At 38.5% G+C, this 72,089-nt stretch overlaps 1 protein-coding gene across 3 annotated transcripts; it reads left to right on the top strand.

The window, feature by feature from the left end:
* Window positions 1-30,634: 30,634 nt before the first annotated feature.
* AREG (amphiregulin) lies at window positions 30,635-40,341 on the top strand. Of its 3 annotated transcripts, none has more exons than XM_025289899.3 (7): window positions 30,635-30,949; window positions 32,227-32,457; window positions 33,418-33,468; window positions 35,075-35,276; window positions 36,005-36,160; window positions 38,121-38,232; window positions 40,081-40,341. In XM_025289899.3, the coding sequence occupies exons 1-6, from the start codon at window positions 30,667-30,669 to the stop codon at window positions 38,212-38,214; spliced, it is 1,017 nt and encodes a 338-aa protein (XP_025145684.3). In that variant the 5' UTR covers window positions 30,635-30,666; the 3' UTR covers window positions 38,215-38,232; window positions 40,081-40,341. The 3 variants fall into 3 exon arrangements, with proteins under 3 accessions (XP_025145684.3, XP_025145683.3, XP_006059707.4); XM_025289898.3 differs by having other exon boundaries at window positions 30,637-30,949; window positions 38,121-38,220; XM_006059645.4 differs by lacking the exon at window positions 33,418-33,468 and having other exon boundaries at window positions 30,648-30,949; window positions 38,121-38,220.
* The last annotated feature ends 31,748 nt before the right edge of the window (window positions 40,342-72,089 follow it).

The following is a 72,089-nucleotide window of genomic DNA, read 5'->3' as shown; positions in this document are numbered from 1 at the left end:
AGGATGCTGTGAAAGTGCTGCACTCAATATGCCAGCAAATTTGGAAAACTCAGCAGTGGCCATAGGACTGGAAAAGGTCAGTTTTCATTCCAATCCCAAAGAAAGGCAATGCCAAAGAATGCTCAAACTACTGCACAATTGCACTCATCTCACATGCTAGTAAAGTAATGCTCAAAATTCTCCAAGCCAGGCTTCAGCAACACATAAACCATGAACTTCCAGATGTTCAAGCTGGTTTTAGAAAAGGCAGAGGAGCCAGAGATCAAATTGCCAACATCTGCTGGATCATTGCAAAAGCAAGAGAGTTCCAGAAAAACATCTATTTCTGCTTTATTGACTATGCCAAAGCCTTTGACTGTGTGGATCACAATAAACTGTGGAAAATTCTGAAAGAGATGGGAATACCAGACCACCTGACCTGCCTCTTGAGAAACCTGTATTCAGGTCAGGAAGCAACAGTTAGAACTGGACATGGAACAACAGACTGGTTCCAATTAGGAAAAGGAGTACATCAAGGCTATATATTGTCACCCTGCTTATTTAACTTATATGCAGAGTACATCATGAGAAACGCTGGGCTGGAGGAAGCACAAGCTGGAATCAAGATTGCCAGGAGAAATATCAATAACCTCAGATATGCAGATGACAGCACCCTTATGGCATAAAGTGAGGAAGAATTAAAGAGCCTCTTGATGAAAGTGAAAGAAGAGTGAAAAAGTTGGCTTAAAGCTCAACATTCAGAAAACTAAGATTATGGCATCAGGTCCCATCACTTCATGCCAAATAGATGGGGAAACAGTGGAAACAGTGGCTGACTTTATTTTTCTGGTCTCCAAAATCACTTTTGATGGTGACTGCAGCCATGAAATTAAAATACACTTACTCTTTGGAAGGAAAGTTATGACCAACCTAGACAGCATATTAAAAAGCAGAGACATTACTTTGCCAACAAAGGTCTGTCTAGTCAAGGCTATGGTTTTTCCAGTGGTCATGTATAGATGTGAGAGTTGGACTATAAAGAAAGCTGAGTGCCGAAGAATTGATGCTTTTGAACTATGGTGTTGGAGAAGACTCTTGAGAGTCCCTTGGACTGCAAGGAGATCTCCATGCAGTCCATCCTAAAGGAGATTAGTCCTGAGTGTTCATTGGAAGGACTCATGTTGAAGCTGAAAGTCCAATACTTTGGCCACCTGATTCGAAGAGCTGACTCATTTGAAAAGACCCTGATGCTGGGAAAGATTGAGGGCAGGAGGAGAAGGGGATGACAGAGGATGAGATGGTTGGATGGCATCACCGACCCAATGGCCGTGGGTTTGGATGGACTCCGCAAGTTGGTGAAGGACAGGGAGGCCTGGCGTGCTGTGGTTCATGGGGTTGCAAAGAGTCGGACGCGACTGAGTGACTGAACTGAACTGAAGTCTCATTCTTCAACTGACAATGAATTTGAACTCACTGCTTTCCCTTCACCATAAGTTTTTAGGTAGTAGATGGTTTCTCATTAAGGTTGTTTCTTCTTGGTTTGTCTGTCACTTTTCTGATGTGATTTTTGATTTCAGGCATAGATAAGAAGCAATGAGAGTGATTATGAGCTATAAGAGTTGTGAGAGCTCAATCATGAGCTCATTATGGACCTAAATGGCATTTTTCAAATCACAGGCTTTGGACCATTTGCTTCAAGAAGCTATCTGGGAGGTTTCTGGCACATGTAGTAAGGAACTCAATTTATTTTTATTCATACAAAGACTGAAAATACCTGCCTTAAAAAGACTTCTTCTTTTCCTCATTTTTAAAACCAAAGTGTTATAAAACCTAGAATTACTTAGACATTTAGAATTTTGTTGAGCTCTAAGCTCTGCCTAATGTAAGACTGCTTCTGATGGAGCTCAGCAACAGTAAGTCTTATAAAACCTCTAGGAAGTTACATGATGATGATGGTGATAATGGTGGAATCACATTGAAAAAGAAAAGACAGTGAAAGCCGCTCAATTGTGTCCAACTCTTTGTGACCCCATAGACTATACAGCCCACAGAATTCTCCAGGCCAGAATACTGGAGTGGGTAGCTATTCCCACTTCTCCAGGGGATCTTTTCAACCCAGGGATCACACCCAGGTCTCCTGCATTGCAGGCAGATTCTTTACTAGCTGAGCCACCAGGGAAGCCAGGAATCACATTAGTCTTGATCAAAAGTCCAGGTTTCTGTCTTGAAAATTTTAAGCACAACATTCATCTCAGAGCCTTTGCATCAAATTATGTTGTCTTTCATTTGCATCAAATCAATCATGGCTGAAACGATCATCCTCTAGGCTTTAAATGCCCTACTTTTCATTTGTGCTGAAAAATTGCCATATCTAAGTGATCTCCCTTGACCACCCTAAACTGTATCACCTTCCCACACTCTCATTTGGATTTACTTTTCTTCATAAAATAATTATCATGTTATCCATTATATATTTATTGTTTACTTGCTTAAGTTCTTCTGCCCTAGAATAGAACACTGATGAGAGCAATGTTTTCATATATTTTGTTCACTGCTTGATTCTCAGTGCCTAGGAGGGTCATCAACCCATGAGAAATTTTCATAAATATTTGTTGGAAGTGGATGAGCCAACATACACAGTTGTCAGTTAATCCCTCAGGAAACACATGTTTGAAAGTGGTCTAAAGGGAACTAGAATGTGAGCTCATAAAGCTTGCCCAATGCATTTCATGCTCCAGTGAAGTTGTCTGCACAGAGAGTGTGCTAAAGGTAGATCTGTGCTCCAATGTCTTAAGACACTCCCCTAATAAACTAGTTTCCATGCTTCCAATATTGTCGCTTTCTATTTTATCCCCCACATGGAAGCTAGGGTGATCAGACCACGTTGTTCACCTGCTTAATACCCTTAAGCCCACTGTGTCCAGGATAAAAGACCCACAGAGCTTTGCATGGTCCAGCTTCATTTGAGTTCCCACCGTTTTTCACCTAAGCAGCTCTTCCAATAGCGCAAACTCTGTCAAACTCAGCGCTATACTGATACTGCTCTCTTTGCCTGGACTGCCCTTGGCAAGCTCCTATTCCTTCTTCACATTTTAGGGGAATTGCCATTTTTTTCCTCAGAAAACTTCCCTGACATTGCCATTTAAATTAGCTCTTCTTGGTGTATTTTCTGAGCATCCTATAATTCTCTTCCATAATATTGATCACAATTAAAATAGCTTTTGAAGATATGACTATTATTAAAAAATGCTTATCTTCACTAAACTCCAAGTGTCATTTCACAAGCCCTTTGTCTTTTTGCATCCCAGCTACGAACACAATGTAGTGTGAACTTTCAATCAACATACTCTGAATGAAAAATGAATTGTCCCAAGCTAACCTCTGGGAAGAATGGAGTTAAAATATAACTAGTTTATGCCATTGTGAATGCTCTGAGGTTCCTGGAAAGCTCAATTTTTTTGTTAATTGTTCTGTTTAGTTGCTAAGTCATGTCCGACTATTCTGCCACCCCATGGAGTATATAGCCTGCCAGACTCCTCTGTCCATGGGATTTCCCAGGCAAAAATACTGGAGTGGATTGCCATTTCCGTCTCCAGGGGATCTTCCCAATCCAGGGATCAAACCCATATCTTCTGCATTGGCAGGCAGTTTCTTTACAACTGAGCCACCAGCAAAGCCTCAATTTTTGTTTATAGTTTTATTTTAATTCTAGTATCCTCTTTTATTGTTATTAGTAACTCTTATGTATTATCTGATGGTTTGATTTAATCCTTTAAAATCATTCAAAATAATTTTTATTGTTTACTCAGAGCTGAAGCTCAGTACAAATGATGCAAACCACTATTTCAGCCAAGTCCTGTTGATTCCAAAGCCTAAGCTGTAACCTCTCCACTGTGCTGCCTTGGCAATATTAGACCCTTCCAGAATATTAGAGCCTTCCACAGGTTTCTGGTTCCATCCTGAAGCCTTAGCCACATCTATACTTGGAGAGTGCCCAGAATTCACTGTATTGAAATTTAGTTTTTCTCTGTTTACTCGGGAATTTACAGAATCTAACAGTAGCAAGCTAAAGCATCCTACATCATCAATGGACACTACAATCAAACAGTCAGTTGAGGAATTCATGTACGACCTGATGTTTTTAGGTTCTGGGTTTGGGGCCCTGGAAGGCAAACTTGTACTTTACCTTATTTTTTCAATACTAGAGTCAAAAATTTTAATGAATACAGTGACTACTATATTTATTCAGATTTTGTGCAAAGATTTGTATTTGGCAGCTACCTGGCATGCTAAATGCTGAGCTCAACATGCCTTGGCATGTAAAAATGAGTTTGCTCTCTCTGCCCTGTTTGTGGCATTCTGGCTGATAAAGACGGCCCCAGAGTCGAGAATACCAGATCAACTATGGAACTTGTAATATTATTTGCTTTGAATCAGAGTTCATTTGACCACCTTTAGCATTCCAAATACTGGCTTGGGTCCTCCTCAAATTGTCTGTTTATTCTAGAGCAAACCTCAGCTGGTATTTCAAAATCTTGGTTAACAGGAAATCAATGAACTCTAGAGAAGTAAGTTAAAGGCAGAAATTCTTTTTATGCAAAAGTTCACTGGGCCTTTGAAGACATGCAAAAATGACACGTGAATCACTATTGTGAATGAGTTTATTATGCATCACGATGATTTTACCTTTAATCACTAATATTTTCTATGTGAGACAATTATGCTTATTTTAAAACCACTGCAGAATTTCAGTACTGTATATTTCTTTATGTTTATTTTAGACTAGATCCCAAATCTTAGTTGCTCAGATTAGGACAATGTACCAAGAAAGAAAGTCAGAAATCCGACTAACAGAGTTATCTATTTTGTTATATAATTTACAAGAAAGATCAAGGATAGCATTGAAGAAGTTCAGAATAATTGGCAAAATTTTCACCAACTTTTAAAATAGGAACTGGTCTATTTTGATAGCCCAGGAAGGTTCCTTAAAAATGAAATGAGTAGTCATTTAGTTTCTTGTTTTTCCAGGTTTATTACATAAATGTGCACTAAGTTAGTACATTTGGACATTGATGTACAATTGGGATCACCTGTATATCTTGTTAAATAGCAGATTTGGATTCAGAAGGTTTAGACTAAGATTCAGCCTTTCCCCCAAGTACTGGCTGATGCTGATGGCTCTTGAACCATTCTGTCCATGCCTTACACAGAGTTAAAGTTCAATAGAAACTGCTGTTAATTGAATTCTTGAAAAATAATTTCATGAGGGAATGCTATGACTTTGTATCCTTTTATTTATTGGACAAATGAATGTAGTGCCTACTATGTTCCAGACACTGATGGGAATAGGACATTGCCATGAAAAACCAGATCCATAGCAGTGCTTGTGAAGGAATCCTTAGAGAAACAGCTGAGAACTAGCCTTGTCCCTGCCTCAGAGACCTGTGGAGAAGACAAATACCAAAAAATAAATGCATATGCAAATATAATATTATAAATCTTGACACTGCAATGAGAAGAGTAATGAAAGCGTTTCAAAGATTTATACTGGGGTGTGTAGATGTGAATTTCAGCAGACTTGAAAGATGCCTAAATGTTAACCACTCAAAAAGGAGGAATGTGTTCCAGGCAGAACAGTGCCTTGGGCAAGGACCCTAAAACATGAAAGAGTTTTGCTTCCTCATGAAATCTTAGACATTTTTAGATGACTAGTGTAGCTCAAATGTAGAAAAAAGTAGAAGGGGCAAAGAAATGAAATTCAAGATGTGACCACCTACCTTAACTTACTAGAAAACAATATTTTTCAGAGTACAGAATGCATTATTAATAATGACTTCAAGACAATTAGGTATACACCAAGGTATATGATGGGGCTTCCCCAGTAGCTCAGCAGTAAGGAATGTGCCTGCAATGCAGAAGAGGCAGGTTTGATCCTTGGGTGGAAAAGATCCCCTGGAGTAGCAAACGGCAACCCACTCTAGTATTCTTGCCTGGAAAATCCCATGGACAGAGGAGTCTGATGTGCTGCAGTCCATGGGGTCGCAAATGAGTCAGGCATGACTTAGCGACTAAATAACAACAGAAAGGTGTGTGGTGACCACACCTAGTGTGGATAGGCAGGCAAGGATAAAATTGCAAAGTGCTTTTGGCTATGAAGTTGTTAGGATTTTTAGTTCGTTTCTTTCGTTGTTCTCTCTAGTGGGAAGAACTCCAAGTCATAGGAGTAAAATAATTTCATTTATGGTTTAATAGATCACTCTGGAAGTTGTAAGAGGATAATGGTGAAGCCAGTCGTTTTATTTCCAAGCATTTTTTGCTTTACTTAAAAAAAAAAAAGTGCCAAAAAGAACATTAACTAGAGCACAGTTAAGAGCCTCTTGATGAAAGTGAAAGAGGAGAGTGAAAAAGTTGGCTTAAAAGTCAACATTCAGAAAACGAAGATCATGGCATCTGGTCCCATGGCAAATAGATGGGGAAACAGTGGTAATAGTGGCTGACTTTATCTTTTGGGGCTCCAAAATCACTGCAGATGGTGACTGCAGCCATGAAATTAAAAGACGCTTACTGCTTGGAAGGAAGGTTATGACCAACCTGGACAGCATATTGAAAAGCTGAGACATTACTTTGCCAACAAAGGTCTGTCTAGTCAAGGCTGTGGTTTTTCCAGTGGTCATGTATGGATGTGAGAGTTGGACTATAAAGAAAGCTGAGTGCCAAATAATTGATGCTTTTGAACTGTGGTGTTGGAGAAGACTCTTGAGAGTCCCTTGGACTGCAAGGAGATCTCCATCCAGTCCATCCTAAAGGAGATCAGTCCTGGGTGTTCATTGGAAGGACTGATGTTGAAGCTGAAAGTCCAATACTTTGGCCACCTGATGTGAAGAGCTGACTCATTTGAAAAGACCCTGATGCTGGAAAAGATTGATGGCAGGAGGAGAAGGGGACGAAGGAGGATGAGATGGTTGGATGGCATCACCGACTGGATGGACATGGGTTTGGATGGACTCCGGGAGTTGCTGATGGACAGGGAGGCCTGGCGTGCTGCGGTTCATTCGGTCTCAAAGAGTCAAACACGACTGAGTGACTGAACTGAACTGATCTGAAGTGCTCGTGTTTTGTCAATTTTTTTTTTGTTTGTTTCACATAGCTATGTAACATTTAGCTACTATGTATGGCATATGAATTTACATGGTGCTTCCATTTGTTTAATTAAAAATATATTAGCATTAAGTAAGAAAGTTCTTAAAGAATTTTAATATCCTCGAAATATCAAGTGTTATATAAATTTAAAGGATTTTTGAATGCCAGGAATGTAAATATGATGAGCAAGATATGATCAACAACTTGGGCAAACATTAGGGGTTTAACGCTAGTGACCTGAGGTGCAGAAGTAGATACTCACGTAAATGATGACCCTTTTCTCCTCTGTGTCCACTGGGTAACTAAAATATCCCACACAGATGGTATAGAAAGACCTCTGTGGGTTCTTACAACAACTAAGTCAGTGCCACCTACTTCCTTTGCATTGCTTCTTTTCAAGAAGTGATTTCTCATTTCCTTCCCACCCTTTTCAAACAGAGGACCAAAATGCTGACACTTTACAAGGCTCATCTACTGCAGTGATTCTTCTACTTTCATCACCTCTCCAACCTTGGTGCGTCAGAGTCTTCCCCAGAGTCAGGCCAGTTTCTGGCAGTAATTTGGCTGCTTGGGGAACATAGTCACCGTGTCCTGACACTAAGGGCTGTTCATGCACCCCAGCAGCCCCACTGTGGGTACACAGGTGTGGGAGTGAGGGTGTTCAAAGGCCCCACTGCTTCCTTTCTTGCCTCTTCCCCATCCCTCACTCCACGCCCTCTGATGCCAGTTGACTCATTCATTCTCGATGACCCACCATCTCCTCTGGAACACGTCCATGTTCGCCCCGCCTTCCTGTTTCCTCTGCCTGGAGCTCTTAAGACAGAGAAGTGCTTTCCTAAAGAGATGAGTGATATCACACCCTTTCCCAAACTGTTTATCTTGTCCTTAGCCCTTGTCACAAGTTTAATTCTCTTTGTGCTAGAGGTGTTTTTAACATTTGTGACTGAATCAAATTTATTTTAAACACACTGTGACATCTTTGTTATTGAAAATAGTTCTCTTAAGAATGCTTTAAAAAAATGGAGAGAGTTATCCCTTGTATCTAAGTGAAGATTTTAGCATAGGTGGGTTGCAAAAATAGCCTACACCTGTGTAAAGCAAGGCTACCTGACCGACACAACTACAAATTACCCGCCCTTCCCCCGCCCCCCGACTTTCGCATGTTATAACCAGAGGGACTGATGCAGCCACCACAAAAAAATCAAGGTTGTTTTCAGATTTTATCTAGTTCTGTGAGACAACGTATGTTTTAAAAATAAGAAAACTATAACTTTTTATGTGTGTGTGTGCTTAATTGCCCAGTTGTGTCTAACTCTTTGTGGCCCCATGGACTGTAGCTTTCCAGGCTTCTCTGCCCATGGAATTTACCAGGGAAGAATAGTGGAGTGGGGTGCCATAAGCTACTCTAGGGGATCTTCCCAATTATACTTGTTGTAAAAAACAATTGAACACAGCAGAACACAGTGAAAAAAATACTCACCCTTAATACAACCATCCAAGGATGAGCAAGTTTCACTTTGGGGACCACTAGATCACATTTTCCATTACCTTATTCTCATACCAGGTAGACAGGGCTAGAGATGCATGTGGGGATGAAAGAATAACTGTCATGGCCAATGGCCCCCAAGTATTTCTAAGTAGGTGGTAGAAGATACACATCATTTCCTTATCCATACAGGATGTCACAAGTACCTCTGTAGAGAGAAAGAAAGGAAGTGGGAGTGAAAGCAGAGGAGGGTATGTGAACAGAACTCGTCCATCCCTACATTCTTCCAGATACTTCCTCACATGGTAGGAAAAGTCAAAGAATAAAATTTAATAGAACTCACTCTGTTAAGTGATCCAAGTCTCCTCTGGGGACACATGAACCTTCTTCTGCTTGTTGATGAGGATCATAGATGATAGATTATTCACTTGGAGGCTGAAAAAAATGAACTCATTTTATTCAGCTGGGAATGTGTGCCTGGACATGTTTGTATCTCTATCTTTTTCATAGATCACACAATTCAGCATGATACTTAGTGCCAACGTATGCTTGTTCTTGTAATTTACTGATTTGACTGTGCTGGGTCTTCGTTGTGGTACACAGGCTTTTCTTTAGTTGCAGTGTGTGTGGCCTTTTCTAGTTGTGGTGTATGGCCTCTAGAGCACTTGGGTTCAGTAGCTGTGGCACCTGGGCCTAGTTACTGTGTGGCATGTGGGATCTTAGTTTCCCGACCAGGGATAGAACCCACATCCCCTGCATTTGGAAGCTGGTTCTTAGCCACTGGACCACAAGGGAAGTCCCCGTATGTTTGTTCTTAAGGGCTTCTAGGGAGGCGTGTTATGATTTAAAACAAAACCAGCCTCAGGGATGCTGCACTTGCTTTTCCTTCTGCATTTGTCCTCCTAAACCTTTGTCCTTCTAAACACATTGTCCTCCTAACATTTTCCTCCTAAATCTTTGCATGGTTTTCTCCTTATCACTCATCCAAGCTCAAACACATACACAAAGAGAACTTCTTTAATCCAATGTACTAATGTACTTGTACAATGTACTTCTTTAATCCAGTCTAGCTCAATGTGCAATTGGCCACTATCACCTCAGCCTTCTCTAACTCACTTTATTTTCTTTAGCCTTACCAACATTTTAAATTGCTACCTTTATTTATCTACTCGTTTATTGTCTGTCACTATATTTTAATGAGAGCAGGGACCTCATATGTCTAGCTCACTACTTATCTCCAGTGTCTAGAAAAGGACCCAGCACAGGTGCTTTAAAATGTATTTGTAGTCAATAAATATTTATTAAATAAGAATAAGCTTAACAAATGTGATCTAAATCATACTGACAGAATAATTTCATTGGAAATAATGAATAAAGTTTAGATGGTGTGACTGTTTCACTAGTCACAAAAAACATGAAGCAAACAAAAGGAGAAAATTCTGGGTGAATATAATATACAGATTGGTCCTTCTATGGGCCCAAACTGAGAAGATGAGTAGGTCCTAAGGGGTCTCTTTCATCTGTTTTTTCTCTTTTCCTGAGATGCTCTTAATCTATGCATGGGAAAACACTTGTACACTGTGTAGTACTTTACAAACAGAAAATGTTTTTCTTTCTATTTGCCCTAATTTGTTGACAATGAAGAAAACAATGGTTATTTGAAAAGGAATTGTTGGACATAGATCATCCAAAGGAGCAGCACACAGAGTATCTACCATGGATCAGGTGCAAGTGAAGCTTTTGAAACCACCCTATAAAATATTGCTTGTCATCCCCATTTATCAGATGAGGAAACTGAGTTTAAGGTTTTGAATAGCCTGTTCAACTGAAGCTAGTCTTAATTCCAAAACTAATGCTTTCTGCTATGATGTGTGGAGAAGGAAACCCACACTATTATGACAATCCCCGCTCCTTACTCCACATCACACACAGTAGCTAAACAGGATGGCTTGTAGCAATGATAGAATTCCTTGAAATATAGAGGATAATGTTAATCATTTGTTTCTTTTGCCTATTTGCTTTTTTACCTAAGCTCTCATTTCCACTGTGACTTTGACTTAATTTAACATTACCACTATGAAGAAGAAAAAGAAGAAGGAAAAGAAGAGAAAAGGGAGGCAGGAAGCAAAGGATACAAGGAAGAAAACATATATTAAGGATCTGGGCACCAGAATTCTGTCATTTTTAAAAGATCTTTTTTGGTTTGCTTTCCACAACTGTATCTCTTATTACAGAAAATAAATCTAAAAAGAAGACCATTTTCCTCCATTTATATCTTGCACCCTGGCTCAAGATGAATTTAGATTCTGTGTTTCTTACTATAGATACCACGTTCCTTTCAGGCAATTTCTTGCTTTCAGTTTGCTTTATATATTCTTTGCTGAACAACTTTAAACAGTGAATTTTTATTTTCTATTTTTGTAAATTTTTTAGGAAACATTCATATCTTTAAGTAAGGTTAGCAAGAACTTGGGGTATGGAATGCGAAGAAAATGTGATAGAAGGAAACAATTAGGAGATGAAACTTAATTTTAAATGGAAAACTTTGGAAAGGAATAGATTAACTCTTTCCTCCCAATACAGCCCTTAGGAAAAGGAGAGATATAAGAGAAGTGACTGTTCCCTAAACTGGGCAGGGGCACATAGCATAAGTGTGGCCATTTTAGTGTGGAATCTAAGCTTAAAGTCGCAGTGTAACTGTGGCTCTTTGCTCTCATAGACACTGTTCATCATAACAGGCCCATCCTGTACTATATACTATGATTGGTTGTGTTTCTACCAATTGAGGTTGAGGGGATTTAAAGTGTCCCTGGCCACCTGTTTGGTGGCCAACATTAAGCCATATTTGCTGTTGGTCCTTCTCTGGTTGATGCTGTCTCCAGCTCTCCCTGATTATCATAACTATACACTTTTATAGTTTCAGTAATTAGACCTTTATCTTGTTCAAACTTTTGAGACCCTGAGTTTGTGTCTCTTTTGCATCTCTGGCCAGAGTTTAACTTTGGACCCTTGATCTCAGTTTCATAAGTTTTGACATGGACAATATATCCATGTAACCATCAAAGCCAGATAAAAAATACTTTTATTATTCCCCACAAATTCCTTTATCCCCTTTCCAATCAATTCATCCCTTCCCCTGCTCCTAGAGCATCTACTTTCTGAATCATGTTCCTATAGATTGATTTTGCCTATTCTTGGACCTCATAAGATTGAAACAATACAACATTTAAATCTTTTTGTCTCATTGCATTTACTTAAAATGCTTTTGAGGTTCCTCTGTTATTGTATGTGTCATTCTTTATTGCTAAGTGTCATTCTACTATACAAATATATCACCATTTTTTAAAATCCATCTTTCTGTTGATAGACATTAGGTTTTTTCCAGTCTGGGGCAATTTTGAAGATGGATGCTTAGCACAACTTTGTACGTTCTCTTCAGTAAATACACAGGAGTGAAATTGCTGGGTCATAAATTAGATGTGTATTCAGTTTTATTAAAAATTGCCAAACAGTTCTCCAAGTACTTGCACCAGATTTATACTCTCACCAGTAAATATAGAGGAGATAGCATTCATTTACATCATCAAAAGTATTTTGAATTGTCAATCTTTTCAATTTTAGCCATCCTAAAGGGTATAATGATATTGTGTTATCAATTCGAGTGGATTTTCATTTGGTCTAGATAACAAACTCTTGGTCAGATATACATACAATAGAAAAATATTTTTCTTGTCTGTGGCTTGTCTATTCATTTTCTTAATAGTGACTTTAAAGACTCAAAAATTTTGAGGTCCAAAATATCAAAACTTTTCTCCTCCTATGGTTTAATGTTTTTTGTGCCCTGTCCAGAAAATCTTTGCCTACACCAAGGTCTTAAAGATGTTTTCATACAATTGTTTTAAAATAGCACAATCTAATAATACAGTTTTCTTTGGAATTTTCTGCCTTAGCTGCACCATCCAATACTGTAACCTGTAGGCATATCTAGCTATTAAGCAATTTATATGTGACTACAATGACTTAGGAAGCTTTTTAGATTTAATTTAAATAGACAGATGTGGCTAGTAACTACTAAAGTACATAGAAATTCAAGAAGTTTTAAGGTTTGGGTTCCATATTTAGATCTACAATGAATCTGGAATTATTTTTATGTATGGAATAAGGAATCAGTTTATTGCCATGTGTGTATCTAGTTGCTGCAACAATATTCACTAAAACTACTTTCTTTTCTCCTTTAATTTATTTGGCACCTTGATGGAAAACCAATTGAATGTATAAGTATAGATGAAAAAGATTTTTAATGAACTATATAAATATTGAACAATTATTCATTTAGTACTTTTATGTGCTAGGCAATGTGCTAAACTCTGGGAGAAATAGAGAGTCCTCCATTTAAGTTTCAATTGAGATATATACTATTGCCCCTGCCCTCATTAAGATCTCAGTGCAGTTAGCAACATGTGGCAGTCACAGGGAATTGCAATGTGGTACAATATGGTGGGAGAAATAATCTGTGCCTTGGGCATATGTAGAAAGATATATGCAATCTGGATTTAGGGGCAATAGTCATAGAAGGCTTTGTTAGAGGAATTGATCTCTAAGTTGAATGCTGAATATAAGTTAGTTAAAGAGTGAAAAGGTGTATTTCAGGCAAAAGAAGAGGAAGAAAAGCATCTAAGAAAAAATAATGCTTGACTGCTTACAATTATCCCATGCTTTACATGGGCTATTTCAAATCAAACTTAACAATAATCTGAAGCACAATAATAGCACCATTTTGCAGACAAGTAAATCAAGGCAATAAAAGATTAACTACTCAAGTCATTAATGTAGTCAATAGAAATACCAAAATTTGAAATTAGTCTCTCACTCCAAAGATAGCACTAAGTCATATCCAACTTTTGTGATCCCATGAACTGTAGCCTGCCAGACTCCTCTGTCCATGGGATTCTCCAGGCAAGTATACTGGAGTGGGTTGTCATTTCCTTCTCCAGGGGAGCTTCCTGACCAAGGAATGGAACCCAGGTCTCCCGCATTGCAGGCAGATGCTTTACGGACAGAGCTACATGGGAAGCCCTCACTCCAAAAGTCATGCTCTTAAATCCACTACTCAATAATGCTCATAATATTTGATATTTATTTCATTATTCTGTATTTTTAATACCTCTTGGATTTTATTTTAATTTTTAATACCTGTCATATTGTACATTAAATTCTCAGAACTTATTCATTTTATAACTGGAAGTTTGTACACTTTAATCAACATCTTCCCATTTCTCCTACCCCCACTCTAACCCCTGGCAACCACCATTCTACTCTCTGCTTCTATGAGTTTGTCTTATTAAATTCCATATATAAGTGATATCACCCAGTATTTGTCTTTCTCTGTCTGATTTTTTCTACTTAGCATAATGTCCTCAACGTTCATTTATGTTGTTGCAAATGGCAGGATTTCCTTCTTTTTTGTTGCTGAGTAATATCCCATTGTGCTTGAGTATGTCTGTGTGCATGGAATTCCCTGGTGGCTCAGACTGTAAAGAATCCGCGCACAATACAGGAGACCTGGGTTTGACCCCTGGGTTAGGAAGATGCCCTGGAGGAGGGCATGGAAACCCACTCCAGTATTCTTGCCTGGAGAATTCTATGGACAGGGGAGCCTTGCAGGCTACAATCTGTGGGGTCACAAAAATCGGACACGACTGAGTTACTAAGCACAGTGTGTATGCGTATGTGATACACATATGTACACACACACACACACACATCACATTTTTATCTACTCAGCCATCAAAAAATGGGCACTTAAGTTGTTTCCACATCTTGGCTATTGTGAGTAATGCTGCATTGAACATGAAAAAGAGATTTTTTTTGGTAAAATGGTAATTCTATTTCCTTCATATATATACCCAGAAATGGGAGTGTCAAGTCATATGACAGTTTAACTTTTAATTTCTTGAGGAACCTCCATGCTATTTTCCATAGTGCCCTACCAATTTACATTCCCACCAGCAGTGCAAAACTTGCAGGGTTCCTTCACATCCTTGATGACACTTATTGCTTGTGGTTTTGATACTGGGCATTCTAACGTGTGAAGCAATAGCTTGTTGCAGTTTTAATTTGCATTTCACTGATTAGCTATATTATGTATTAGATGAATGTACGTTAATGAAACATAAAGAATATCAGGTAACAGCTCAGTTCAGTTCAGTCACTGAGTTGTGTCCGACTTCTTGAGACCCCATGAATTGCAGCATGCCAGGCCTCCCTATCCATCACCAACTCCCGGAGTTCACTTAAACTCATGTCCATCGAGTTGGTGATGCCATCCAGCCATCTCATCCTTTGTCGTCCCCTTCTCCTCCTGCCCCCAGTCCCTCCCAGCATCAGAGTCTTTTCCAAGGAGTCAACTCCTCATATGAGGTGGCCAAAGTATTGGAGTTTCAGCTTTAGCATCAGTCCTTCCAATGAACACCCAGGACTGATTTCCTTTAGGATGGACTGGTTGGATCTCCTTACAGTCCAAGGGACTCTCAAGAGTCTTCTCCAACACCACAGTTCAAAAGCATCAATTCTTCAGCGCTCAGCTTTCTTCACAGTCCAACTCTCACATCCATACATAAAGAGTATGCTGCTGCTACTGCTGCTGTTGCTAAGTCACTTCAGTCGTGTCCGACTCTTAGCAACCCCATGGACTGCAGCCTACCAGGCTCCTCTGTCCATGGGATTTTCCAGGCAAGAGTACTGGAGTGGGTTGCCATTGCCTTCTCCGATAAAGAGTATAATCCTGTCTAAATTGTTAGATTCTCCTTTAAGAATCAAGATACCCCTTTTTAAACTAATTATCATCTTCATCAACACTTTAGCCAAAAGCTAAAGCTACACTCTAATAACATCAAAGAATTTTAAGAGAAAGTACCAGAGGCCACAGAATTCTAGGCCCACTGAAGACTGATCAAGTTTTTAAACCTTTGTTAAGCATCACAATTGTCCACTGAATTTTGTCTTTCTTCATTTCCCTTATTTACACTTTGACACTGGGATAAAAGTCCTGGTTTTAAAAAGGTCTAATGCTCCAGCACAAGGCCATTTCCAGGCCACATAAGGAAAAGAAGCCAGTTCATAGAGTACTTAATGCATCCCCAAGTTATTAAGAGCTGATTGTAATAAACTAAGAATAGTGTGTAACTCACTTCCAAGCCGTTGTTGTAAGCTCTACTGTGCTGACAACAGGGAAAGTAAACAGTCAACAAAATGATTATGACTCAGACATAGTACAGAGTACGTTTATAGAAAGCCAAGTCTGGCTCTTTCTTTGTATCCCACATAGTTCCTCCTTATCTTGAGTTGCTTTTGAAGTTAGTTAAAGCCCTGAGATGGAAAGGTATTAAGAGACATGTACAAAGAAACAATAATATGATGGTCATTGGCTTACATAACAATCATTTGTGGAAAAAAATCATTGCATCTGATCAGGAATGTATCTCAAATCATCTCCTAACGTCTTGCAGGTGACACTCAACTATATCAAAACTAGAAAATGGATACAATACAAAAGTGTTAACAATTCCTCTTAAAAGAGAATGCTTATCTTCTTTTTGATTTATAAACAATATCTCAAATCTATAACCAAATGTTCGAAGAGAAAAGTCCTGAAAGCATTCACAGAGACAAAAGGTGTCCTAAAAGGCGTGAGAGTCAGACTGATGACGGTGACCCTCTCGGCAGCAGCACAGGGCATTGGAAGGCAATGGGCAGTGTCTGTAATGTTCAGAATAGAATTATTTTGAAATTAGAATTTGAAACACAGCTAACAGTCAAATGGAAAAGAAAATACATTTTAAGATGTATAAGAATGTGGACAACTAACAGCTCACACACCCTACGTCAGAAAGTTTGAGTAGAAAGAGACTCACAGACTTATAAAATGAACTTTAGGCTACCGAAGGGAAGGGATAGTTAGGGAGTTTGGGATGGTCATGTACACACTGCTGTATTAAAATGGATTACCAACAAGGACCTACTGTATAGCACATGGAATTCTGCTCAATGTTATGTGGCAGCCTGGCGGCAGGGGTGGATTTAGGGGAGAATGGAGGTACATGTAAGGTTGAGTCCCTTTAATGTTCGCCTGAAACTATTGCAGCATTGTTAATGGGCTATACCCCAGTATGAAATAAAATGTTCAAAAGAAAAAATGCAAAAGTGTAGTTGAAAAGATATTCCAGGGAAAGAAAAAGCTAAATAAGGAGAACGTGAAAGAGGATGGTATGCCATTCAAGAAAGAGTAACAGCTGATTGTAACCTATAAGAAGAGAAAAAAACTGAAGACACTTTGAGATAGACCGACAGATGCTTGGAAAGTCCTCTTTGGAGTGGTGAAATGCAAACAACATCTCTTCCTCTACAGATGCAGCATATTGCTCAGTTCAATAATGTCCCAAATACTATGTATTTATTTTCAGTTTTAAGTCATCTATATAAACACTCAAAATGACACTGACTATAGTAACAGAATAGGACCTCAAATTTATAAAATGGGATAAGCTTAAACAATGATCATTGGAAGGAGACTAAGAAGTGAAAAGTGAAAAAAGTAAAGTGAACACATTTCAATTTTTTACTTGAAAGGAGTCAGTATTCTCTATGTAAAGTCAACAAATCCAAAACAGTGTTTTAAGAATGTTGTAAAGTCATGAAGGCAACTGATAAAGTACAACTACAATGTAACTTAAAAAAATTGAGGGCCAAATGGGATTGGGACATAGTGTGAAATATTATATTTCTTTTCCTTCCTTGGAGAACTAAACAATACCTAAAACTAACAAGTCAAGAACAGAGCTAATACTGTAATATATAAAGCTATAAAAACCACCAGCAGAGCCAAAAACCAAATGACACTAGCGATAACATCAAAAAAATGGCACGAGGAATAGGTAGTGGAGACAGAAGTCCTTTCTGAATTATTTTATTCACATTTTTATTCTTGATTTGATATAGCCACCTCCCATAATTACTTTGAAAATTCAGCAATGAAATGAATGAGACAACTTGTTTTAAATTCTGTCATTGTCAGTTAATTTTAATTCATTGACATTCCAAAAAAAATTTAAGGTGGCTCACTCAGTTCTGTGTGGGTTTTTTTTTGTTTGTTTGCTTTATATTTATTAAAATGTGTTTTTTCTTTCATACATAAATTTTTTTTTTCCAAGATACAGTCTGGACATCTTGAGTATATAAGAGGTTTAAAGAAATATTCTTTAAACAAATCCATGAAGACATGTTACAGATTTAGGAGACATCACAGAATCTCATTCTCATTATCCACCACTCTGTTGCTTGTGTTGAGAAGAACACAGGTCAATATTAAATGGCACAGAAGTAAGCTTTCATAGGTAGGATATGTCGATATTCCCTATTAGCTATACTATTTTTCAATACTATTCTATGCTAAAATTCACCTTTATCATGTTGAAATCCTAAAGAATGCACTGTGAAAGCCAATCTTTGATCCCTCCTCCATTTTATAGAACCATATCTGAGGCTTCCAAGAGCAGGTTCCAAACCCCTGAATTCTGTGCTGTTTGCAAACAGTACACAAACTGAGATCTCTTCAATGAAGAGTGCTGCACACGTGAAGGTGTCCAGAATGACTCATGTTTAATAGAACTGCCACAGCAACGGTTCCACAGTCTTTCTCTAAACACGAGGAAACAAAGCTCGATGACGTCATAGAGGATCAAGTCCAGAGGAGTGCTGCTGACTGTTGGGCTTTGGCTTCCTGTCTGTTTATGTGGCTGGGGTAAAAGAAAAGAGGTCAGAGAAGAAGAGTATTTGTTGTTATAAGGATGAAACATCAAATATGTCTCAGGTGATCTATTTCATCTGATGTCGTAAGGCTGCTGACACGGGCCCAGACAGAGCTGTCAGTACCTAATGCCTGGGTCCCAACGAGACACGGGCTTTTGAGAGTGCTGTGACCTTTGCCTGGAACACTGGCATTCTCCTGACCCTCACCCCCATTCCCACAACAGACTTATCTACACAATCACCTACTCTTCAGCTAACGAGACCAATTCATTCTTCCCAGATATCATTTCTCCCAGGATGCCTTGCTACAGCTCTTAAGTCTGGGCTACCTTCCCACACTCTCTCAATCTCAGGGTACCACGTCTTTTCCTTAGTGTCATGCCACTTACCACAAGGCATTATAGTCATCTGCTTCTCATCTGTGTCCATCTGCTGTACTGTAAATTGTTTACAAGAATTGTTTTTCATTTTTACATTCCTATCACAGTTTTTGGGATATAGGAAATGCAGAATAATTCATAATAGGTAATATGTAATATGTAACAGGTAATACATAATAGGTTGAATGAATGAATGACTTACACATTCAGAACACCATCATGGCCATTTTTGAAGGATAAATCTGACTTTCAGAGGTAGTCTAACCAAACTTGCACAGAGTGAGGTAGAAATCCAGATGTCAATTTAGTAATTTCCAGTGAGATTTGTGATTACTAATATGCTTGGTTACAGGAATCTTCTGACCTGCACTGACCTTGGACAACCTACGAAGACAAATTCTAATCAGAGATCACTCAGGCATTAGACTGAGTGAAATAGATATATCTAGTTCTTCAGTAATGATGTGTCAGCTATCAGAATGAAAGAGATGAACTCCTTGGGCCAGAGAAAATCCTTCCTGGAAATGTGTTCCAATGGAGAGAGCCAACTTTGACATTCTTATATCACCCTTCTGATTGACACATTTGTCTTTCAGTTTTACTAAAACAGTAAATGTAGTCCTGTGAGCTTTTTTGGATTTCTTAGATTTTTGTGGTCCTTTGGATTTTTTAGTTATTTTCAGTTATTTTAGAGTTATTTTATATGTTTGCTCTCTGCTCTATCAATTAGAAAAATTTTAAAGTCAATTTATTTCTAGGTTCTTTTACACTATGATATCACTATTATTTGGTTTACCAAGCAAGTAACTTTAAAAACATTTGCTGAGGACTTCCCTCATGGTTCAGTGGTTAAGAATCCACCTGCCAGTGCAGGGGACATGGGTTTGATCCCTGGTCTGGAAAGATTCCATATGCTGTGGGGCAACTAAAGCTGTGTGCCGCAACTACTGAGCCCATGCACTGCAACCAGCAAAGCCCACGCTCTAGAACCTGTGAGAGTGTTCTGTAACAGGAGAGGCCACTGCAGTGAGAAGCCCATATACTGCAACTAGAGAGAAGCCCCTGCTCACCACAACGAAAGAAAGTCCATGCGTGGCAATGAAGACCAAGCACAGCCAAAAATAAAACTGATTAAAAAAAAAAGGAAACGATCATCTACTGTATGCCTAGTGCTATGCTGACCATGATATATAATAATGATTAAATGTATGAGCTTTAAGTCAAAGAGACCTTGGTTTGAATCCTACTTCTATCAAATAAAAGTGCAGCCTTCTAGCAAGTTATTTGAAACTTTGATTTTCTCATCTGTTCTGTGGGGATGATAACACATACTTTAAAGGATTTTATGAAGACCAGTGACATGAAGTCTAAAACGTACTTAAGAGTATAAGCTCTCAATACATGTTATCTAAATTATATGATAATATTTACAGCTTAAATGTACTCTATCCTGTCAGAGGCACCTGTAAAGGAAATGGAAACCTAAAGTAATAGTTTCAGTTTTTTAGCATAGGAAATGCCTAGTGGATTCTGTTCTCATCTCAGGACCTCTATATAATGTTAAATATTTGCTGAGAATATGCAATGCATATAAACTTGTGCTGGGATTTAAGAGTGGTGAACAGATGGAGAGAATACATCCCTGCCCCTGTCCTCACATATTACCCATGTTGGATATGGTAATTCTCATTCTTGGTATCTTTTCAAGTGTCTCATTCATTTAGCTTTAGTAACCATGTTAATCTAGTCCTTATGCAGCTTTCTTATGTGAAAAAATTTATTTTAAAAAATGATATAAGTGTATCCAAATGTTACCTAAGTCACTGTAAAATAAAAATAGTAACTGGAGGTTCTTACTTTGTTTACTAAACACTTGTTAATCCACTCAGTTCATTCAACCAACAGTTGAGCCCTTAACCCACACCAACTATTATTACAGGTGACAAAGAAAAAGGCAGCCCCTGACATCCAGGAGCTGGCCTGGTACTCTCACCTTGGCCTTGATGTTCTGCTGAACATTAAAAATTTCACACAACAGCAACATCAAATAAGGTCACTGTATGACTATCATGGATTATGGCAAAATCAAGACCATCTCATAATCCACCTGAACACAGACAAGACATGAATGTGGTTCAGGCCACAGCAATGACCACACATCCTCTTATCCTGATTACTATGGGTGACTGTGGATGCCTTCACAATTAACAGATTTAGTCTTGCTGCTTCTATGGAAGACCAAGATATCCAACCACAGAATTATGCCCACTTCCTGACAGCTTCCAATTCAGAAAAAAATGTCCTCCCTTAAATTACTTAACGCAAGCCCAGATCCTCTCTGTCCTTTCTAAAACTTACTCGACACCATCTTTTACTGATACACCCATGTACCCGGGTGTACATGCCCCCTCCCTTCAGCTGTGCTCCTGTGGTCTTTAGCTTGAGGACATTGCGATGGAAGGGAATACTGCTATAAATACGAGAGTGTCTGATTACCAAATCATTTTATATTGGGCTCAGAAAACCACACACCAGAAAACCTTAAATAACAGCAACTTAATCAAGATAGGTTTTCTCTTCTAAGGTAAAGAGTACAGAGGTGGTGCAGCAGCTCCAAATCAGGGATTCAGGCTCTTTCTGTCTTTCCCACCATTCTAGCACATGCTTTCTGATTCAGGATCACTTCATGGTTCCGTACAATTCTGGGGGATGCTGCCAAACGTCCATATTCCAGGCAAAGGAAAGGAATAAAGAAAGAACAATAAGAGTGTGACTCCTAACTTCACCAAATTCCTTCAAGAAGCCTTCCTGGAAATTCTACCCATACTTCTGCTTACAGTTCACCAGACATGACTCACAGAACCTAGTCACATCATCACCACTATTTTCAAGGAAACCTGGGAAATGTTCTATTTAAGTTGTACATATTGCCGTCTGAATAACATCAGGGTTCTATTACTAAGGAAAGAGATAGGAATGGATACTGAGTAATGTCTAGGACAAAATTACTGATGGGGTAGTTAGTATTGAAAAATTGCTCAGTTGGGTTAGTTTATGGTGAAAAAAGAGATTTCACCAACGAACAATGTACTCACAGCAGAAATGGCCTGATTTTGCTGTGAAATCATGGTATCATGGTATGAAGACATCATATAGTAGGAAAATATTGCACAGCTGAAAAACATAGAGTTTGCACATTTAAAAACAAGTAGTGCTCTGGAAAGGGCTTCCCAGTTGGTGTTAGTGGTAAAGAATTCACTTTCCAAATGCAGGAGACACAAGAGACAAGGGTTCAATCCCTGGGTTGGAAGATGCCCTGGAGTAGGAACTGGCAACCCACTCCAGTATTCTTGCCTGGACAGTTCCATGAACAGAGGAGCCTTGTGGGCTACAGTCCATGGGGTCTCACAGAGTCGGACACGACAGCACACATAGTCATTCTTCCAAGGCTCTGGAAATGTCACGTATCTGAAGTCAGCAGTGCAAGCTATTTGCAATAGGACCTTAATAACAGGGCTCGCTCATGTTGCTTTCATCATTCTAAAAAAGTTTTGAATTCTTAAAGGCTTATCTGTCACAGTAAGCAGAGGTTCTCAAGTTATGAAATCAGAACAGTGTTTAATTATTTATCCCCATCCACAAATAGGCGTTGAAATTTTCTCATTGGATTCTCCAGTACTTTTTTCATTTGTGTCAATATTAATCATAAGAAAAATACAAAAGATCTTTGAGCAATTATGAAAGGTCAGATACTGTTCCAAGTGTCTTATGTGCATTATCACATTTAAACGTCACAACAATCCTATGATTAAGGCATGGTTATCATCATCTCCTTTTTTAGAGATTAGAAAGCTAAATACACAAAAGCATTTAAATCATTTCACCCATTGGTAAGAAATAGACTGTAGAGCATTGAAACATATACATGATCACATGTAAAATAGCTAGCTAGAAGGAATTTCTGTATGATACACGGAGCTCAACTTGATGCTCTGTGACAGCCTAGAGGGATGGGAGATGGAAGGAAGATTTAAGAGAGAGGGGATATATGTATACCTATGGCTGATTCATGTTGATGTATGGCAGAAACCAACACAACATTGTAAAGCAATTATCTTTCAATTAAACATAAATAAATTTTAAAAAGAAGATAGTACTTAAATTCAGTAGTTTCAACTTCAAATGTTACAGTCTTAACCTCTTCACTCTACCTCCTGGATTCCACCCAGCAGAGGACAGCACAAATGCAGGACCAACTGTTTAAGGGTAAGGAAGAATGGGAAAAAGCAGACAGCTTCAGTGATCATTGTCTTTCAAAATTGACGTCCTAATCTGAAAAAACAAAATAATTGATCATAGAAATCATGTCAAATCAGTTTGCTTAGAAAATCATTCTCTTGCCTTGGATTGGAATTTTTAATGTAAAAAACAAAAAAGAAGTGATATTTGATCTTTGCACACATATTTAGAACATACAGAGAAGCAATGAATTCCTTAACCAGACTAACATTATTGACATTCTTTCTATATCCTTTCAGAATGTTTCTGTTCATGTATATCTACATGTACCTATTTATATATGATATGTATATAAATATTTGTAAATATATTATTAAAAGTTTCATACTGAACATACTGCTTTATTAATGTTTTATATAAAAACATTAATATATGTCTATAAAACTTTCTTGGTTTTACTCTTATAAGCAATGGATTTTTTTTATTAGATGAATATTTTTTATTGCCTATTTTATTTTATTTTTATATTTTCCAAAATTCTTTCTTAATTTTATTTTATTTTTAAACTTTACAATATTGTTATTAGTTTTGCCAAATGGATTTTTTAAAAAATGTAGACTTACACTCTTCTTTTCTCTTTCCTCTTATATGTGCTACCTCCGCAAATCTATGAATGCAAAATAAAGCCACAATACTTGTTTAGTTTTTTTCCAGTAAAATACCATTATAGTTATTTTGTGCAGATTTCAATATTCTTAAGGAAAAAAATGGAGCAAATTTTAAAAACATGTATAGACATATTTTTAAATCTCCAAATTAGCAAAACTGAGAAACATACAATTTTACATAGTTAATTTTTTAAAAGTTATTATATCCTTAACTATCTGGCCGTTAAAGTAACTTTTAAAAGTGTAGACTACATGCATTCCTTCAAATAAGTAATTTTAGGTGAAACATATCTTCAAAGTCTCATTTTATTTTTTCTATTTCAATAAATGTAAGAATTTTAGTAAATACTATTTTTAAGATGGAAACATTTGATCACATTTATATTTCTTTAAAAAATTCTTAAAAACTTTTCACTATCGTGTAACACGTCCTCACTATTAGCTTTGCTCAGGCCAGTTGTACTGTTGAAAATCAAATATATTTTTTATAGTCACATAAGATAGTGCTTGAGAATCTCAAAATTGTCTAGCAATTTGATACTAAAAGTATCTTCTTGGAATGTCTGCTACCTTAAGAAGTAACCAAAACTAATGATTTTTAGAGTTTCTGTGAAAGAAAAGAAAATTTAGGAGTGAAATTGTATTATATCTTCAGCAAATGGCAAAATCATCTGGGAGCACATAAATAAATCCAGGTGTGCTCAGTCATGTCCAGCTCTTTGCAGTCCCGTGGACTGTAGCCACCAAGCTCCTCTGTCCATGGGATTTTCCAGGCAAGAGTACTGGAGTGGGCTGCCATTTGCTACTCCAGGGGCTCTTCCCTGCCCAGGGGGCAAAGTCATTGCTACTGCTTCACTTGCTTTGGCAGGAGGATTCTTTACCACTAGTGCCAGCTGGGAAGCCCCAAATCCCGATTTAGGATGAAAATATTGATTTCAGGAATATTACTAAAAATACACTTAATGTTTATAAAATGTATGGCTATATTTTCAATTCTTCCTTATCCATGAGTTCCACGTGTGTATGTATTTTTCCATATAACCTTCTTCTTATTCTGGTCACACAATTTCAGGGCATACATTCAGAAAGCCTTGGGAAGTATGACATACAAAGGTCATTTTATTTGTGATTTAATCTGTCTCTGCTTAGGACAGACTGTACATGAGTGGTCTACTCAACAAAATAGTCTTTTCTTCACTTATGATCTTTTAAAACTGCTATTCTTACTGAATTCAGGGGGAAAAAAAGCCTGTTGTGATCATGGGAAAATACAACAAAATCTATATGTAATATAACGTAGCTTTGTTAAAAATGCATGAATGCTTAGACAGACTATCTAAAGTGATAATAGAAACATCAAATATGTATCATTAATAATATTGCCATTGAATTACTAAATGTATGCATATGTTGTCAATTTTTTAAGTAAAAGAAGGCAAGTAACAGTCAATCCTAAAGGAAATCAATCCTGAATATTCATGAGAAGGATGGATGCTGAAGCTGAAGCTCCAATACTCTGACCACCTGATGTGAAGAGCTATTCATTAAGACCCTGATACTAGGAAAGTTTGAAGGCAGGAGCAGAAGGGGATGACAGAGGACTGTCCAAGAATATTGGATGACATCACTGACTCAATGGACATGAGTTTGAGCAAGCTTGGGGAGATGGTGGAGGACAGGCAAGCCTGGCGTGCTGCAGTCCATGGGGCTACAAAGAGCTGGACACGACTAAGCTACTGAACAATAACAACAAGAGTTCCACATCTATGAAAAAGTGGTCATCACACAATATTGAATTTTTGGTAACTGGAATGATAATTTATAAAATAAAATGCAAGAAGCTAAGGAAAGTAGAAATGCATTAAAGAAAGATTAAGCACACACAACATATTTTTTAATTTTGGAAAAAATGAATTAAGGATATCATTATTTATTGACTAAAATTAGTAAACTATAAAAATCTTCTATAGGATTCTAATATACTTCAACCATTTGACCTCAGTATATTTTTAAGAGATAATAAAATGTCAAATCTTATCCTAAAATCCTAAATTCATAAAGGATTAATAACACACTAAAATTATACATGCTTCCTAACTCAGTGTATGACGATGGTTATGGACATCTAGTTTTCTGATCTTACATTCAGAATTGAGTTAGTGAGAACCCATAATAATTTGGTGTAAATGTGACTCCATTCTTGTGAGAAACTGAGTCTTCAATGTTTATATGCAAAGTGGATTTTTTCTTTTTCATATACTCAGACATATTTTATTACATTAAAATAGTTCCCTATTTATTACTAAATTAAAAGTATCTAAATCAATTTGTAGGATGAGTTTCTTAGATATAAGATAAATGTCTTCATCACACTTAATGCTTCCTGTTGAAATTCATTTCTCCATCTTTCATGTTTCAAACAAATCTTCCATCTCTATGAATATGCAGTCCCACTGTTTTATAATCTCTCTGAATGTACCTTGATTTTTTTTGCCTATATATCCCTAGTGGAGTAGTTCTTAATCAGAGGTACACACCAGAATTTTCCTGAAAGTTGTTTTTTTTTTTTTTTTTTTTTTAATACACAGGCCAGGTACTCACATCAGACATACTGAATCAAGAGAGGAAAATGGAGAATACATTTTGTAAAGGTTCTCAGATGATTCCGATCAGCTAACCTTTGCTTAAGAACTAAAGACAGCTCTTGTCTAGCACTGCTAAGAAAGGTGTTTAAGAAATGATTAGTGGAATAGACTCTTCTAAAATGTCCTAAAATAGTCTACGTTTGAGGTCCAATTTAAGGCCTCTGTATTCCTCATTCTTCTTGTATATGCCTGTCTCTGTTGTTCATTACTGCTTATATCTATCTCCATGTGTGTATGTGCTAAGTTGCTTCAGTGGTGTCTGACTCTTTGCAACCCCATGGACTGTGGCCCTCCAGGCTCCTCTGTCCATGGGGTTCTCCAGGCAAGAATACTGGAGTGGGCTGCCATTTCCTTCTCCATAGGGTATTCCTGACCCAGAGATCAAACCTGCGTCTCTTAGGTCTCCCACATTGGCAGGTAGGTTCTTTACCACTGGCGCCATCTGGGAAACCCACAAGTCTATCTCTGCTCTTAGATATTGTTATTAACATTCTATAGGATAATCCTTCCCATTTTATCCTGCCATGTTCCCTCTAGGGAGAAAATATGAACTACCTAAGTGTAGGGGCTACCTTATATTTCTTCATTTCATCTTCTTCCACCATTCAAGTTCTCTATATCACACATTCAATTTCCTTTCTAGCACTTTTCACTACCTAAATTTATTTTGTGTATTGTTTCTTTGGTTACTATGTGTTTCTCTTTAATAGAATGTAAAGACTTTACAAATAAGGACACTGACTAATTTAAAGTTCTAACCCAATATCTAGTTCTCAAAATATACTTGATGAATAAATGAACTACCTAGAGGACTGATTTTTGCACATATATCAATGTATATTGTGTTTACTTAGTTCCCACTGTATCAAATCATTTATGACTTTCAGTCCCATCTTCTGGTCCTTGCTCTGAAAAAGTCATCATGTGAAGGATACAAAAAGCAAGAAATTTTATTTCATTCTGTCAAATTAAAACAATCAAGTTCATTTAAGGTCTCTTTTTGAAGGAGCTAGAAATTACATATTCTTTAGAGTGGATATTTTCAAGATGAAAAGTAGAAAATTATAGACATCTAAGTGGAGCTAATGCATCTGTTAATAATACGTGAACTATTGCTTATATTTTAGAGAATTTCTTAATTTTAGTTTGAGAGTTCATATGTTGACTCATAAAAATGACCATGATGTAATATTTACTCAGACCCTGACGCTATTTGTAAAATTTCAAAATCAGCTATATGAACAAAAATTAATTCTACTGTGGGTTCTATAGAATATCTTTTAGCAGAGTCAAAGTGAGTTTCTTTCCACTCTACATATAAAATATCATCAGGCTCTAGATACTAGGCACCAAAAGAGTGTGTGACTCGCTAGGAACATTTGCCTTTGGGGCCGCCTTTAATATCAAACCAATGAAGGAATTATTAATTTATTAGGATAAAAAGAGTTGCTTCTCTACTTGAATTTTTTGAAATTGCTCCTTCTGGTCTCAACTTAGCAATCAGAATGTAAAGAATCCCACATTTATATGGGGTTGGTTTTTTTCTCATGCATGTATTCCTGAATGCCATGAGTCATCAAGGGGTGCTGCCTTTGTGATGCAACTATTATGACACCACATGATATCCTGTGATGCACCATAATGTCAAAATGCTTAATCTTAATGTGAAGTGGGTACAAAGTTCATGGCTTGAAAGTATTGGAGATTACTGATCACTTACTCTGTGAGTAGCTACATTTCTAAGGGTCACTTAGTTCTTCAGTGTGATTAATATAGTGTAACTATCACAATGTTAAGGTTAATAATATTTAATAACAGTCAAGTTTATTAATTTATTGTGTACTCACTACAAGTAGGATCTGTGCTATTGCTTATGTATCTTACCTAATCTGCTTAACGGCACATGGGTATCTTCATTTTTATTTTCAGATGAGGAATCCAGAGTCTTTCAGATATTAAGTAATTTACTATATGGTGGAATTTGTATATGAAAACTCAATTGGTTTGAATCTCAAGTTCATACTAAGCACTCAGTCCCTATGATGCTATGTTATGTTCCACACCAATGTAAATTACCACCCTCTAAATTTCCAACTGGAAAAAGACAAGACAATTTCCAATGTAAAGAGCCCACTTTCACAAAGAGAAACACTTTTGATGATAGGTGTGCACAACTTGCATTCACCTCAATAAGAAGAAGGGCTTCCCTGGTGGTTCAGCTGGTAAAGAATCCGCCTGCAATGCAGGAGACCTGAGTTTGATCCCTGGGTTGGGAAGATCCCCTGGAGAAGTGAAAGGCTACCCACTCCAGTATTCTGGCCTGGAGAATTCCATGGACTGTATAGTCCATGGGGTTGCAAAGAGTCAGACTCACTGAGCTACTTTCACTTTCACTTTCAATAAGAAGAAAGAGTAAGAAGAGAGGAAGAGAAGGACGAGAACAAAATTAAAACCTATGAGAGCAGAAAGATATACCAGCCTAGGCAACAATCTGCACGCTAAACAAAATCTCCACCATCTTTTGAAATCTGCTGGTAAGAATATGAGTCTCTCTGAATCACAGTCACCTCATCCACCAAAAAAGATGACCATGCAGGCCCCTGCTTCACCCTGGAATGGGCAGGGTCATCTTTCTCATCTGATTTTCCACTCTTGGTCACACCTTGTCTTCAGGTATTCTTTTCATTTACACTTGCTTCTGGGAAGACCATTGAGTGACCTCTCCATCTTTCCACAATGCTCTCCATGATACACAGAACAAAACTAAACTGCATCCTGGTTTTTCATGGCACTCAGTCCTCCTTATCTGATATAACAGACCTACTTTACTCTGCATCTGACTTTCACCTCCTTGAGCTACTGGGAACTGGTCATCATTTCATTATCTCCCTGCATAAAACAGAAAACAAGTGAAATACACAAAATATGGTCCCAACAAATGTCCAATAGGAGCAAAGACATGAGTCATGACTCTATTTTATCCTACTAAATGTAAGGTACTATTTAGCCTACATTATTATGACATGTCATTAAAAATACACAACTTTTTAAAAAAGTTTCCCAGAATTAGGACACATACCACTGTGACCCACATTCCTAAAAAGAACTGTTTTACTGGAACAGTCACAGAAGAGACAGATACCTTCAGGACAAAGAAATACTTAGAACAATGCTTTTTTCTCTTCTTCAGGTCATGAAAAATCAAGTTCTGGAGTTGTCTCCATGTAGAAGTTAGTCAAATTAATCAATCTCTCCCTCTCTCTTCACTTTATCTGCTTGTCATGATTACAATGCCCTGCTAGGTTCTAAATGGATTCTCAAAGCTGGCCCATTCTGTCTTGGGATTCCAGAAGCAAAATCTTGGCCACCATTCTTCGTCATCCAATCCCAATATGCTATCAGCAGAGACTATTCCTTTAGGTTAAATATTATTCTCCTGTAGAAATTCATTTTTCAAAGAGAAGTTTAGTCTAAATCCTTTTATCAGAGTGGAAAGAGAGTTTAAGAGTGAGATGAGGTTGAAGATGAATCTATCTGGCTCCTGCCATGACCAGCTGTGTGAAGTCCTCCCTGCCTTGTAAAGCTGACATTTGTCCCTCTTGTAAAACAGGGAAGATGATACTTAGACCTCCCTAGGTTTTGAGTGAGGTGGTATTGGTAATATTTTTAGTGTATTGTTCTGCCAAAAAAAAAGAAAAAATCAATAAATAATAATTTTGACAAGGATGGGTCCCTGGGCCATAAAAATAAATTGGACGGGAGGTGGTTGGAAATTCTGACCACTTCACAGTAGTGGGTGAGGAAGGGCCCCCGGGTGAGATAAGGTAAATAAAGCAGCTTCTCATTAGGAGGTGGGCTCTGTAGTCATATTATGACCGTTATTGTTAAAGACATCGGACCATTGTTAAGTCACTCCTGATCTTAAGGTACTTCAACATTTTAAAATGGAATTTTTTCTAGGTAATTCCTGTCTGTGGTAACACTAAGATCAACCAAAGTATATTCCGAGGATTTTCAGATGGGTTGAATGTTCGGGACTTCTGAATGTCAGCTCCTAGCTCCCAAACTCCACTCCTGTCCCTTGTATGGATCTGGTAATTTTTTTTTTTCAGCTTGCAGCGAGAGGTTTAATTTTCACTTCCTTCCAGCGGCTCTCTGCGCTCCCAGGAGGTGGGGCGCCTGGCATCCGTGTGTGGTTTTCGGGTAGTAACTTCTTCCCGGGAGGCCGCCCGCCTCCACCCTCCGCCGCGGCGTGACGTCACGGGCGATGCCCGGGTTCCCGCCCGGCCTATAAAGCGGCAGGTGCACTCAGCACCTCTGGAATGTTCGCACACCTGGCGCCCGAGCCTGAGCCCAGGGAACCTGAGCCCAGGGATCGCGAGGCGAGCTTCAGGAGCTGCCTCCAGTGCCCCAGGCTGGCCGGGCCTGCGAGCTCGGCCACGCGGCCCCCCGCGTCCCAGCTCTCGGCCACCACCGCCTCCTCCCGCCCGCAGCTCCCGGCCGAGTTGCCCCAGAGACCGCGACGCCGCCGCTCCGAGGGACCAATGAGAGCCCCGCTGCTGCCGCCGGCGCCCGTGGTGCTGTCGCTCCTCATCTTTGGCTCAGGTGAGGACATCCCGGCTCTGAGCTGCCCGGAGCTTCTCCCACAGAGGCCAAACTGGTCGCCTCTTGGATTTTGCTGCTGATTCTTAAAAAAAGAAAAAGAAAAAGAAATCCGCCCCTGGGTATCCCCCGACTCTGTCCGATGGGAGGTAATCGACATACCGGCCCCTCCTATGGAGGCAGAGAAAAGAGGCCGGGTGTCTTAGAGGTTCCAGGCCAGCAGGAGGGTGCCTGAGAATCTTTGTACTCTCACTTTAGTCCAGAGGAAGGAGAGTTTAGAGATCCTGTGATCCATACCCTTCCTTTTACAGATAAAGAAACAGAGGTCCAGAGCGGCAAAGTGATTTCCAGAGATCTTGCAGAAGAGAAGTTAAGTCCTAGACCAAGGAGTCTTACCTCCTACCTAAATTCTCCGTCTCCTCTGTCAAGTGATTTTGTTTTTACCATTCTAGAGGGCCTGGCATCGTCCCAGGAAGAGGTTCTACTTAAAAGCACCACTCTGACACTGTTTTGAGACCTAAAGAAGCCGCCTGCCAAGCAGGAGACGTGGGTTCAAGCCCTAGGTTGGGAAGATCCCCTGGAGAAGGAAATGATAACCCACTCCAGGATTGTTGCCTGGATAATTCCTTGAACAGAGGAGCCTGGCTTGCTACAGTCCATGGGGTCGCAAAATAGTCCTGTAAGATTTAGCCACTAAGCAACAAACGATAAAACAGGGGCTTGAAACTGGCCCCCAAGTCTTACCTAGTCCCTAGTTTCTTCTCTATGTGAGGGCAATAATAAGAAACAATGACAGTAAGAAAATTTATTACCAACTACTATTCATATTACTTTTTACATTTGATATGCATACTCTTTTTAAAACGGTACTGCATGTGTTAAAAAGATATTGGGTTTATCTCTAGAATCTGTTTATTAAAATGGAACAGGTAACATTCTATTGTATATATATATATATGAAGTTATGGTCATATTTAGATGTTACCTCTTAAATAATTATATTACATTAATTTGCCTATTTGGTGGGTTTTTGATGTGGAAATTAATGTAGATTATCTGTGGAAAAGAAAACCTAAATGAAAGAAGCTCTGTAATTGGGACAGTGGAGTTTGCTTGTCGGCAGACTATGAAGCAACTTTCATAAGTGACTCAATCACAAACAATAACACATGTGCAGTCAATTGCTTTGAAGATAAACATTCCTCCCGAACAGAATTGACTGGAGAGAAAAGGCACCCCGCTTTACTTTTTCTTTTCTTCTCTTATTCTCGCTCCCATAGCCCATTATACTGCCGGATTAGACGTCAATGACACCTACTCTGGAAAAGGGGAACCATTTTCTGGGGACCACAGTGCTGACAGATTTGAGGTGACCTCAAGAAGTGAGATTTCCTCTGCAAGTGAAACGCCTCCTGGTGGTGAACTGTCCTCCGCGATCGACTATGACTATGCAGAAGAGTATGATAATGAACCACAGATATCTGGCTATATTGTAGATGATTCAGTCAGAGGTGAGTAGAGGAGAAGGTGACAGTATAGCCTATAAGATATGTGGTTTGTATGAGCAAAGCTGCTTCAAAAGAAAAGCCTCTCCAAGATCTTCCAGTGGCTTTCTTGTGTGTATGACTGTTGTGCATCCTGCTAGTTAAGCTGGAAACTGAGATAGAAAGAGCTTTTAGTGGGCACAACCTTTGTGTCCGGAGCTCTAACAAATGTTTCATGTCTGGTAAGTCTAATCTTCACAACTTTATAAGGTAGGAATTGTTATCATTTTACAGATGTGATAACTGAAGCTTAAGCATTTTGCCCAAAGTTCCACAGCCAGAATGAAAAACTCCAATCTGTTGGATTTCAGATACTCTGCCACATGACCACTCTCTGATGTGAAAAACCAATGTAGACATCAACCAACCCTATATAGTTTATATCAGCTTTTATAGCCGCTCCCCACCACCATTTTTCTCTAAATAACTGCAGTTGGACACAAATAGGGCTTCCCTCATAGCTCAGTTGGTAAAGAATCTGCCTGCAATGCAAGAGACCCAGGTAAGGGAACAGAAAGATGTAATGGGAAAAGAATGATTGGATCTTAGCCACTGTGTATTGTGTTGCAACATTGGCATTAGTAATATCACTTTCTGGAAATATTAAAGAACAAATATGCATGGATTTTATGTCACTAAAATCTCTGTTTAACCCTAAATCTCAATTGTCAGTTAAATAATAGTGACCTATAATTTCTTCTCTTCTGCTGTTATCTGATTTTTCAAAAAGAGCATTTACTTAAAATGAGGGTACCAGAGTAAGAGGTCACTATTGTTCATTACTCTCATATTACTTTGGAGTTTGAGGGCAGACGAGGTCATCAGTAAATCAAATCTAAATATCCTAGGAGCATCCATTATGAAGGCAGGGTTTAAAGCGTCCTCTTTCCTGATCTTAGTTTCCCTGACTCCTCCCTCTCTGTCTAGCTCCCAGAACTGGTGAAGGAATAGCAAGTGATAACATGAAGACAGTGGCAGGTGGGAAAAGTTTTATCAAACACTCCATTTTCCTCCCTTGCTCCACACCTCCCTTATGTGCTTTTACATAAGGTGGGAAAGGGGTCCGTTTCTTATTTTGGGAGGGGGATGAGATGAGACCATTAAGACTCTAGAAATTTTTCTCTTAAAGATATTTCAAGTTAGCATTTCATAAGGCCAAATGAATTGATGGTGATGAATGAAAATGGTTAGGGGCCAAAATTACAATACACTGTAAAATACAGTGAAAATTGATCCATGAAGATAATGTCTATTGTAGCACTTCAGCATAGTGACTGTCTCTGTTTAAAATTTGTAATGTATCTGTAAAGTCTGTAATATCGATTTAAAATGTCTCTGTTAGAGGAACTGTTCTAATTTGGGGTACTTTTCTTATCATAAGAGGGAAGTTTCAACACAAAAATTGCATAGCCACCTATTAAACATTGCTCCTAATTTGACTATTGTTAATGACTAATATAATGACCGCTAAAATACTGAAAGTATTTAATATTTTTTACCTTAATCACAGGGCTCCAGCTTTGCTACCCTTCCTTATGTTTCTAGAGTTCTCTATTTACTGAGCACTGCAGAACCATTTTGACTAACTTTATTATGACTTTATGACTCTTTTCTCTGGGCTCACTAAATACTTGCTCAGATAAACCTATGCAGAGATTAGTAAGACAAAATGCACAGCTCTAACATAGAAACTCCTCCTTCCTATGTTTAATGTGTGGGTAAACTATACCCTGCATAGCTATAACACTGAACAAAGGTTTCTGTGAATCTGAAGAGTTAGGATGAACCCATGAAGCACCAAGTACAAATATTTCTGGACTCTGTTTTTCAAATAGATTGATCATAGAAATTAGCCCCCAGAAGGTATCAATTAATTATAATCTGTTGTAATCTGGGAGTTGAAGAAAGTTAACTCTAATGTATAATTCTGTTCTTTTCACCTCAGGTAATAGCACACCAATTCCCAACTATGAAAGCACAAGACTGATACGAGTAAAGAAAATGATCAAATATATTCAAACCCCACTTTAATTAATGGAACTGAGCTTTTCCAAGAGAAAACATAATGTAATTGGGTATTAATAGGCTTTAACATTCCAGCACTGCCATTTTCTAGCTACTGTTTTAGTGCAATTTACTTGTCTTTACTCTACTCTGCTTTTTCTCATCTGTATCATGTGGATAGTAACAATACATTCAACTGTGATTTGGGTTTAATTAAATTAATGCTTGTTACCAAGAACCTGGTATGAATTAAAGTAAAAAAAAATGTTTAAAATATTTCATGGATTTTCTTAGACAAGTAACTCCTATTATTCCTGTTATCAGTAGTAATAATACTGATACAAATAAAATATGTTTTTAAGCTAATAAAATAACAAATGTGTTCAGATTCTAAGTGCCACATAATACAGATATTGTCTTTGTTCAATTATTGTATATGAGTTGTGTTAAAAAATGAGACTGATACGGCTGTTACCCTGTGAACTTTCACTGCTAGGACATTTTTCTCTCATGTCTTCAAAATGGTGTTCCACATAAAGAGAGACTTTTGTCAATAAATCTTTTCTTTTTTATTTTTTAGTTGAACAGGTAGTTAAGCCTAAGAAAAACAAAACGGAAAATGAAAAGACTTCAGATAAACCCAAGAGAAAGAAAAAGGGAGGCAAAAGTGGAAAAAATAGAAGAAACAGAAAGAAGAAAAATCTGTGTGATACAGAATTTCAGAATTTCTGCATTCATGGAAAATGCACATTTTTAGAGCAACTGGAAACAGTATCATGCCAGTAAGTGACCCTAAATCATATGGAATTCTATATTTCTAATACTGTGTGTGAAACCCCTAGTTGCAGAAAACCATTTGTTTTTTTTCAATGTATAAACCAAGAGTTGGCAAACTTCCTTAAAGAAGCAGATATGAAATATTTTGGGTGTTGTGGGTCAAGATTATGTATGGTTATCATATAACCAATTAAAACATGGCCATTTAAAACTATAAAAAAAAAAAAAACATTTTTCAGCTTGCATGCTATAAAAGACCTAGCAAATGGCCAGATTTGACCCGTGGGCAATAGTTTACTGAACCCTGGTGGAAATCATCATTTTGCAATATATATTTTACAAAACCTCTTGATAAAAAAGGAACTAAGGTAGTTTCACTTAATGTTGTTTTTGCTTCCTTCTCCCTAAAAGCTGCTAGCACATTAAATGGTAGTGGAATGTATTCGCTGCCTAACAAGCCACTGAATTCATCAGTTGGTCATACAAGGAGCACAAAGAATGAAAAGGCGTGTCCTCTTGGAATATCACACCCAGACTAATCTCAACTTGTTCTTATACTAATAGACCTTAGGCGCGAATGCATTCTACAGCTCATCATTTTCAAATACAAATAAATGCCTGGACTGATTTTTTGAATGCTAGAATTAATGATGGTTTGTGATCTGTAAAGTAAATGTGAAATTTATTGGAATTTTTTCAGTGATTATAATTTTAAAATGTGGGTTATTTGCAGATGTTATTCAGAGTACTTTGGTGAACGATGTGGGGAAAAGTCCATGAAGACTCAGAGCATGGTCGACAGCGATTTATCAAAAATTGCTTTAGCAGCTATAGCTGCTTTCGTCTCTGCCATGACCTTCACAGCTATTGCTGTTTTTATTACAATCCTGTAAGTAAGGCATGTCTTTAAAATCCCTAATAAAGTAATGCCAGGTTGATTTTTTTCAGGATTTCTATCTTAATGCGGTATCATATTTTACGTGAGTTATTCTATTAGTGGTATGTGATATTTGGCCATATCTTTACCCTTTATTGACAATTCACAGAATATGGTTAAATATTCCTTTGGCCACCGTTGAAACTTAATATATGAACCCCTTTTCTTGAACTTAAAAATTGATGGTTTTGTTTCATGTTATATGTCTACTCATGGCTACTTCTGAATCTCAGATTGTTAATATCTTCTATTACTATATTAAGCTTAAGCAAGCTTCCCAGAAGCTAATTAGGAACTAGATTGTCAGAGACATTGCTTTGATACTAAAAATTCACAAAGAGCTTCAAACCAGGAGCCAAGAAAAGATGTCTTCTGCTTCTGTCAGAATGCAAAATTCTGAGTTAGGAATTAGATAGCATGGTACTGACTTATTAGAGCTTATGCCTATTTTGTTATTGTCAAATGAAGTATGGGAATTCAATTACTAAAAAAAAACACAAAACATTTCCTCCATATGGCATGGCGTAGGAAGCAGGGACAATTCTATTACTGTTTCATTCTAGCAGTATCTTCCCTGTGCTCATAATAACAGATCACTTACTTCACTTCATGACCAATGAATGTTAGAACTAGACTGTCCTAGGTATGTCCTAGCCACTGGTGGGTATGTAAAAATGGCATTGTCTGTCAAACAAAAGTCAGTAGATTAAGGAGCTTCAGGGAGGGTGTGAATGGCTCTGTAATGACTCATGTGCTACTGGAGCTTGGGAAAAGCAAGACTCATTATTCTAATTTTAGGTCTTGGTAAATTACTTTTAACAACTGGATTGTATACATGATCTACTACTCCTGCCATTCAGGAAACAAGGAATTATCTTCTGTCATTGTTTACTATTATTTTAAACTCAGATCAGCTAATGATAAAATGCCAGGTAAAACACAATTTTATGATGCACGTAAAGCTTGATGTGTGGTTTAAATTTGTTTTGCACATCCGAGAAATTATTTTGGTCTGTTGGTACCTCAAGCCCGATATGATATGCCAGTGTGTTTAGGAAAAATACACTCAGACACCATTATTATTTGACATAGAATGACAGAAGAAGAAACTGCCAGTTAGGGAAGATGTTTTGAAAGAATTATTCAAAAACTCATAATTATTCAAATTGAAATATTTAATAATCCTTTGGAAAAGTATGGAAAAGCTTTGTCATGTTTTCCTTTTCTCTTGTATTCTTCCCTGTATTTGAAACACATCGCAAATACCAGCCTAAGACACAGTTGCTGCTTTTACATAACTGAAATCAGTTTTTTCCCAAACATCACAACAAAAGTTCTTAAGATTTTAATAATAACATTTAGTAGATAAAAAAGCTAATAAAAATTGAATTGCTTGAACAACACTAAAACATTTCAGACCATTGAGTTTTTTTGGTATCAGGTAGCAATAAATAAAATTAGAAATATTTATTATATTTAGAAATAAAATCAATTTGTTTTTAAGCCTGTATAAAAAAACAAAACCTAAGCATTTACATTAGTTTGTGCAAGCATACAGCCCTTCTGTGGTAAAACTATACTGTCTTCTTCTAGCTGTGCCTACAATTGTGCTGTTTTGGGGAAAAATATGGATATGTTTCATGCCTTCTAAAAGTTTGCATCCCAATGCACATTTGTTTAAATCTCAGTACTTTGGGAATATGTTTATATAAAATCAACATAAAGATTCCCTTAAAAAAGAACATTGTGATACTTTTTACCTGGGTTTAGTTTTTTGGGTTTGGTGAAGTGGTCCGTAAGTGTATAGTGGGTCCATAGGACTCATGAAAGAAATTCCCTGTGCTCATGAAACCCCAGTCAATGTATATATGAATAGAACTTTGATGACAGTAGAATATCTTGTTCTTTGAAGGCTTCGAAGACGATACCTCAGGGGATATGAAGGTGTCGCTGAAGAACGAAAGAAACTTCGACAAGAAAATGGAAATGCACATGCTGTAGCATAACTGAAGGTATTATTGCAGGTTGGAGTTTTAAAAGATATCTTTAAATAATATTTTACAATTTTAAAAATATAATGTCTATTATCTGAAGAAAAATGAGAAAAGCAAATTTTCTTAATGGTACACTATGAACATTGGCTACGCAAAGGTGTTATTCTTTCAGCTTGAGTTGCAGTTCCATACTGAGAATTGACCATGTCCTTACTATTCTAAGGGATAGAAAAATGAAGGAGACACAAATTCTGTTCTCAAAGAGCTTAGTGTTTTGAAGATAGAAAAAGATGCAAGAAACAAGAATATCAGGGGGAGTAAAATATATGTCGTAAAAAAGGAACTAATGGAATATGAGGAGTTTCCAGCGAAGGAGAGATAGAATCCAGTGGGCTGCATTTAGGGAGCAGAGAAAGATGCGATAGAGGATGGCATTGGAAGTGAGTCTCAAAGAACTGATGAGACTGGGACAAGTGATTATAAGGGGAAAGGAAGATCAGTAGTGTGAGATGGGCTAGATTATTTTAGAAAGGTTTGAAAGATGACCTAGTTCAAATGGTGTTGGAGAAGATAAGGTTGAACTGATAGGCTGAGCTCACATGGTGGAGAGCCAACATCAGGGCACCTGTACTACAAATGTGAGGAAGTAGAAACACCAGTGGGATATCCTTGCACAGAAGAGAAGCAGGAATGGAGAAGGACTCACACTGGACAGGTAACTTGGTTAGTGTACAAATTGTAGTTTCTATTTAAAAAAATTTTTTTTTTTTTTAAGAGAGAGAGCTGAGCATGTTGTATGGAGAAAGTATGGAGAGGGATATTTCATTGATAACTAAAGTCAACAGCTGATGAAGCAAACTTCCACAGGAAGCGGGAGGCAGGGAGATCAAGGACACTCTTAATGTCAGTCAAAAGAAGGAACTCCATTTCCTCAGACATTTTGGAAAGAGGTCACATCTCAAGTTATTGGGTTGGCCAAAAAGTATGTTAGGATTTTTCCTTACAATCTTACAGAAAAACTCGAATGCACTTTTTCACCAGCCCAATATTATTTTTTGCCTTCCATTGCTTTAAGAATTACTTGAGATACTTGCTAAATATGCATATTTGTAAGCCAAATCCTAAATCTACTAAGTCTGCGGTTCCATCTTTTATTAACATTCCAGATGCTTGAAGAACACTATCTTTAGCATTGGTTAAGTACAGGCATTGTGTTCTGAGCCTATTACAGAATTAGCTCAGTAAGTCATGAAATAGATAATTGTCCATGCCAGTGCCATACTCAATACTTATTCATCAAAAGTTATTAATGAATTGGCTTAATGTTGTGAAGCTAAAGTCACCAGCATGAATAAGAGTTTATTTTTGGTTGTTTAGTGCAATTGAAATTTCTCAAAGGAGGTCCAGAATGACTTTAGGAAAAGGAATATGCTGTGTTGGCACATTGTGGCTGCCTATTAACTGGTAGCTACTATTATTATGCCCTTGGTACTAATTATCCTAAATTAACTGTATATCATAAATATACTGAGCCACTTAATCTTTGTTTTTAATTATGTCCGCTTCATAGATTTGGTTAGGAAAACTATTTCTCATCACTATTCTCAGTGCTGCAATTTTAATAAACAGAATTTGATGAAACAGGTTTGAACACACAGTCTTCTACCCAAGTATGCATATAACCGAAACAGATGTGAAAGACAGATTCAAGTCAGAAGGGCTAGTTTGTCTCTGAAAAGCTTTTAGCACTTTCCACAAGACATCCTAGGGGGAAAAAAAAAATTGGCAGAAATTCTGATTGATGATTATTCTTTGACCTTATCTCAAAGCTATGTTGGAATTGGGCTGTCTCTAACAGTTCATTTTATTTTCCAACAGGGTATCAGATCGGAGTCACTGCCAAGTCACAGCTGCAAGTGATACATTGGTTCTTCTTTTCAGCAAATCCCAAGAAAACAGAACCTTTTCGTTCTGATGGTTTTAAACTTTCAATTGTCACTTTTTAATGCTAAGTCTTATTTCTGTACATAAAGATGCATGGAGATAAAAACTATTTTTTCAAGTTGTAAATAATTTATTTAATATTTAATGGAAGTGTATTTATTTTACAGTTCATTAAACTTTTTTTTTAATCAAACAGATTGAGAGTTTGAATGTGACTTTTGAGATTGTAAGACTTTAGGGTATTTGTCTAACATTTAAATGATCATTTTAAAAGGAGTTCCTTTCCTTTTTTTTTTTTTTTTTACTGTTTTGATATTTATTTTCAAAACTTAACTGTTTTCTTAGAAAGTACTCTTAATGGGAAAATTATTAACTAGAGTCACTTAAAGTGAAGTCGCTCAGTCGTGTCTGACTCTTTGCAACTCCATGGGCACCAGACACCAGGCTCCTCCGTCCATGGGATTTTCTAGGCAAGAGTACTGGAGTGGGTTGCCATTTCCTTTTCCAGGGAGCTTCCTGACCCAGGGATTGAACCCAGGTCTCCCACACTGTAGGCAGATGCTTTACCATCTGAGCCACCAGGGAAGTCACTTAGCCCTCCCACAAATTCTGATGTCTCAAACTTCTCTTTCTTATTCCACATAGAACTTATTGCAAGTCCAATAAATTATAAAAGCTTCTAAAATCAACATGTGGCATAGCTTCTCTGTTACAGTAGACATAGATATTATAAAAGAGAGAAAATATATTGCCCATCATTATCATCACCATAAACAAGAAAGGAATAAAGTTTGAACATGGCCTTTTGCATGAACCAGGAAGTATTTAGATTTGAGACTTCTTTCCCTAATATCACGACATAAATGTATAAAGCAACTAAAACCCACTCTTCTTTTTCTCCACTTTCTCCTCTTTTCTTACATTATTTTAAACAAATACATGTGTATTTCTGGTGAATGTTCTTTCAAAAGCATTAAGGTCGTGGAATGATTCACAGTCATCCCTGGCTGGTCAACTAAGTTACCTGGGTGAAAAACAAAATAAGCTTTCTGTTGTGCAGGGTATATTTTGAGAATATTCACCAGTAATAAGCATATTTCCAGCAGTCATCTCATGGAATTTCATGGATGCAAGGTGCCTCAAATATCAACACTTCCATCTGTCTCTAACATGTGTGTGGTTGCTCAGTCATGTCCTACTCTTTGTTACCCTTTGGACTGTAGCCCTCCAGGCTCCTCTGTGCACAGAATTTTTCAGGCAAAAATGCTGGAGTGGGTTGCCATTTCCTCTTCCAGGTAATCTTCCCGACCCAGGGACTGAACCCATGTCTCCTGCAACCCTGGCATTACAGGCGAATGGATTCTATACCTACTGAGCCACTGGGATTTCCAAATCCTTGCCCAGTGATCATCTAACCAATTGGCTTCCAGTCTCACACATTATTAGTTGAGTTTTAAATGTCAAAGTGGCAATCCTTATCCCAACCCTGCCACTCTCCTCACAGTTTCTGACTTAAATGGTCAGGGGTGGGTCATTGGTCCCTGTATTTTTTAAAGATTCCTATTTACAACCAGTGTTGAGAACCTCTGGTTCTCACACGTAAAGTATACATTTTCTGCACACCTAAAGTATACATTTCCCTCAGCATCAGCTACTGATTATTTATTGTGGATGACTCAAATATAGTGCTAGCGATATAAGACAAAAAAAGCCTTTATTTTGGGACATTTACCACCAAACTGGTGGGAGAGTGTGTCTTGTCAACACAGTGCAGTCAATAGCTGGATTAAGATATGTACCAGGAATTCATAGGATTTAGAGGAGCTCTTATCCAGACCAGGCTGACTGAGGCAGGAAGGGTTTCTTGAAGAGGGCCCACCTGAGATAATCTCTGAAGGGTGAGTAGGAGTTATGTAGAGAAACCATTAGAGTCACAAGCAAATTACAAAGTCATCAAAGAGTATGCCTCAAAAAGGAAAATATATAAAATAGTTCAGGATTACTGAAACAAAGGGTAAAGTCAAGAGAGTCTATAACGCAAGTTGGAGTGGTCAGAGCAGGGGCACACAGGGCCCTTAACTTACGCTGTAAGTTAAATGAGGAACCACTGAAGCCAGCTGATCAGGGATAGTACTGATCACTTGTATTTCAAGTAGGTTAACAGTCAGCCATATGGTGAAGCCCAAAGCCAGAGGTAGGAACATTAGCTTGGAAGCAGTTGAAATATTCCAAGAGTGAAAAGAAAAACAGTTGAAGTTGGGAAGTTAAGGGAAGGAATGAGAAACCCAACATGTATTTGGAGATGTTTCTGTAGATTGAAAAATCAAAAAGCCGAGGGAACAAGATAGTGAGAGGAGAGAAGATATCTGGAGTGGCCTTCAGGTTCCTGGATTTAGTGTCTAGGAAGATAGTGATACAATTTTAAGTAGCCATCTCTTGAACTAGCTTATTGAATATTCTAAAAGAAAAGCATGGCTTTTTAGTTATACTTGAATGAAGAATGTCTCTTCTGTATTTCATAAAATCAACCTTTCTAGTTTTTAATGGATTTGTGAAGAAATGAGTACCAGCCTGAACAATCAGTCAACTGAATTAACGCTGGCCCTCACCTCCCAGCTGAAATTGAGCAGATGAGAGGAAAAACTAGGTCTACAAGTGTGATAATAAATGCAGCTTTGGATCTGTTGAGTTTGAGATGTCAGGAGATATCTAGCAATAGGAAGCAGTTGGATACACAAGTTTGAAATCCAGTAAGGTGAAGAATTATACATTGAGAGTTGTCAAAATATATATGTTGTAACTGAAGCCACAAAATGCTCAAGATTACCAAATGAGGTGCTAATGAGTTTGCAGAAAAGTATATTTGAATTGAAAAATCTCAGTTGTCACCAAACACTGGGAAGGATGACTCAGGCTACCATAGTCACTGTGAAGGTTCTAGGCAATTGCGTTATTCCATGTAATTTCTTAGTCCTTAAAACAAAATAAAAGTTTATTGAACCATTACAGGCAAAGATGGAAAAGCTCTATAGAGTCAGCAAAAACAAGACCTGGAGCTGACTGTGGCTCAGATCATGAGCTACTTACTGCAAAATCCAGACTTAAATTGAAGCATGTAGGGAAAACCACTAGGCCATTCAGGTATGACTTAAATCAAATCCCTTATGATTATACAGTGGAAGTGACAAATAAATTCAAAGGATTAGATCTGATAGACCAAGTGCCTGAAGAACTATAGATAGAGGTTTGTAACACTGTACAGGAGGCAGTGACCAAAACCATCCCCAAGAAAAAGAAATGCAAAACGCAAAACCGTTGTCTGAGGAAGCCTTACAAATAGAGTAAATAAGAGAAGCAAAAGGCAAAGGAGAAAAAAAGAAAGACATATCCATCTGAATGCAGAGTTCCAAAGAATAGCAAGGAGAGATAAGAAAGCCTTCTTTAATGATCAATGCAAAGGAATAGAAGGAAACAATAGAATGGGAAGGACTAGCAATCTCTTCAAGAAAGTTAGAGATACCAAGGGAACATTTTATGCAAAGATGAGCACAATAAAGGACAGAAATGGTATGGACCTAACAGAAGCAGAAGATATTAAGTGGCAACAATACATAGAACTATACAAAAAAGGTCTGAATGATCCAGATAATCACAATGTTGTGATCATTCACCTAGAGCCAAACATCCTGGAGTGTGAAATCAAGAGGGCCTTAGGAAGTATTATTACAAACAAAGCTAGTGGAGGTGATGGAATTCCAGCTGAGCTATTTTAAATCCCAAAAGGCGATGCTGTGAAAATGTTCCAGTCAATAAGTCAGCAAATCTGGAAAACTCAGCAGTGGCCACAGGACTGGAAAAGGTCAGTTTTCATTCCAATTCCGAAGAAGGGCAATGCCAAAGAATGTTCAAACTACCACACAATTACACTAATCTCACACACTAGCAAGTCATGCTCAAAATCCTTCAAGCTAGGCTTCAACAGTATGTGAACTGAGGACTTTCAGATATGCAAGCTGGATTTAGAAAAGGCAGAGGAACCAGAGAACAAATTGCCAACATCAACTGTATCATCAAAAAAGCAAGAGAGTTCCAGAAAAACATCTACTTTTGCTTTATTGACGACAGCAAAGCCTTTGACTGTGCGCATCATGACAAACTTTGGAAAATTCTTCAAGAGATGGGAATACCAGACCACGTGACCTGCCTCCAGAGAAATCTGTATGCAGGTCAAAAAGCATCAGTTAAAACTAGACATGGAACAATAGTTCAGTTCAGTCGCTCAGTCGTGTCTGACTCTTTGCGACCCCATGAACCGCAGCATGCCAGGCCTCCCTGTCTATCACTAACTCCCGGAGTTCACTCAGACTCATGTCCATGGAGTCAGTGATGCCATCCAGCCATCTCATCCTCTGTCGTCCCCTTCTCCCCTTGCCCCCAATCCCTCCCAGCATCAGGGTCTTTTCAAATGAGTCAGTTCTTTGCATCAGGTGGTCAAAGTATTGGAGTTTCAGCTTCAACATCAGTCCTATCAATGAATACCCAGGACTGATCTCCTTTAGGATAGACTGGTTGGATCTCTTTGCAGTCCAAGGACAATAGACTGGTTCCAAATTGGGAAAGGAGTAAGTCAAGACTGTATATTGTCACCCTGTTTATTTAACTTATATGCAGAGTACATCATGTAAAATGCCAGACTGGATGAAGCACAAGCTGGAATCAAGATTGCTGGGACAAATATCAATAACCTCAGATATGCAGATGACACCACCCTTATGGCATAAAACAAGGAGGAGCTAAAGGGTCTCCTAATGAAGGTAAAAGAGGAGAGTGAATAAACTGGTTTAAAACTCAGCATTCAGAAAACTGGGATCATGGCATCTGGTCCCATCACTTCATGGCAAATAGATGGGGGAACAGTGGAAACAATGACAGACTTTTTTTTATTGGGCTCCAAAATCACTGCAGACAGTGACTGTAGCCATGCAATTAAAAGACATGTGATACCTGGAAGCAAAGTTATGACAAACCCAGACAGCATATTAAAAAGCAGAGACATCACTTTGCCAACAAAGATCCATATAGTCAAAGCTGTGGTTTTTCCAGTCGTCTTATAAAGATGTGAAAGTTGGACCATAAGGCTAAGTGCTAAAGAATTGATGCTTTTGAGCTGTGGTATGGGAGAATACTCTTGAGAGTCTCTTGGACAACAAGGAGATCAAACCAGTCCATCCTAATCAACCCGGAACATTCATTGGAAGAACTGTTGCTGAAGCTGAAGTTCCAATACTTTGGCCACTTGATGCAAAGAGTGGACTCATTGGAAAAGGTCCTAATTTTGGGAAAGATTGAATGCAAGAGGAGAAGGGGGTGACAGAGCATGAGATGGTTTGATGGCATCACCGATTCAATGGACATGAATTTGAGCAAAGTCCAAAGAGTGCAGGACAGTGAAACTTGGTGGCTGCAGTCCACAGGGTCACAAAGGGGTGCCTGGTGGACTGCACTCCATGGGTTTGCAAAGAGTCAGACACAACTGAGTGACCAAAATAAAAGTAATGACACTTATTTTCTTCTGTGACTTAGAAATCAACATAATTCTTTAGTAATATTTTGTGTGAATATTTTCACCTTAACCTCTAATCTCTCAAAACACACACATGCAAACATATCTATACTATGTTCATTAATCATTAATGTAATAATGCTGCTGCTAAGTCGCCTCAGTCATGTCCGACTCTGTGCGACCCCATAGACGGAAGCCCACCAGGCTCCCCTGTCCTTGGGATTCTCCAGGCAAGAACACTGGAGTGGGTTGCCATTCCCTGCTCCAATGCATGAAAATGAAAAGTGAAAGTGAAGTTGCTCAGTTGTGCCTGACTTAGTGACCGCGTGGACTGCAGCCTACCAGACTCCTCTGTCCATGGAATTTTCCAGGCAAGAGTACTGGAGTGGGGTGCCATATTTACTAAGCATCTTCTATAACCATAGTGATGGTTTGCACAGGGCAATTCAAGCTTCCTCCAGGACTCTCTGGAGAGACAAAGTGTATCATAAACAGCTCTGGATATACGTGTGTGCATGCTGGTAGTGAGGTGGTTGGCAGCTTAGATCATGGTACAATACAATTAGAACCTTTTTTTTAAAGGATAACAAAAACTGTTTTATGCCTGGACACTAACATAAAAATTCTTGAGTTAAAAATTATCTTAAAGAAGATTTCAAAATACTTAGAATCTAATGAAAATGTTTTATTTGTCAAAATTTGTGAGGCATAGCTAGCTAAAATAGTACTTAATAGACAGTTTGTAGATTTAAAGTATATTTATTAGAAAATAAGAAAATCTTAAAAGGGACACAACTTAAGCTAAATATTTAACTCAAAATTTAGAAAAAGTTCAATAGAATAAACCCAAGGAACATAAAATAAAAATGTTAAGGGCAGAAACAAATTTTCAGTATTTGTGTACAAATGTGAGAGTTGAACCATAAAGAAGGCTGAGTGCCAAAGAATTGATGTTTATGAATGTCACTTTTTTGCAAAAATATAAAGATGGATAATGTTGGCAACCAGTTAAACATTACTGGTTGGAGATTAGCCTGGAACTGCCATTATAATAACACTTGATCAGATTAAAAATAAATATACCCTGTTACCCAGAGTGAACATATTTCTGAGACATGGAAGCCCACAAAAGAACTTGCATGAGGATGTTCATTGTTGTGTTGTTTATGATAGTGGGGGATTAGAAGCAATCTAGGTGTCCATTACGTGATAATGGGAAAGTCAAATGTACATGTACCCTGGAAAATTCAGTGCAGCTGTGAAAAACATGAGATACCCTCCTATTAGTAGGGGTAGATTTTTTTTAATGTAAAAAAAATTTTAAAGATAATGCTCAAGCAAATAAGATATAAACCAAGACAGTTCACATTTCTTTATGTTAATTAAATATACATTTTATAAATGTCACATTATATTAATATTTATGTTAATTGAAAATAAAAGGTCACATGAAGCATAAGAATGGTTACCTAGTAGGGAAAGGTGAATAGGAGCAGGGAAGTTACACTGTGCCCTGCTGTCTTAGGCACAATATTGGAAGGGAGAGAGGAAAGACATTAGCAGCCTTCACTTCTGGGTGCAAAAGCTGTATTTCTGAGGTTATTAAATTTATGTCCACAGGGCCCAATGAAAAGTGGATTGTGAGTGATGTACACCTCATTCATTCCCTCTTAGCTGGGAACCTTACTCCCATATCACATTGCCACAGAAGCAAAGTGACTTCCCCTCAGCATTGTAATATTTCCACTTTTTCTTTTGCCTTCTTATTTGATTCTCCCTCAGATAAGATGTCAAATGTGATGACTTACCTACTTGCTGAATTAGTAGTAGGCAAAAATCTCTTGGCCTTTTGTTATCAAAGTGAAAGTGTTAGTCTCTCAGTAGTGTCCAACTCTTTGCAACCCCGTGTACTATAGCCCGCCAGACTCCTTTGTCCATGGAATTCTCCAGGCAAGAATACTGGAGTGGGTACCCATTTCCTTCTCCAGGGGATCTTTCCAATCCAAGGACTGAACCCAGGTCTCCCACATTCAGGCAGATTCTTTACCATCTGAGCCACCAGGGAAGCCCTTGGTTGGCAAAAGGGTTGTCACTGACTTGCAAAGATGAGGCTCCCATACCTGCCAACCTTTACTCTCTTCCTTCTCCTGTTATGACTGTGAGCAAGCAGGCTGAACTTCACTCAGTTTCTCTGCCTGTGAATAGGCCAGCTGTGTCCATATCTTTAGTCCTGCCCTTCTTTAATTAATAAAGGAGGAAGCAGAAAGCCCCATTTGAGGCTCAGATGCTACTACCATTGTTCAGAAGGTTTACCATTAATTCTCTGGGCCAATTTGACTACCTTTTTCTATTTTCAGTTGTTAAGGAGCCTGAAGGGAGGAGGAGAGAATGATGGGAATCTCAAATCTCCATTTGCTGAATTTTTCACTGTAAAAGGTTAACTATGGGACCCTTTGGGATCACAAAATCTTGTGAAAACAAATAAAAGGTTTCCTCATCCATTCATACTTTTTTCTTGTTTCCATTTACAGGGGACCCACATAATCCTTCAAGCTAATTTTTTAACCATGCAAGAGTCCATGGGTGAGGATTAAGAAATTCTGGATTTAAATACTTTAAAAGGTCCTATGTTCCTCAATATTTTTAACTCTCCAATGCACTCAGATTCTAGGGGTTTGTAAGCAAGTAAAAACTCCTTTAACCCTAGTCCTAACCCTTCCACAGAACATGAGAATGCTTAGTGCAACCTCAAGAAGCAGGTTTCTCCATTTATGGGGAGAGAGTTGGAGGAAATTTCCAAGACTAGGGAAAAAGTAAATGAGTTTAGCAGTTTAGAGTACCAAGTAAGGAATGACATAAAGGAGGAAATAAATGCAGAAAGATGGGCAGGATAAGAATGATGCTGGACTCAGGAGCCATAAAGAAGCTCTTCTTTAATGCTACTGAAAATTTGCAAAGTACTTTGTTGTGAAGAGTAACAGGGATGGGCAAACAACTAGAGATCAGGAGGGCCAATTTGAACCCTTGTAGAGGCCCCAAAAAAGGCCCTTTGAAGTTCTGTATGAATCAAGGAGTTCTTTCTACATCCATGCTTCTCTTTTCCAATTTATTTGGTGCCTATTCTTATCAGGTAGAAAGAATTCCTAAACTTTTTTTTTTTTTTTTTTTGTCAGCTTGAAAGGGACTTTCCTGGTGGCTCAGGCAGTAAAGAATATGCCTGCAATGCAAGAAATCCAGGTTTGATCCCTGGGTTGGGAAAATCCCCTGGAAAAGGGAATGGCAATCCATTTCAGTATTCTTCCCTGGAGAATCCCATGGACAGAGCCTGGCAGTCTACAGATTTTAGGGTCACAAGGAGTTGGACACGACTGAGCAACTAACACTTTCTTTCACTTTTTTTTCTTGCAGAATTCTTATTTTACTGCCCGAAGATTTGATGGAAATCATGCTTCACTTTGATAACTGGATATACACCTAGATAGAATGAATTTACGAAGAAGAATATTGCTTATACAGATATGGTACTATTTAAAGAGCATTTTACATTATATCAGTTTAGCATCACACACACATGAATATAGCATGAACATTCATACACATACCAATTAATGGGACTCACTTTATCTCAGAAATATTAATATGTGCTATAGGATAAGGCATTGTATAGCTATGTGATCTTTACCCATGAAGGGGGAGGACACATCAACAAAGGACATTGGCTCCTATGGGCTCTACCTATGATCCATATAAACAGTAATTAAAACAAGTAATTAATTAAAATATTCTGGGATTCCAAGAATGGCCTGATATTGGTGAGGCACTAATTCTCAGGCATTTCTCTTAGTCAAAGTTACCTGCAAATGACTTGGCAGACTGCCTGTTAGATTCCCAAGTATCATTTCAAGCACATGACTCATTCCATGAAGGCTTTTAGAGCTAATAGCCTCAGTGCAGGAAACAAGGACCAGAGACGTGGCTTGTTCAGTAGCCTTCAATGAGAAACAGACATAGAGAACAGACTTATGGACATGGGGAGAGGGAAGGAGAGGGTGAGATGTATGGAAAGAGTAACATGGAAACTTACGTTACCATATGTAAAATATATAGCCAATGGGAATTTGTTGTACAGCTTAGAAAACTCAAACAGGGCTTCTGTATCAACCTAGAGGGGTGTTGTAGGGAGGGAGATGGGAGGAAGGTTCAAAAGGGAGGGGATAAATGTATACCTATGGCTGATTCATGTTGAGGTTTGACAGAAAACAGCAAAATTCTGTAAAGCAATTATCCTTCAATACAACATAAATTATTAAAAAAAAAAAAGTAAACAGAGATGATCTGAACTGGGGCAGGATTTGATTAGAGACAAATCGTGGGCAAGGAAAATGAAATACTACCTAATTCAATCCCAATCAGCTGATCTGTCACTCAGGTCTTCAGAGGACTTCCCAGAGACCAAGCTGCTGAGTGTGCTGAGCCCTACAGGTATAGCGGCACCTGTGCTCACTGAAGGGGCCAGTGTGGCGAGAAGGGGCTTTAGGGAGTTTGAGTCCATTGTCAGATCTGGATCTGTTATGTGACTTCATATGTCTCTCTTCCGCATGCCATTTTCCCCTCATTTACAAAGGTTCATGCCCCTCCACTGAGAGAAGATAACTCTACTTTAAAAATACTCTGAACTTAGCTGAAAGGAATGCTGGAAGGAACACAGAACTCTGAGTTAGAGGCCATTGGTCTGGTAAAGAGACTGTTTGCCATGTCATGAGCTATAGGACCTCAGACAGGTATGTCAACCCTTAACCTTGGCCTCATCTGAAAACAGGCCCTTAGAAGTGCTGTCTGGAACCTCTCTCAGATCAGATCAGATCAGTCGCTCAGTCGTGTCCGACTCTTTGAGACCCCATGAATCGCAACACGCCAGGCCTCCCTGTCCATCACCAACTCCCGGAGTTCACTCAGACTCACGTCCATTGAGTCAGTGATGCCATCCAGCCATCTCATCCTCTGTCGTCCCCTTCTCCTCCTGCCCCCAATCCCTCCCAGCATCACAGTCTTTTCTAATGAGTCAACTCTTCATATGAGGTGGCCAAAGTACTGGAGTTTCAGCTTTAGCATCATTCCTTCCAAAGAAATCCCAGGGCTGATCTCCTTCAGAATGGACTGGTTGGATCTCCTTGCAGTCCAAGGGACTCTCAAGAGTCTTCTCCAACACCTCTCTACTAGTATTGAAATGGTTCCTTGGGCACAAGTTTAGTTTATTATTCACAAAGGAGGCTTATAAAAATTTTAGGAATTTGGTTTTATTTTGACCTTCCTAGTTAGTTGATCAAGTTCCTGTTTCTTTCCAAAAGGCAATTCCTACAGCTAAGTAAGTTAGAATTCTATGGAGCTGGTGCTATGCCTAGAACTCATAGTAAATACCCAATACACTTTAATTATTTTTTGGCTGAACCATGCAGCATATGGGATCTTAGTTCCCAGACCAGGGATTGAATCCATACCCCTTGCAGTGGAAGCATGGAGTCTTAACCACTGGATCACCAGGGAAGTCTTTACACTTTAATTTTAATATATGAATAAATAAATGAGGGCTTCTTAACCCATATAGAGAAAACAAATGACTTCTTTACAATGAGAAACATGTCTCAATAAAGTTTTGCTGCAGTTGGATTGACAGAGAAATACAGTAAAGTGAACACTCAGTTTGAGGCCTAAATGGCCTTTGACATGGCAGGTGGCTTTTTTAAGCCTCAGTTTTCTTACATGCAAATTGAGATTGATAATAGTACCCATCCTATAAGCCCCAAGAGGATTCTGAGAAGAGTCAGATAATATCTGTAAATGCTTTTCAGACAGTAGTAGTATACAAATATTAGATGTTGTAAAACCCTGAATAGTATGATTACCAGTGCTAATGGATCACTTCTCCTTTATATTTCTTTCAATATTGTCCATTTATTTCACTACAAAGGTACTTAAACTCATAAATTAAGGGAAAATTTTTTCTATGAAAGTTTATCTGTTGTTTCCAATGAAAATATAAATGATACCTTCTCTGACATGCATTTTAATCTAATGAATAATGTATATGTGTGTTAGTCATTCAGTCGTCTCCAGCTCTTTGCAATCCCATGAACTATAGACTTCCAGACTCCTCTGTCCACAGGATTCTCCAGGCAAGAATACTGGAATGGGTTGCCGTTCTCTTCTCTAGAGGATCTTTCCTACCCAAGGATTGAACCTGGGTCACCCACATTGTAGGCAGATTTTTTGACTATCTGAGTCACCAGAAAAGATAACCAATGTATATGAGCATATTACAATTGTATCAATATCTGAACATGTTTTGTTCCTAGAGTCTTCTTAGGGACCTTCTGAGGGAAGTTTAGGGACCTTAGATACTTATCCTTAATTCCTTTTCTGAAACTGCTAAGTCTAAAAATCTCCAATAATAACTTTTTTGGTTGTTTTTATTTGTTTATTCCAGTTAGTGAGAATATTTACTCATTTCATTGCAAAAATATCAAGGAGTATGATTTCCATGTTGCCCATTCACAGATGGAGATATTATAAAATATATGGGGTATGTAAAGTATTACCTTCCTCAAACCAGAAAAATTCTAAATTTAATAGCACATTGGTTTCAAAAGTTTCTGATAAGGGATTATAGGTCTATGCTATCATAAGAAAAGGATGAAATCATAACATTAGCAGCTCAAGCACATTGGAAATTTTTTTTTTTTTTTCCTTGGGAATACATCAGAACTTATACTAAAGCCCATGTTGGCCCACTGGGAAGCTTTATTCTTAGCCCATTAATACTCAAACTTTCCACTGAAATGATCCTTACAGACGGCATCACGTTCCTGCAAAAATCCTCAGGGATGGCAAATATTCATAGTTTTGTGTGGATTACATTCTTGGAAGCAATCCAAACAATTAAAAAGAAAATCTGATTAATAAAGCGGGCATTTAAGCTGGGCAATACATTGTCATTTTTATCATTGTTGTAAAAATATATATGTGTGTGTGTGTCTGTGTGTATGTACAGAAACACTGAAAAGTGGAAGCCAATAAAATAGATTGTAATTAAACACAACACAAATTTTCACAACTAACAGAATCTCTCAGAGTTTATAAATTCTCATTTATAAGACTAGATGACTATTAGGTTTTATGGAAAAGTTCTCCATAAGCAATAGGATCATGGAAAAATAAATGTAAAACATTATGACTTGGATATGAGAGGTTTTGCATTTTGGAATGGCAGAACTTCCCATGACAAAATTATCTATTTGTTCCTGAATTATAGGAAGAATTTAATTTTCAGACACGATTTAGTAACTAGGGCTAAACTTGTGCTGTTAACAACTAAAAAATAAAAAACAATACTTTTCAAATTATGGACAACAGACAATGCAGAATTTTGATCCTTGAGAAAAGGAGAGCAAATTAGGTAGGCTTTACTATTAGCCTGAATTTCTACCTGGGTGTCATGTCCCAGCACGGGGAGGGGAAACCTAAGCAGAGCATGGAAGTCTCATCAAATTAAGAAAACATAGATTTGAGTACAGGGTGTCTGAGACAGCTGAAACTTATGGGACAGAATAGCATAGAGATAAAACATATGCAGAGATAGAGGTATAGAAATCTGCTTGGAGGTCTCAAACTTTTGATTAAACATTAAGCTCTGCATAATTAGAGCAAAATTCCACGATGCTATGCAAAGAACAACTACTGGATATGTGTGAGTGGAAAATTCCCAGGGCTCTAGCAGGATTAGAAGATGTTCAATGTCATACAATTTATTGTGGCAAAACCTCACTGAATACAGAAGACATTCAATAGAGACTTTGTAGAGTCATGTCATTACTAAACTAGAAGTCACTCTAAAAAAACTCAAATAAAGCTGAAGAACAAGTTAAAAATGCATCAGATTGATCCGAACTAATGTATTTCTCAATACTTTGGCCACCTAATGCAAAGAGCTGACTCATGGGAAAAGACTCTGATGCTGGGAAAGATTGAGGGCAGGAGGAGAAGGGGCAACAGAGGATAAGATGGTTGGATGGCATCACTGACTGAATGGACATGAATTTGAGCAAATACCCGGAGATAGTGAAGGACAGGGAAGACGAATGCTGCAGTTCCTGGGATCACAAAGAGTTGGACATGACTTAGTCAGGTACAAAAAATGTACCTCTGTACCAAAAAAAAAAAAAAAAAAAAAATTTAAAGGAAGGCAACAAAATTCAGACACTCAATAACATGATATTAAAATGTCCAACACCCAACTGAAATCTTCTGGACATTCAAAGCACCATTATTTTTCACACTCTAATGAATAAAAGAACAAGTGTCATGTTCTCTTAATTTCTGTCTATTATTTATATATAGACTTTTCCTTTTAGTCAAGCATAAATTTTTATCTTAAACTAAAATGAATTCTTTAGCTGCCTTGTCATAGTTAATAGTCCATTTGAATGGACGATACCTTGACAAAATTTTAGCATTTTTCTAGATTATCCGGTGCCTGAAGAGTAAGGCATAACTGCACAGGGTCAGGCATGTGTTGCCATGGTCATCAGATCATTTAAATATACAATGTGGTTCCCCCAAACTCTTATTCTTGATGATACTTTCTTTCAAAGAGTTTAACTTACATTCCTCAAAGATTAATCTGACTCCACTCAAAGCTAATAAGACTGTGCTTTAAATAATATTCATTTCTACCAAACCATGAAGCACCATGCCCCTTTTTAATTTTTGCTGTTACTTCAACCTTCAAGGCTTCTGTTGAAGCATAGTGGGACTACAGGTTGAAGCATAGTGCAAAATGTCACAGATGTGGTCATTCATTGTATACACTACCAAAGACTGGAGACATTAGTCTCCATTTGTTTGTTTTCTAGTTTCACTTCAAATAAAATGACAATAAATACACCCCACGTTCCATTAATACAATATGCAAAGAATAAATTACCTAGCAGTCCTATAAAAATGCATAAAAGTAAATTTTATTCAACTCATTTTAAGAAACATATACTGATTATCCACTATATGCCAGATGCCCTGATAGATAGTAAAATTGTACAAAAGCAATAAGGAGCTTAATTTTCCATTTTATTAAGACAGTCCTAAATTTCCATGATGCCTCTAGTGGTAAACAATCTGCCTGCCAATGCAGGAGACACAGGAGATGCAGGTTTGAACCCTGGGTTAGGAAAATCTCCTGGAGAAGGAAATGGCAACGCACTCCAGTATTCTTGCTGGGGAAATTCCATGGACAGAGGAGCCTGGTGGGTTACAGTCCATGGGGTCATAAAGAGTTGGACATGACTGAGTGACTGAGCACTCACACACATAAACTTCCATGTATTTAATTTTCAACTTATAGTTTCATGCATTATAAACACATATATTAAGCTTACATGGATTTTAATAAATCTTATTTGAACATTTATGCATTAATTTATGCACATTTCAAGTCATGGCATGGCAGACTTCCTGTCAACCAAGAATTCACTTTGGAGTTTATTTGTCCCTGTTATTAGTATGGCAACTTTTTTTGTACCATCATTTAAACATTTTATTGTAGTGGTATTTGAACACAAAAGTAAGATGTGCCTCAGAATTATCTTCTGAGGGGAATTCCATAAGGCTTATAACCTCAGCTCCCATTTTGATTAGGGATCTCTGCTTCCATTTCTGTATTGAATGGCTTTCTCAGGAGGTCCCCATTTGAATATACCCTTCTGCAACTGGGGGCTTTCTTGATAGCTCATTTGGTAAAGAATCCACCTGCAATGTGGGAGACCTGGGTTTGACCCCTGGGTTGAGAAGATCCCCTGGAGGAGGGCATGGCAACCCAGTCCAGTATTCTCTCCTGGAGAATTCCATGGACTCACAAAGAGTTGAACATGACTGAGCAACTTTCACTTTCACTTTTCTGCAACTTAAAAAAAAATAAAAAATTACTAATATTTTGCATTTTTATCAGTAACTCACATGAAAAATGGCATATAGAAAGATCAAAGTGCCAATAATTTAATATAACTAAGTCAAAGATATGCAAATTGTAGACTACCAAGTGACAAATTTTTAACCCTGGTCAGAATCAGGTATATTGTCTTCATTTGAGAATAAAAAGAATGAAATTAATAAATGCCATCAAAATTTTTGAAAGAAGAGGCATAATTATGAATTTTGAGATGTATTTTCATTTTCTGGGAACAAAACCCTTCTCATATAGATTTTAAGTCCTTTTTTAATTTTGGTTCCTTCAAACTTATATATTTCCTTTAAAGAAAAGGTAGAGAATACTTATACCAGGAAATTTTAAAAATGAATTAAAACTATTGAAAGTTTGTCTTCTTCTTGGTTAGAAAAAAATAAATCACCTTTTCTAAGAAACACTGCCCCAAGAGAACTTCTTCTCAGGGTTCACCCAATTGTGATCATTTTGAGAAACTCAGCGGTAATCAACACACCTCTACTGGGAAGAAGAGCTGTAGGAGACAGATGAGAGGAAAAAGTCCAGAGATCTAGCAAGACATTTCAGGGAAAGGTGCTGTTTAAACTTGTTCTGGGAGGGCCCAGCTGATTAGTTAGATTACCTTTCCAAACACAACAAAAGCTCTTCAGGGTAGAACTGAAGTCCCTGAGTGGAAAGCTTCCTATTTAAAAGCAGAGATTGCCAGTGGCACTGTGGCACACCCAAGTCCTCTGACAACTCCTGTATCAATGGTTTCAAGGCCTGAGGAGGTAACAACACAACAACAACAACAAAATGGGACAGAGACAAGATTTGACCAAAATTATGGAAGCAGCAGCAGCAGCCATGAAGGTAGAAGGGGTTGTAGAGAGAGGAAGGAGGTGGGGGGTGGAAGAGGAAGAAGAGGAAAGACATCAACTAGGAAGGAGGGTTGGGTTTAAAGAAAAATCTGACCAACTTAAACCAAACTTGTCCAAAGAAACCACTTCAGTTCCAATGATTTGTGTAGGTTCATTGACTTTCTAGTCTTCTTTTTTTCTCACTGTTTTCCTTGGGATAACAATGGGAGGGTATAGACTGGGTTTTTAAAGGGATGATTTCTACCAAGAAGTTACAACAAATAATAGTTATTTTTCTCAGATCTAAAATATCATCTCAAATTTGACCCATTTCCAGCTAAGTGACCTACGTTAGTCCAGTAACCTTCCTTTGAAAACAAAGGAAACAATGGTTACCACCCAAGATGGTTGTGATTAAACTCCATGCACACATGGATACTCAATAAGTAGTAGTGAACTCACTGAACCCCTAAGCCATGGTCTGGCTGAACAGGTTTGAATAATCATTACTAGCTATATGATCAAGGATAAGATACAACACTTTATTCCCAGCTAGAAAATGGGAAAGGTATAATATGGTCAAGTACCCACTTCACGAGGTTATTGTGAGATTAACTGGGAAGAAAAACTTATAAAATGTTAAAATATGTCCCCTGGACCTGGTACATGATAAGACTTTAGCAAATGTTAGCTCTCATTATTCCTTTTCTGTATAAATGACTGCTGATGCAGTATTCTTATTAAAGACTCAATTCTTATCCTTTGAAAAGTGTAATAAATAGGATTGACTAAGAAGCATGTTACATCACAATATGTCATCAAACCACACGAATGGAAATAATGGCCAGAGGAGATAAGGTGAGAAAGCCTCCATGTTTCATGATACTTGCCACCTTGAGGTAGCCCAAATTGAAGGTAAGAATGGACACATATGGAATCTTACTGTATTGGTATCAAGATTAAAAAAAAGAAAGATCATGGCATCTGATCCCATCACTTTATGGCAAATATAAAGGGGAAAAGTGGAAGCAATGATGGATTTTATTTTCTTGGGCTCCAAAACCACTGCAGATGGTGACTGCAGCCATGAAATTAAAAGACAGTTGCTCTTTAGAAGAAAAGATATGATGAACCTAGACAGCCTATTTTTAAAAAAGAGAGAGAGACATTAGTTTGCTCAGAAAGCTATGGTGTTTCCAGTAGTCATGTATGGATGTGGGAGTTGGACCATAAAGAAGACTGAGCACCAAAGAATTGATGCTTTCAAATTGTAGTGCTGGAGAAGATGCTTGAGAGTCCCTTGGACCACAAGGAGATCAAACCAATCAATCCTAAAGGAAATCAGTCCTGAATATTTATTGGAAGGACTGATGCTGAAGCTCCAATACTTTGGCCACCTGATGCAAAGAGCCAAATCATTGAAAAAGCCCCTGATGCTGGGAAAGATTGAAGGCAAAAGGAGAAGAGAGCTGCAGAGGATGAGACAGTTAGATGGCATCACCGACTCAATGGACGTGAATTTGAGCAAATTCCAGGAGATTGTGGAGGACAGAGGAGTCTGGCGGGCTGCAGTCCATGGTGTTGCAAAGAGTTGGACATGACTTAGTGACTGAACAACAACAACAACAATGTCTCAAATTTCAACTGTTCCCAAATCCTTAATTTATTTAAAAATCAAACATAAATTACAGGGTAACATCTTTATAAAGCATTTTAGTAATTGTAAAAAGAGCAAGATTTCTTGAAATATGGAAACTAAAAGACAATGGCTGCAATATTTGCAATGTTGAACTGTTTTCTGATTTTAAATGATAATAATTCCAAATATTTATTAAAGAGAAATTTTCTGTACTTAAATCATTACTGATTAAGAATGGAAGCATATTTTATATATTTGGGGGGTGGGTAGGGTGGTGAGTATCTTTTTATAAAAAGAAGCCAGACAGATACAGAAGAAACTAGGAATCAGGCAGAAGTGCTTAGGCTTTTAACAGAGAGCTTCTGAGCCCTGAATGTGATGGTAGGTGTTACAGAGGCAGATACAAATAAGATTCTCTCCAGAAACCTCCCCACTGCCCTTTCAGCATTCTAAGAAAATAATAATGTATAATGAATAAAATTATTTTAAACCTTAGAAAGAAAATGGCTAAGTACAAACAAGATTTTAACTGGTTGTATGCACTTTTCTATAAGAATTTCATTTAAAAGTAGTAAGCTAACTACTTTTAAATTAAATTAAATGACTAGCTATAAATAATAAAATGAAGGCTCAAAAGCTCAGTTTAACAATAAGTAATAATAAACAGTCACTGTTCTCCATTATGGGCCAGACATTTTTATTTAGCAGGAGAGAAAGGCTGGCACACAACTAATTATAATTCTAATGCTCATTGTTCAGTGTTTGACTTTGGCACCTGAGAGCTAGTTAGGCCACAGAATCTCAGGGCCCACTCCAGACATAATGAATAAAAATCTGCATTCTAACAAGATCTCCAGGGAAGTGGTGCTCACATTGTGTTTAAGAGGCACTGCTCTTGCTTACCCTATCCCTGCCCTAAGTTATATAACTGTGCAAATCACCAACATTGCTGGACTCCTGACACACGGAGTCCATACTACATAATGGACCAGTCACATACTACATAATGTCATGTTGCACAATTAGTCTAAGGAATTAAAAGCATTAAAGTCTTTCCCAGGCACTGCTTCTGACTCCTTCTAGCATATACCCTCTCCACCATTGCCCCCATCACCATTGTGTTGAAAGTCTTTTCTTCTGAGGGCACTCTACTGACTAGACTTGGCTTGAGCACTTTCTTTCAGGGTCCCTAGATCATTTACAAAGCTGAGGCTGCTTCCTCTCTGAGCCACAGATACATAGCTTTTTTCCATGGACCAAGTTGTTCTGCTCATTGATCTGCTGGATGAACAGTCATGCTGACTGAGGCATGCTGAGAATCAGACAGGGTAAAGGGAATCAGACAGGGTAAAGGGAATTAGCTGAAACTAAGCTGTCCTAGAGGGGCTGGACAGGCTCTGGGAGAAGCTTGCCATCTGCCTTCAGGTCTGGTCTCAATATCCCTGTCTGCGGCTCTGTTAGAAGATGAGCAGGGTTGAGAAAATTTGGAATGTTTCTTATTTTCAGCATTAGATGAGATTTTGATGAATTACCCAAGGAGGTATTGGTTTGAGGTGATTATAAGATCAAGAGAAACAGAGATTCAGGTCCTGGCCAGACCACACTACCCACAGAGTCAGGGAAGCAGACAACAGGGTGAAATATATGTTCAGCAGAGAAGCCACATGATAACATGGCTAGAGAGAAAGGCTGCTCCCTGATCAATGGGCAAGAGAGGACTGGGTTGGTCCTCAAGCTTAAGGAAAGACAGGAGAAACAGACTATCCCCCGTTTTCAGAGACTAGAAACAAGCTCTCTTATTGTGGGTGGGGCTAAGTTCACATCTAGAGCAAAACTGGGAGGAGGCCAGCACTGGGCAGCACCCCACTCACCCTCAGTCAATCTTCAGGAAGCTTCTGAGCAATCTGCCTTCTCTTCCAGATACACAAATTCAGTGCCCCACAGTCTCACTTTGAAAGGAAGCCAGAAGTTTCTGCATCCACCTCCATTAATCTTCTGGTTCTCTTTATTTCTTTGGCTTTAGTTTAATATTTTCCTGGGGAACATATTCCCTCAACTCTAGATTTGGGTCTATTTATTTTTATTTATTTATTATTATTTTTTTTTTTCAGAACATAGACCATCTCTGAAAATATTTGAGCTTCTTCACTGGAATCTCTCCAATTCTCCACATTCTTTTTCTTCGGAATTGGCTCTATCCCTCCAAGTCACCCAGCTTACCTCAGACTCTGCTGTCTTCTCTGAGTGGGGGGAAAGAAGGGTCACCTCATCACTCTAATTCTTTTTTTGTGACAAATCCTCCTTATACCTTGATGCTGGGATGGCATCTCAACCAGTATTTCCCAAAGAGAACCAGTCACCTTTATTCCTAAGACTGCTGTTTTCCTTATTTCTGTCCACCACTTACTCCATCCTCTGTTTTCTCCTTTTTTTTTCTTTGTTGTTGTTGTTCAGTTGTGTTTGATTCTTTGCAACCCCAGGGACTGTAGCACTCCAGGCTCCTCTGTCCTCCACTGTCTCCCAGAATTTCTTCAAATTCATGTCCATTGAGTCAGTGATGCTATTTAACTATCTCATCCTCTATCAGCCCCTTCTCCTCCCGCCTTCAATCTCTCCTAGCATCAGGGTCTTTTTCAATGAGTCAGCTCTTGGCATCAGGTGGCCAAAGTATTGGAGCTTTAACTTCAGCATCAGTCTTTCCAATGAATATTCAGGACTGAGTTCCTTTAGAATTGACTGGTTTGATCTCCTTGAAGACCAAAGGACTCTCAAGAGTCTTCTCCGGCACCACAATTCAAAAGCATCAATTCTTCAGCATTCCACCTTCTTTATGGTCAACTCGCACATCTGTACATGACTACTGGAAAAACCATAACTTTGACTATATGAACCCATGTTGGCAAACTGACTCTCTGCTTTTTAATACACTGTATAGGTTTGTTATGCTTTCCTTCCAAGGAGCAAGTGTCTTTTAACTGTCCACAGTGATTTTGGGCCCAAGAAAATAAAATCATTCATTGCTTTCACTTTTTCCCTTCATTTATCCAATAAAACTGTCTATGTCCTTTCTGTATTTTCCAGCCCAACCTCTTTTGTGTAGCACTAATCATCTGTTGCTTAAAATAGTCATAAAGTCTTCCAATGAATTTCCTGCATCTCAATAATTTATTATCCCTCTTCCCAATTAATCTTTAATAGAACTGCTTGGTTAGTATGCCTGGAACAAATCACTGCTCATATAATTGCCCTGTTTAAATGTCCAGTGCCACTATTCTCTATTATTTCTTAAATGACTACCTATTCCTTCATGGTCATTATCTGCCTGAAAAGCATAAATGGAAAAGATATAACCCTGAGAGTATCCTCCAGTATCATTTCTGGGACTCACTCTCTTATTTTCCTATAGATCCAGTCCACCACTGTTGCCACTATATAGCACAGCAACTTCTACCCAGCAAGGATAATAGTAAGTTTTTCAGTTGAGGCCAACATCCCCATCCTCAGCTACTTCAATGTGGTCAGGATAATCTGGCTTCTGGAAGCAAAACAATGCTTAATCATGCCTGGAAGTTCTTCCTTTAGATAATGGTTTTTCAAGACAGGTGTGGGCTGGACAGTAATGCTGGATCAATGTGAGAAATTAGTTTCAGACTGTCTAGTCAGCAACCCTTCAAGGTGTCACATCAGGATTGAAAATTTAATAAAAAATCCAGAATTTTCTAAGATCCCATTTTAATATGAGATCTGGTTCTAGGTACAGTCAACCAGCCTTGCCCCTCTCCAGGAAGTGTTGTCTTTGTGAGTACTTACCAGTTCCAATGAATGGAGTATTCCCACACTATCAGGCAGTGAATCATGAAAGGAACCAAATTTCCTTTCTTTAACTGTACTCCAACTGAAACCTGGTATTTATAGCTCAGCCTACTGGTAACTTTTCAACCCTTATTTAGAACAGTTATACGGGAATTGATGAGCTACAGGAAATGCAGTGGTAAAACTGGGAGAGAGAGAAAAGAGACAGAGAAAAAGTCCTATGATCTTTATACCTTTATATATGTAATTAAGACTCCCTTCAATCTAGGCAACTTGCCAGCTTAGGTTGATCCCTTCACCTTGCCAGCTAAAATGTTCTGCAATTCTACTTGAGTTGTTGACAGGTTGTTAAAACAGGGCAACGTGCCCTCATGTAACCCGCCTCAGCTCGAGTTTTGCTGATGGCTCTGAGTCCTTGGCCTTGCCAGGGGAAGGTGTGGTTTTGGAAGAGTGCACCAGGTTCACAGTCTTGAAGTCATAGACCACAAGTCATCAAAGGGGCCGGGCTCCTGGAACGGGCACAAAAAGCAGGGCCTGGCATCAGTAGATAAGAGATATTCCACCTACAAACAGCTACAAAAGGAGGATGTCAAAGAGGGGAAAAAAGCAGGTCAGAAGCCCTGGAAGCTTGCATTTATATATTTGGGTATACTTACATATGTTTGTGCAGTGAAGGTCACTCTGGGCTAAGAACATTCAACTCTAGCAGGCTTTGCTGTGGTTCAGTTATCATTTAATCTGAGGGGCACATATAGTCCTGGCTTGATGAGCTTTGTTGGTACAGTGGTGATAGGCTTACTGTAATAAGGTAGGGACCCATGTGATAATATTTTGAACATAAACAGGACAGCAGAAAAGAGAAAACAAAACAATAATTAAGATCACTTTCTTTTTTCTAAACAAAACAGAACTAAACAAGAACTATATTTCAAATCCCCTTTCTGCTGGAATCAAGAACATACAGCCTATAAATATATTTTAAGGCTTTACCCTAGAATTTTGCATAGTCATGTAAGTTGACATCATAAGAAACAGAGTATAAGATGCATATGTTATCTGAATATTCTCAAGCTCCAAATAAAATTGCATGGACATCAATATTCACCAGCTACATAATTTGTGGAGTCCAGTGCCACATGAAAATGAGACACTCCTTTTTCAAAGAGCAGGATAATAGTACCATTAAAGGAACTGAGATACAAAGGTTTTCATTACTTCTGCAATCTTTCTTTTGACCTATCATGGTGTTTTTAAGTGTCTAAGTAAAACAAAATTTAAAATTGTATATCACTAGCTTGGATTTTATCATTCATGCTTCTATTGTGCAATGTTAATTTTAAAAATCAAATATAGTTGTACTTCATTATTTGCTGAATCACTGAAATTGTACACTTTTTCTATACACAAGTATGTAATCCTTTGTTTCCAGAATAGGAGAAACACCGGGCCAAACTAACTCAACTGTGCTTATTTCACTCCTTGTTATGCCCACATTCTGTCAACACTCTACTTTCAGTGTACAGTTGAGTAAGGAAGGACTGAGACAAAGAACTATGGCTGGCCCTATCTTTCATTTTTGGTCCATGTCAATATGTTCAGTGTGAGCAGTTGGCTAATACAAAGAATTACACGAGAACAAAAGGATGTTATACTTTGTGATGAGTTCCTTGGGATTCAAAGGTCTCCATGAATCAGCAGTCTAGTTACAATTAAAGAAACCAAAACAAGAGTTAAGGTAATACAGTCATGGGACAAGTTTACGAAGGCAGTAAAAACAGCTAAACAATTTCAGAGGAGGGATAGAAAATAGAGTTGGGGGTTTCCTGGTGGCTCAGTGGTAAAGAATCTGCCTGTCAATGCAGGAGACACAGATTCAACTGATTCTGGGTCTTGTGGGAAGATCAGAAGCCATGGAGGAACTAAGCCCATGCCCCACAACTACTGAGACTGTGCTCTAGAGCCTGAGATCTGAAACTGCTGAGGCCACATGCCGCAACTACTGAAGCCTGCACGCTCTAGATCCTGTGCTCCACAATAAAAGAAGACTCTGCAATGAAAAGTCCATGTACTGCAACTGGAGAGTAGCCCCCACTGGCCGCAACTAGAGGTAAATCCATGCAGTAACAAAGTAACAAAAAGTTACAAAAAGTAACAAAGTAACAAAAAAAAAAAACCTAGCATAGCCGTAAATAAAAAAAATAAAACTTAAAAAAAAGAAAATAGAGAGTGGGAAAAATCAACAACATCAGTAACATCATCCTCATCACATTTGTAACAAGAAGAAATAATAATCTCTTGGGTGAAAAAACAAATCATGTTTGGGATTAGAAAAGTAAAGATGGAAAAAGAAAAGCTAATAGTGGAGCCAAGGTGTTGAAAAACTAAGATAGAAAGATAGTCCTGGAGTAGAATGAAAAACATTAGCTAAAGCATTTCAGCTGTACTACTATAACCATTGTTATTATTAATCAGAAAATAAGAGCGACCATCTGGTGATTCCCCACAACTGTCACCATCTTTATAAGAATTAACCCATTCCTTTAATCTTCAGGACAAAACATGAGTTCAGTTCAGTCACTCATATCTGACTCTTTGTGACCCCATGAATCGCACGCAGCACGCCAGGCCTCCCTGTCCATCACCAACTCCTGGAGTTCACTCAAACTCATGTCCATCGAGTCAGTGATGCCATCCAGCCATCTCATCCTCTGTCGTCCCCTTCTCCTCCTGCCCCCAATCCCTCCCAGCATCAGAGTCTTTTCCAATAAGTCAACTCTTCGCATGAGGTGGCCAAAGTACTGCAGTTTTAGCTTTAGCATCAGTCCTTCCAAAGAACACCAAAGACTGATCTCCTTCAGAATGGACTGGTTGGATCTCCTTGCAGTCCAAGGGACTCTCAAGAGTCTTCTCCAACACCACAGTTCAAAAGCATCAATTCGTCAGCGCTCAGCTTTCTTCACAGTCCAACTCTCACATCGATACATGATGAGTGGAAAAACCATAGCCTTGACTAGATGGACCTTCGTTGGCAAAGTAATGAGACATGAATTAGGTACTATGAATTAGATTCATTTTTACGGAAGAGGAAGTTATGTTAAGTAACTTGCTCATGGCTCCACAGCTGGCAAACAGAGGTGCCAAAGAGTTTGAGGATAAATACTTGGAGCTTTGAGAAGGAGAGAATGACAGAATGAGACGCAGCAAAATCTGTCAATCACGTGAAGCACCCGTCATGGTGAGGTTCTCTGGAGGCCATTGTTAAAGACAGTATTGAAATACGTGGATGTAAAATTTTAAAATTATGGACTATAGAGGTGCAGTGGATGTGGGAAAGGAAAAGAAAGGTGTGTGAGAAAATGCAATGGCAAAATCAAGAACTTCCCTGGTGGTCCAGTGATTAAGACTTTGCCTTCCAATCCAAGGGATGCAGGTTTGCTCCCTGGTCAGGGAGTTAAGAGCCTGCATGCCTCATGGCAAAAAAAAAAAAAAAAAAAAAAAAAAAAAAAGCTACATTGTAACAAATTCAATAAAGATTTTTAAAATGGTCCACATCAAGAAATGTTAAAAAAATAATAAACAAGTTTGAGGGCTGGATATATCACAGGCTGAAAGATAGCTGAGAATCAAAGATTATCACTTTATCCCAGAGGTATATGATATACAAACCTGTCATATTTTGTGAACCAAAGGACTGACCAGCGATTTAGTGAACTATGGAATTTATGCTGAAGCATAACATTTAGTCTAAAATTTGTTCACGTCTTCATTTATTTAAAAAGTATTTATCAAGTGCTATAGAAGATACTGAAACAACCAATATTTATACCAACATTATTTTAGGGACCACTTAAAATTTTCTAGGTACCAGAGCTGCAGCAGTGAATGAGGTAGATAAAGCCTCTGTTTTCAAGAAGCTTGCAGACTATCATAGAAGAAATAAAAGAGAAACAAATAAGATAGGAAAAAATGAAGATAACCACCAGTCCCCCGCAAAATGATATCAGAATGTTAAAAAAATTAGTAATATGAAATAAAAAATCAAATGATGCCAGAAACATAGATGCTATGAAGAAAATCAAGCAGTTATAAAACAGAGTAATAATATGATTGAGAGTGGTTAGGAAGTAGTACCTTTAGTTAAGAATGATCAGAGTCACCTGAGGAGATGACAGTTGAGTTGAAATTTGAATGTTGAGAGGTGGCCATGGTGGTAAATAACTTTGGTGTAAAGGGCCCAACAGATGAAAGAAGCTTGTATGTTTGAGAAACAGAAAGACCAGTTTGGCGGGAGGTGGTGCCAGGCCATGCTCAGTAGTTCAGTCATTTCTGACTCTTTGCAACCCCATGGATTGTAGCCTGCCAAGCTCCTCTGTCCATGGAATTTTCCAGGCAAGAATACTGGAGTGGGTTGCCATCTCCTTCAGAGGAGATGGTTAACAGGAGGGAAAGCTGTGTGAGTTAAGCTTGGAGACTTGGACTGTGGCCAGGTCATGCAAAACGGAAAGACCTAATTTCTCTGTTCAAGTAACTCAGAGTCTAGTGGGGAGGCAGACTTGTAAACAAATATTGACTCTACCCTACAGCATGATACATGCTCTGATAGCCCAGGTGATAAGTGAGCACAGAAGACCTGTTTTCCCTCCTGAAACTTAGCAGGGGTCTGTGATCTTCCCCGTGATGGACGATCACTATACCCACAGTGCCTTTATTCAGTTTGGTTCCAAGACAACCATCCCCAATTTTTCCAAGCGCCAAAGCATTTTTCCAAAGCATTGGGCTTGTTGCCAATAAATCACTTGGAGCCCTTGGGAAGAGAGGCACTCAGTAAACAAGGCTGGGATTATCTCACTGCTTTATGAGATCAAAGCACTTTACAAACATTAACTAATTGAGCATATCATGTTGCAGAGTGTCAGTGTTGTAATGAGGCTCTGTTTAAGCTCTTTATTCTTTCTAAAATGCCTGCATACTCTTGGAAGGTATGAGTTCCACACTGACTTCATGGACAGAAAGCCTTTATATGTCCCTCCTTCTCCACTGCTAGAGAACTTTGTCTCAGCTTGGGGAGCGGGGGAGTTTGGTGAGACTGGCATTTGACAGAACGTGAAATTCCTTACTCCACAGCCCATTTGAGAACACTTCAGTAGACATCTCTGTTACTGAAATTAATTCTCTAAGATCTAACACTGTGTGGACCTGTACTCTTCGGCATGTTCTGGGAACTCAATGATGCCTCTAACCTTGGCCAAATATCTCAGAAATATATTTCTTACAAGAGAGACTTGGAAAGAAAGCACAGATAGATCTAAGCTTCAGAATCACTTGTTGGCTTGTTGAAAATAAAGGTCCCTGGAATCTTTTCAAGAGCGCTTGAATCAAAATTCCAGAAACTTCCATTTTAATAAACTCCTGATTTGCTTCTTACACACATGCAATTCATAACTACTGTAGAAAAGCAGACTCAAATCTCAGGTCAATTCAATTCCATTCAGTACATTTTTATTAAACACCTACCAAGTACAATGCAGTAACAGAGACAAGGAAGATCCAGCTTTAGCTCAAGAAATCTATATTCCAGGAGGAGGGGGGAAAAAAAGGAGAAGAAGACTGGTGATTTTAATTCAAAACAGCATAACAGGGATACAGAGAATATTATGATGGTTCAGGGGCTTCCCAGGTGGCGCTAGTGGTAAAGAAGCCACCTACCTACCTGCAGGAGACAGAAGAAACACAGGTTCGATCGCTGGGTCAGGAAGATCCCCTAGAGGAGGGCATGGCAACCCATCCCAGTATTCTTGCCTAGAGAATCCTATGGACAGAGGAGCCAGGTCTATGTGTCACAAAAAGTCGGACACAACTGAAGCAATTTAGCACACATGCAGGAATAATGGTTCAGACAGAGTAGGCAGGAATGATATCCTTTTGGGGTCCCAGGAAAGAAAGGTGCAGCCTCTTCAGTTGGACTTTGAGGGACGATAAAGATTTACATTGACTAACGCCTAAAGATCGGGAGTATGGGCTTTGACATGTATTCTGATTGTTTCTGCTACCTCCCTGTCTGATCTTGGGCAAGTCACCTATCACTTCTGTGTTAGCTTATTCAGCTATAAAAAATGAGGTGGCTGGCAAGATGATTTGAGGTCTCTTCTAGTCAAAACCTTTATTACTCTGGCTTTATTTGCCTCAGTGATCTGAGGGTAGGCATGCTGAATTTTCAGACTGATGGGATGAGAGGTGGAATGCTGCTGGCAGTGAGAGCCATGTGCTAGGTTGAAGGATGTGTTGAAGCCAGCACCCCCTTAGGCTGGGCTCCCAGACAGGTTTGGTGAGAAGGAGAAGTTTGGTTGCTTGTGTGGCATCCGTCACTGCTAGTTTTAAGTTGTTTACTTCTTTCTAAATGCTCACAGTAAGGAAAAAAAAATACAGAGCTCTATAGCTATTGCCACCACATGATTAGTTCTCAAAATAAGCAGATTTCATCACAAGAAAGGGCAGGTAGGCCACCATAGTGACTACTGACCTAAGAGGAATGAAAAGATGGGGAGGAAACATTCTGAGTGGGACCTTTGTCCTGGGTGGATGTGGACCTTTAGGGGGACAGGGTTCAGGTTCACAAACATGAGTTTGCTGGGCCGTATATTTTCCTCCAAGTTCATTCACCACCCAGATCATGGTAAGAAATATCTCTCTTCCTTCTTTCATTGAGGGATGGAGGCTTTGTAGGACACAGTGAGGGTAAAAATTAGGCTAACAATCCTGGTGCTGCTTCTGAGCCTCCTGGGGAATGACCAATGTCTTCTTGGACAAGCAATGTCTTCTTCCACCTAAGCAATTAATCTCTTCCTGTGTGACTGTTCTTTCTTAACAGAAGAGGAGAAGTCAGTGTTTTGAGTTTCTTAAGGCAAATGGGGTGGTTTGGAAGACTTTGAACAACTTTCAAATTTTCTGGGTTAACACCTTGGAAAGGCTTTGGGGCAGTGGTGTGCAGAGACATCTTTAATTGCCTGGGGGAGGCTTGTTGTGTAGCATTTGCTGACTCTTCTGGTGTAAATCATAAAAGATGATACTGTGAAAGTGCTGTACTCAATATGCCAGCAAATTTGGAAAACTCAGCAGTGGCCACAGGACTAGAAAAGGTCAATTTTCATTCCAATTCCAAAGAAAGGCATGCCAAAGAATGCTCAAACTACCGCACAATTGCACTCATCTCACGCGTTAGCAAAGTAATCCTCAAAATTCTCCAAGTCCAGCTTCAACAGTACGTGAACAGTGAACTTCCAGATGTTCAACCTACATTTAGAAAAGGCAGAGAAACCAGAGATCAATTTGCCAACATCCGCTGGATCATCAAAATATCAAGAGAATCTACTTCTGCTTTATTGACTATGCCAAAGCCTTTGACTGTGTGGATCACAACTAAGTATGGAAAATTCTTCAAGAGATGATAATACCAGACCATCTGACCTGCTTCTTGAGAAATCTGTATGCAGGTCAGGAAGCAACAGTTAAAACTGGACATGGAACAACAGACTGGTTCCAAATAGGGAAAGGAGCGCATCAAGACTGTATATTGTCACCCTGCTTATTTAACTTATATGCAGAGTACATCATGAGAAATGCTGGACTGGATGAAGTAAAATCTGGAATCAAGATTGCTGGGAGAAATATCAATAACCTCAGATATGCAGATGACACCACCCTTATGGCAGAAAGTCAGGAGGAACTGAAAAGTCTCTTGATGAAAGTGAAAAAGGAGAGTGAAAAAGTTGGCTTAAAACTCAACAATCCAAAAACTAAGATCATGGCATCCTATCCCATCACTCCATGGCAAATAGATGGGAAACAGTGGAAACAGTGGCAGACTTTATTTTTTGGGGCTCCAAAATCACTGCAGATGGTGGCTGTAGCCATGAAATTAAAAGACACTTACTCCTTGGAAGAAAAGTTATGACCAACCTAGAAAGCATATTCAAAAGCAGAGTTGCAGTAGTCATGTATGGATGTGAGAGTTGGACTATAAGGAAAGCTGAGTACCAAAGAATTGATGCTTTTGAACTGGGGTGTTGGAGAAGACTCTTGAGAGTCCCTTGGACTGCAAGGAGATCCAAACAGTCCATCCTAAAAGAAATCAGTCCTGAATATTCATTGGAAGGACTGATGTTGAAGCTGAAAGTCCAATACTTTGGCCATCTGATGTGAAGAACCGACTCATTAGAAAAGATCTTGATGTTGGCAAGATTGAAGGTGGGAGGAGAAGGGGATCACAGAGGATGAGATGGTTGGATGGCATCACCGACTCAATGGACATGAGTTTGGGTAAACTTCGGGAGTTAGTGATAGACAGGGAGGCCTGCCGTGCTGCAGTCCTTGGGATCGAAAAGAGTCAGACACAACTGAGTAACTGAACTCTACTGAACTGATTATATATATATATTCTTTTTCAGATTATTTTCCATTATAGGTTATTACAAGATATAGAATATAGTTCCCTGTTATTTCTGTTTTTAATGTTTGTTTTTGATGCTACAGAAAAATGAGAACATTGTATACATAGTTTGCTGGTGCTGGTAAGTTGCTTCAGTTGTGTCCGACTCTGTGCGACCCCATAGATGGCAGCCCACCAGGCTCCCCCATCCCTGGGATTCTCCAGGCAAGAACACTGGAGTGGGTTGCCATTTCCTTCTCCAATGCATAAAAATGAAAAGTGAAAGTGAAGTCGCGCAGTGGTGTCCGACTCTGTGCGACCCCATGGACTGCAGTCCACCAGGCTCCTCCGTCCATGGGATTTTCCAGGCAAGAGTACTGGAGTGGGGAGCCATTGCCTTCTCCGATACATAGTTTAAACCTTGTGTTTTTGCAGTCAACAGAATAATGGGTGTTTTCAATGAGCTCATTTAGCTCTATATAGTTCATTTTAATTGATGCTTAAAATTCCAAGTAATCATTTGGAAATGGTGCTATTTAGATGGTTTCATTTTTTTCACCCTATTACAAATGTGCTGACTGAAATAAGCAGCTTGATCAGGAGGAGGTAAGTGGTTAAGTTTGGCAGTTTCTTGGGGGAGAGGTGTTTTGTGGCTTTAAGTTCTTTATCGTCTAAATTTCATAATCTGCAAATTAAGATTGATAATAACAGCACCTATTATGGCCATAAGGAATAATTAAATTAACATGCATGCTTAAAACAATACCTGGTACACAAAAAATGCTCAATAAATGTTAGCTCCCATTCTATGTACCTTTACACTCTCAGAGTAGCTAGCTGATCAGTTTTCTAGACCCTTAGACATGAGTCAAAATGTATACAATCAGCTCTGGGAAATGTCTGCCTACCTCCAACACCCCCTGCTTGAAGGCATTCCTAGATCCATACCTAAAGTATGCATGCCTCACAGTTTGATAATGTCAAATTGCCCCCAACCCTCAAGGCATGCCATTTTGAATTCCAGCCGACACTAGAGATTGGCCATCTTTTTTTTTTTTAATTGGAGTATCATTACTTTACAATGTTGTATTAGTTTCTGTTGTACCCCATGAATCAGCTGTGTGTGTGTGTGTGTACCCTCTCTCTTTGACTGCCCTCCCACCCACCCCTCCATCCCACCCACCCCTCCGTCCCACCTCTCTAGGTCGCCACAGAGCACTGAGCTGAGTTCCCTGTGCTATACAGCAGCTTCCTACTATCTATCTACTTTACCCATGGTAGTTTATTTATGTCAATGCTACTTTCCCAGTTCATCCCTTCCTCCCCTTCCCCCTCTGTGTCTGCATGTCTGTTTTCTACATCTGCATCTCTACTCCTGTCCTGCTAATAGGTTCATCTGTACCATTTTTCTAGATTCCACATATGTGTTAATATGCAATATTTATTCTTTTCTTTCTGAATTCCTTCACTCTGTACGACAGACTCTAGGTCCATCCACATCACTACAAATGACCTAATTTTGTTGCTTTTTATGACTGAGTAATATTCCATTGTAGATATGTACCACTTTTAAAATGTTACTAGTTTGTCATAATACCTATGATAAGTCTTGATTCAGCCAAAGAACAAGTCATCCAGGAGCTAAAGGGAATGAAAAGAACCATGAAGAAAGG

The sequence above is a fragment of the Bubalus bubalis genome, chromosome 7, assembly GCF_019923935.1.
Source record: "Bubalus bubalis isolate 160015118507 breed Murrah chromosome 7, NDDB_SH_1, whole genome shotgun sequence".
Classification (NCBI taxonomy): Eukaryota; Metazoa; Chordata; class Mammalia; order Artiodactyla; family Bovidae; genus Bubalus; species Bubalus bubalis.
The sequence above is the reverse complement of the archived record's forward strand: the minus strand, read 5'-3'. Positions and strand labels throughout refer to the sequence as shown.

Coding starts and splice junctions, on each gene's coding strand:
- AREG (XM_025289899.3), top strand. CDS start 30,667: ATGTTCGCACACCTGGCGCCCGAGCCTGAGCCCAGGGAACCTGAGCCC. Junction 33,469..35,074: donor TAACATGAAGACAGTGGCAG/GTGGGAAAAGTT, acceptor TTTATTTTTTAG/TTGAACAGGTAGTTAAGCCT. Junction 35,277..36,004: donor CTGGAAACAGTATCATGCCA/GTAAGTGACCCT, acceptor GGTTATTTGCAG/ATGTTATTCAGAGTACTTTG.